Source organism: Macrobrachium nipponense, chromosome 7 (assembly GCF_015104395.2).
Source record: "Macrobrachium nipponense isolate FS-2020 chromosome 7, ASM1510439v2, whole genome shotgun sequence".
Taxonomy (NCBI): domain Eukaryota; kingdom Metazoa; phylum Arthropoda; class Malacostraca; order Decapoda; family Palaemonidae; genus Macrobrachium; species Macrobrachium nipponense.
The window spans coordinates 43,436,181-43,508,269 of record NC_061109.1 but is presented as its reverse complement, the minus strand read 5'-3'; positions in this window follow the sequence as shown (position 1 = coordinate 43,508,269).

Here is a 72,089-nt window from a genome sequence, read left to right as displayed (position 1 = left end):
CAAAAAAAACAGGGAAAACAACTTTTGTTGTGTAGGTACTATAAATAAACTTAAATACCTTGATTCCTACCTTATTGGGCAGAAGACTTCATGAGTACTGTCTATGAGTCTGCTTGCCTCAAGAGTTTCCAGTGAGGATGAGACCTGTCACTGAGAACCCTTCTGGATCATGTCAATGGGGGCGAGCCCGCTTACTCGACAGAGCCTTATTTGGATCATACCAATGGGGCCTATCCCACTTACCATGGTAGAGCCTTCACCTTTGTCGTATCAACGGGGACTAACCCTCTTACAAGACAGAGCCTAGGTCCAAAACATTACAAGAGCATGAAAACACCAATCTCGACCACCTGACCACACTACTTTGTTATACACTACGAATTGAAAATGGGTACTTTTTCCTGACCACTTTCAATCGACCATAAAAACAACACCACAAGATTAAAATTCCTAATCTATCTAAACTAAGCTAGATTGGTTTCAGCCCCCTGTCCCAGCACCGAATCCGCGACACGTAAGGTCCGAGAGAGCACTTATCATAAGTCACACGTACATCTCTCAAATAGTTAGACGCAAACACAGAATTGCATCTCCAATATGTGGATCCAATTAAGTCCGTTTAACGACATTCTTGTGGAAAGCTAATGAGGTTGCTACGGCTCTGACCTCATGCGCTTTCACTCTCAGCTGCCCGAGGTATTCCTCTTCACAGGCAATATGTGCTTCTTTAATAGTTTCTCTGATAAAGAATGCCTGTGCATTCTTTGACATCGTTCTTCTCGGATCTCTTACCGAGCACCAAAGGCTCTCTGAGTTTCCTCCCATTTGTTTTTTTCCTCTCTAGATAGAACTTGAGGATCCTTACCGGACACAAGGTTCTCTCTATTTCTCTCCCTACCAGGGAAGTCAAGTCCTTTAACTTCAAACGTCCTTGGCCAAGGCTTAGAAGGATTCTCATTTTTTGCTAAAAATAGGGGTTAAATGAACACTGCAGAATCCTTCCTGAAGCCCACTGTGCCTTCTAAAGCCTGGAGTTCACTAATCCTTTTAGCTGATGTTTCTAATGCAAAGAGAAAATCGATTTTCTAGTCAAGTCTCTGAACGATGAGTTATTGGGAGGTTCAATTTCTCTGACATGATACCTCAGTACCACATCCAGGTTCCAGCTGGGTGGTCTGGCTGTCTTGGACTTCGAAGTCTCAAATGATTTTAATCAAATCGTGTAAATCTTTGTCATCCGTGATGTTTAGCCCTGTATGTCCTAAACACCAAGGAAAGCATACTTTTATAACCTTTTATAGTCGAGACTGCAAGGTTACATTTTAGTCTCAAATATAAGAGGAAATCTGCTATTTCCGTCACAGAGGTACTGGAAGAGGATACATTCTGATTCCTGGCCCACCTTCGGAACACTTCCCCCACTTCGACTGGTACACGCGTATAGTTGACGGTCTCCTGGCCCTTGCAATTGCCTTTGCAGCAGCGCGTGAAAAACCCTTCGCTCTGACGAGTCCTTCGACAGTCTGAAGGCAGTCAGACCTAGCGCGGGGAGGTTTTTGTGGTATCTGTCGAAGTGGGGCTGTGAGAAGATCGTTCCGTAAAGGAAGGTACCTTTGGAAATCTATCATCCATTCCAGTACCTCTGTGAACCACTCTTGAGCTGGCCACGGGGCGATTAGGGTCAATTTTACTCCTTTCGTCAGAACAAACTTCCTTATTACGTTTCCTATGATCTTGAAAGGAGGAAAAGCGTAGCCGTCTATTCCTTCCCAATTTAGGAGGAGGCCGTCTATCGCTACTGCTCTTGGATCTGAAATCGGAGAGCAGTAGTTCTCCAGCCTGGCATTCCAATGAGTTGCAAACAGGTCTATGTTTGACCTTCCCCATAGGTTCCAAATTTGATTGCAGACCTCTGAGTGTAGAGTCCACTCCGTGGAAATGACTTGATCTCTCCCTGCTCAACAAGTCTGCTCTGACGTTTTTTCTCGCCTTGTATAAACCTCGTCAAGAGTGTGATGTTCCGCTCCTTTGACCATAGAAGAAGCTCTTTCGCCTTCTTGTACAGTGAGAGGGAGTGAGTCCCCCCTGTTTTTTCTTATGTAGGCTAGAGCTGTCGTGTTGTCGGAATTTACCTGCAACACTGAGTTTGCGACTTGGGCTTCCCACTGCCTGAGAGCCAGATGCACTGCCACTAACTCTTTCTCGTTGATGTGCCAGGACACCTGTTCCCACTCCAGGTGCCTGACACTTCTCTCGGGCCCAACGTCGCCCCCCCCCATCCCGTCTCCGATGCTCTGTAAACAACACTAGGGAGGGGTTCGGTAACTGCAGCGTAGTCCCGTCGTTCAGTCTGCCTGGTTCTAACCACCATCTGATTTTGGTTTTTTTTTCTTTATCTCTCTGGACAGAGGAAAAGATTCCCACAGATCCTGATTCTTCTGGTCCCAATTCTCCTTCAAGAAGAATTGAAGAGGTCTTATGTGAAGCCTCCCTAGAGAAACGAACTGTTCCAATGAGGAGATGGTCCCCAGAAGACTCATCCATTCCCTCTGCGGAACATTGTTCTTTCTCTAGGAAGGTCTTCACTTTTAGAATGCACCGTTCCTGTCTTTCTATGGACGGAAACACTTGAAAACCCCGAGAATCCATCAGAATCCCCAGATAGACAATGCTTTGCTGGGATCCATCTGGGATTTCCCGAGGTTTCACTAACAGTCCCAGAGACTGAGTCAAGTCCAACGTTGATCTTAGGTCCTCCAGACACTGATCCCTGGATTGCGAGCGAATCAACCAATCGTCGAGATACAGCGATATCCTTATTCCTTTTAAATGCAGCCAATGTGCTACATTTTTTCATCAATCCCGTGAAAACTTGGGGAGCTGTGGAAAGACCGAAACAAAGGGCACGAAACTGAAATACTTGGTCCCTGTAATCATAAATCTTAGATACCTTCTGGACGAGGGATGGATGGGTACATGAAGTAGGCATCTTGAAGATCCAATGACACCATCCAATCCCCTTTTCTTAGCGCTGAAAGAACTGACGACGTCGTCTCCATCGTGAACGTGTTTTGATCACAAAGTGATTCAGAGCGCTTACGTCCAGCACTGGTCTCCACTCCCCAGAGGCGTTTTGGTACCAGAAAGAGGCGATTGTAAAATCCTGGTGAATGAATGTCTAATACCTTTTCCTATAGCCTTCTTTTCTAGCATCTGTTTGCACCAGATGTAATAGTGCTTGGTTTTTTAAAGGATCTCTGTATCTTGCCGCTAACTCCCTTGGAGTGGATGTTAAGGGCGGTTTTTCCCTGAAGGGGATCAGGTATCCTCTCTCGAGGATCGAGAGGGACCAGTTGTCCGCCCCTCTCTGAGCCCAGACTTTCGCAACCTCAAAAGTCTGGCTCCTACTGGGAGTCTGGAGGACTCCTGTTCTCACTGCGGCTTCGAGAATGGCCTTCGAGAAGATCGTCCTCTCTTGAACGGCCTTCTACTCTTAGTTGCGGGTCTTGAGGTTGTTCTTCCTCGAAAGGGCTGTTGGAAAGACACCTTATTCGCTGTTCCCTCTCTCTTAGCCATCGGCACAGCCGGTTTTAAGCCTCTTGGCGGACTGAGCAAGAAGATCCTGCGTAGCTTTCTCCGACAGTGATCTGGAAATGTCCCTCACTGTCTCCTGAGGAAAAAGGTATTCCGAGAGTGGAGAAAAAAGCAAAGAGGATCTCTGTAATGGCGAAACAGAATTGGAGAGAAACGAGCTATAAAACTGATCTCTTTTTGAGCACTCCTGCTCCAAAGAGAGATGCTACTTCTGTGGATCCATCCCATGACTGCCTTGTCCAGCATGAAAGGACACTTGATAATACCTCCATAGTCACGAACTCCGGATCTTGCGCTCTTTTTGCTAGAGCTCCTAAGGCCCCATCCATGAAGTTTTGAAGACTTCAAGTGTGCGAAATAGACCCTTGAGTAAAATGGTCCATCTCGCACATTCCCAAGACGCTTTAGCCGACACGTAGAGAGCGTCTTCTAGAGATTCTACTAGAGCAGAAAAATCCGCGTTTGCGGAAGCCGGAAGGCCTAACCCATGGGTTCCTTCGTGTCGTACCAGACACCCGGCTTACCTGTCAATCTAGACGGAGGACACAAAAACACCGTCTTACCTGCCTCCTTCTTAACCAGGAGCCAGTTCTTCATATTCTTGATGGGCCTTCCTCATAGATAGAGTTGGCCGCATCTTGACAAAAGAGGGGGATTTTGCCAACTTAGTACTTGATAGCAGAGATCCCGGAGAAGGAGGATCAGCTGAACACAGCGAGTCCCCAACTCCTGAAGAAGTAATGCAGAAAGTCCTCTTATAATCAGAGACTCCTACTTCTTTCGTCTCTTCCTCCTCCGAGACTTCCTCCAAAGTTATATTCGGAGAGGGAGACTTCTTCGGTGAAGAAGTCCTGGCAGGTATGCGACTCTTATCCTTCAAGAGCTCGTCCGAAGGAGCCGCCAGTTCAATACCCGAGATATGTTTCCTCGGTAAAGAACAAAACTCCGCTTCACTTCTCTCCCTAGGTTCTTGATACCTACTAGGGGAGGATCTAGAGCCTGAGTTATTAGGCTCTTGGCGCCTATCCGGAGAAACACTCGTTTCTATCTCGAGCGCCTACTATGAGTAGGGCGCGAATCCAAAGTCAGGATCCTTTCAGGCTCTTGGCGCCTGTGAGGAGAGGCAGCTTGCGCTTACTCTTCTGTGACGCTTAGGAGTAGGGAGCGTGCCTGACAAAAGGCTCCTTTCAGGCTCCTGAATCTTACGAGGAGAGGCGTCAGAGCCTACTCCTGATCTACCAGGATTAGGGCGCAAATCCCTGGAAAGGCTCTTTTTAGGACTCTTGCTGCCTTTGAGGCGAAGCGCTTGCCGCCCTACTCTTGATCGTCCCCTTACAGAGTAGGGCGCAGATCCTCGATTAGGCTCCTTTCAGGCTCTCGACGGCCTGCTAGGAGAACGGTAAGCGTCCGCTCTAGATACTCTTCCAGGAGTAGGGCGAACCCTCCCCTGTTTAGGTTCTTCGTAGAATCTTGGAACCTGCTAGGAGAGGCGCTTGACTCCCTTGAAGAAAGCCTATCATAAGGTCTCGAGTAACTTAACGAGACTCGATCATCCAGGCGTCCTATCGAACGTTGGCGCCTTCATAGAAAAATCATCCTTAGAAGGAGAGCCTTTCTCGCTTCTATCTCTCTTAGCAGAGCGCTCTCGTTCTTTCCTACCACTTGCAGAGGAGATCCTACTCCTCGGAGATCGTTCGACAGATTACGAACCGACGTCTTTCTCGCAAGGAGACTTTTTCCTTTACTCCTACAAGGAAGATGGTATTTCCCCTAGGCGACCTACTTTTCTTTGACCCGCTTTTGGCGCTATGACTCCTAGCTTCCGAGCTTCTACGAGGAGAATACCATCTTCCCTGTCTCGACGAAGTTTCAAAGGAGTCGTCTACTCTAGGAGGCGAATAGGTTCTTACTGGAGAAGATCGCCTATAATACTCCTCCTTCCTAACCGACCTCTTGACTGGAAGAGAGGCGTCCTTCCTGCGAGAAGGCTCCTTGCGCCTACTAGTCGAAAGCGAGCCTACTAAAGAAGAGAGATTCTCTTGGAGGTCCAACAGGAATCTCTTAGTAGATGACCGAATCCCTTCTGGAGAGGATTCCGGATCCTTCATAGCCTTCTTAGGCGCAGGAGAATACTCCGGAAAAGGCTCCGGGCTGGAGTCAAGAGCGCCTTCTCCTGGAGGTTTCCAGGCTCTCTTGAGAGGGCGCGATTTGGAAGAAGAGCTCCATCCTCGTTTAGGAGAGGACGAATCAGAGTCGGAAAAACACTTCCTTAAGAGGCTTTTCCTATAGCTCTCTATAGCAGCCTGGGACGAGTCTACAGGACCTGCTGAAGGGACGCCTGACCGTTGGGGATACTCTACATCCCCCTTGCGGCTTTCGACATTCCTCCTCCCCTGGGCATGGGAGTCTGAAAGAGGTCTAGGCCTAGGAGCGATGCGGAGTCGGTCAGACGCCCCCTCCACTGCACTGGGGACACTGCACTTATCACTAGACACTTCACCCTTACCTTGGTTTATATCTCGCAATTGCTGTTGCAAATTGCGGATTGAAGCTTCCACAGCGGCTCTCTCGGCAGACACATCTGCGGGTTCGCTGCGGGGGGAAGGAGCTGAAACCAAAAAGGAAGATGGCGGAAGCTACTGCAGGGTTTAGAAATACTATCCTGTTCCGCAGAACAGGATCTACTTGAACTTCTAGCTGAAGCTTTTCTAATCCTATCCTTTTCTAACTTTCTAACATACGAAGTTAGTTCTTTCCATTGTAATTCAGTTAAGTTCTCACATACATCACACGTATCCTTAACCGAACAATCCCTCCCCCTACATTTTACACAAACAGTGTGAGGGTCCAAAGTAGCTTAGGCAACCTCAACCTTTGCATCCCTCATTTACACATACTCTAAACAGAGTTCCAGGTGTTAAATCGGACATAATTACTAACTAAATCCAACACAAAGCGTATGCCAACAACCAAAGATCATACTTCCCAAATAATCCTCGGCGAAGCAAGCAAGAAATTCTAAGCAGGAGCTACCAACAAAGTTGTTGTCAGCACCGGCGACAGAAAAATTCTGTCAGAAAACGGGAATGATTCCTATTACCGCCACCCAGCGGCGGTAGGGGGTGATCACCTGACCTACCTGTAGCGTGTGCCGCGAGTTTTGAATTCTGTCGGACGTCAGAGACATAAGCTAAGTATATATCTGCCGGGTAAGTTGCATGTGTAAAATTACATATTTTAAGTTAATTAAATTAACTTTATTAGGCCAAAATTAATTTCAGTTGTCACTGTAATTTGATAATACAACTGGTAATTCTTTTGTAACTGTAATTGACATAAGCACAATGTAATTACTGACGGCCATTAGTCTGTTAAACGTATGAAGACGTCATACAACGAATTCCTTATAGTATCTGACATCTAATTATATGCCACAAGATACCAGTATTGACTATGTTAAATGTCCAACATAGTTGAAAACACGTTTCCTTCAAGAAAATACGTCTCCTTCAAGACGACAAGCCTGGCCTAAGTAAGGAAGAGTTGTTACGTTAGTTACGCTAGCCAATCAGGACAAGAATGATTCGAAAGCATGAATGACTGCCGAGTTAGTATTTATACTACGCTAATATGATGATACATACAATACAATTAATGTTTTAGTTGGACAGAATCTGATCTTCATTCTGTTCGATTACATTCATATTGAATTATACTAAGATCGGATTCTCGTTCGTTTCAATTACACCTGTACTGAATTATCCGTAGTCAGAATGCCTGAGCCTAAAGCGTTAGCCACTATAAGAATCACTCTACCGTTATGGTATTACAGCGAATACTTTTGCTAGGTTAGGCTACTGTACATTCATACCATATATCATCGTGAACACTAGGCTAGCCGTAGTTAATTTATTCGATTTCTCTACATAACGAATTATCGTACGTCGATATGCGTTGAACAGAGAATTAGTTATTAAAAATTACGCTATCGTATAAGTAGAGGAAAGTAACCTTAAAGACGAAGGATAAGTATTCAACCCTTCAGAACCCGACAAACCCGAAACCAGATCTGAATGGCCAACCATGGCCTAAAAGATTCTGCACAAGGAACTCGAAGCAAGAAACACCCAAGAGGCTCTAAGGACACTGTCCCTCTATAAACTACTACTTATAATAGAAAACCGACCGGAAGAAGCCTGCACTTCTCTTCCTAAACACTATTTAGCTTATTATCCCTACTCGTCTGTATCTGACCTAAATTTTCATCATCCTGAGAACTTACAAATCGAGGGGAGGGGAAATCTGCTGCCAACACTGCCTGCTCCGCGCCGGGGGGGCCGGCAGAACCTACCCACTCGGAGGCTTGCGGTTCTCCATTACCCCCAGCACCCGTTAGGGCTGGTTCTAGAAACAGGCAGGGGGGCTGGAAAAAGAACTATTAGAATTCACTATTACCTACTTAGTACCACTATCTCTATTTTGGTTAAATTATTCGTCAGGCTAGAAATATGTTTAACATACTAGATGATAACCTGTCCACTAATTCTGGAATAACTAACTAATGTTTCGTTGTCTCCTGACCAAGACAAACATCTCTGACTAGTATTGCACTAAACCTTCCTACACGAAATAACGAAAAAGAACGTCGATCATGAATGCGGGTACTCATCCTATGCTTGAAGGGCGTGCAGAGCCGATGAGCACCAACATATCCAGCAGTAGAAGGCTCGATCGTCGAACTGTAGATGAAGTAGAAGCAGAGGCATTTGCAGTCGGCGACAACGTTATTTTAGAGCCGATGAGCACCAACATATCCAGCAGTAGAAGGCTAGATCGCCGAGGCGTTTGTAGAAGGCGATGACGTTTATTTCCTAACTTATCCATAGCGAGTACAAAGTAGCTATCCAAAGTGAAACGGGAAAATTCGTAGTTTGTAACCAAGATGCGAAAACTGAGTGGGGTCGGGCTAAATGACCAAAAGTTCGCCTGATGTGGGACTGATCCGCACAGCAAGGCGAACAAAAAACAATTGAGGAATGAGGAGACAGGCCACTGGTGGCAGGTATTTGCGGCAGCGTTGCCAACGGTAACACAGGTAACTCATTTGACTAGATTTTACCTGCAGCGTTGGTAACACTGACAGTTAAAATTACCCACTTAGTGGGTAAATATGTGGGGATATAGTTCGGGCTGGTCTGTGACCAGGGCTAATTCAGGTGTTCGGGGAGTGTATTGCAATATCTATCCTCTGTCAGACCTGTCCGGCCACACCGGAACAGGAAAAAAAAGGAGAAAAGCCGAACCCCGACAAGAGCTGCACCCAAGAACCCGGAACGTACTACGCCTGGCTGCTCGATACCAAACGACATAAGATCCCATCATATCTGAGCCTACCGATCCGATTGCGCAACGATATACCAACAAGATGATGATAAACTCCTGTGCAAGTCGTACTCTACTGCGCAACCCGCACTCCCCCCACACATCATGATGTAACCCCTGCTGTCCGACCGCTGTCCACCCACTCACAAGAGCGAACTGTCTGTCACCAGTTCCACAAAACCTGTAAGAGTTAGTCACTCGACTGCGGATACCCTCACTACCCAGTGACGATAACGTTACGCCCAAAGACTATATACTGAAGGAAGATAGGAAGGCTCAAAATAGGAATGTTAATATACTAGTTGCCAACCCCAAAGTGAACACAATAGTTTGACCGCTCAGTGTTCAGATGGCGTTGTAGGTATATCGCAGGTCGTCTGTTTGTTTATATTTAAAATTTGACAGTTGACACAAACGAAATCGTGGCGCCAACAGTGAATAAGTCACACAAATGTGTTGTTTGCAATAAACGAGAGAAACCGATCCTCAATAAGTGTTTCACAGGTACCCTAATGATAAAGAACGGTCATTACTTACAGCATAATACATTAAATATGTGCTACTAATCAGTAATCCCCACTGATATTGGCTATAATATTAAGGCAAGGCATCCGCAGTACATTTTTTTTGTTTCAAACTTTTTTTTTTAAGTTTACTGAGTAACTTTATGACTTCATCACACTCAAACCAGCAACCAAGCAGTGCTGTGCCAATTCAGGAGTGTTAAGAGAATGAAAAAAAGTGCTGGTTTAGAGAGTAAAAGTGTTCAAGGTATGTCAATGAAAGTATAGCCTACAAGGTTAGAAAGGTTAGAAAAAACTTCCAAATTCTTAGCCTAACCGAAACTGATTAGTATCACAGCAAACATGCCGATAGATGTCCAAAGGTTAGACAGATTTAGTATCGGGGATGATCCAAAATCAGTGGGTAAAAGATCGAAAAAGTGGAGAAGCAGCTTCCAAATTTATTTAGAAGCACTAGGGAAAATGGATAAAAAGCAGCAGAAACCATTGTTACTTCATACTGCAGGTTTAGAAGTTCAGGAATTTTACAGAAGACAATTGAAGGGCTCACAAATCCATTTGCTCCTCAAGCAAATATGTACTTTGAATGTTATTAGCTCATCGAAGCCTCGCAGGAATCAGGTGAGACAGATTCATTTGTGACTAGGTTAAGGAAATTAGCTTCAACTTGTGAATTTGGAGATCTAGACCAGAGGTTAATAGAGCAAATTATAGTAAAGACTAACTCACAAGAGCTTAGGAAGACATTGCTACAAGAAAAGTAGCTAACCTTGCAGAAAGTTCTAGAAATAGCAAGAGCGCATATTTCCCAAGTCTAAATGAGTAGCTGAGTCACAGCCAAGAAAATACGTTTGGCTGTAGCTCCGAAAATAGCCATAGGATTTTTTCAAAAATAATCTCAATGTGATTCCCACAAAAAGTTACCATTCATTGCCCAACGTAACCTTACCTAACCTAACCTAACTATAGAATAGTAGAATGATTTTTTGTATGCTGGTGAAATAGGATGGCATAACATAGTATAGTATTATATCACCTAGATGCTTGATATGGAGGAACCTCATCCAAATTCAGGAGTTGAGGCAAAAAACCTCACGACAACTAAATTGAAGGTAGTATTGTGTGTGCAGCAGGCATTTCTCCACCAAAAAATAACTTCATCCAGCTTCTGACAAACCACTGCCACAATGCCTGCCCAGATCAACATGTGGAAGGTACGTGTTATCTATTTTATTTATGTGTTTAGTCATTATATTATCAACTGATTTTTTATCAGTGAGACATTTTTCTACATAAAAAGCCTGCATCTATTGCACATTACAGGTTCTACTAGCTGCACCAGATCAGATGTTGACCTTATAAAGATAAGTGAGTTAATGAAAAATGCTGATTTAATTGTAGCCATATAAAGCTTAGATGCCTTTTTACATGTGGGTATGCTGCAAAGGAAAACCATGAAAGGTAAATCGCAAGCACTTTTGGCCGTATACGTACTTTATTCTGATAGCAGAATAAAGTACACAGAAAGCACTTGCCAGTATTCTCACCTTTCATTTTCCTTCATGGCATTCTTTGTTTCATCCTATTTATATTTTTTTCCATGTGCAACTTTGGATATATCTATTCATATATGTATGTATATATGTCTTTAATAATTTATATAACTGCAGTACATAATTTAGTAAAATGATTTTTGTGCGCTATATTTTTGTGTATATTTTTATATAAATATATTTTGTATAATGCACTTATTGTTGAAATACATATTTTCAGATACATCAATAGATTTACACCACCAACAAATTTACACATCAAACTAGTTGCTGACTTATCCACACGAGAATTTGCACAACCTTGAATATGGTGTGTGTTTGATGTGCAGTTTGTATATGTTAAAATTTTCTGAAATGATAAGTGCATCACAATTATTCTAAATATAGTTAATCTTGTAGGTATCATTCCTGCTCTGGAGAATAGATCATCTGACATAAGAGCTTCATCCTTGAAACATGGAAAATGGTCTATGCTTTTGGTAGATATTCCAGTTTTGCTTTTACTAACTAGAATTCATATAGTAGGTAAAGATTGACCTTTAAGATTTTGTTATATTATGCTACACATATATTCACTTTGTCTTCAGTGAAAAAGTGTTAGACTAATTGTTGTATTATGGCTATAAGGTTCATCTATCAACTGACCAGTGAAAATTCCAAAGAAGATTGTGAAAATATTGAATTAAGTGAAAATGTTTCAATCAGATATTGGTAAGAAAATCTTGTTTAGTAGGGTTTTTGTATGTATTTATGCCTAAAATACTTATGATTTTACCATCCAAATGATAAAGTATGATATGGCATTTGTTTCATTTCATATTATTTGCATTTCCAGAATTTACTGATGGTTATCCAAAGGATACTGGCCGTGAAGTGTACAGTAATGCCACAGTAACAAGCATTATGGATAATATTAGTTGTATTGCTACATGTGTTAGTCCTACTACAAATATTATGACTGCTTGACCTACATTTGCTATTAATACTGCTACTACTACTACCCTTCCTCCTACTGCTGCTGCTGCTTCTACTACAATTACTACTAATGATGGTGTTGATTGTAGCATTCTCAATGGAAATGATAATTTACAAAATCCTGAAATACAGTATGAGACCATAAAATTAGGGTTACACGAAGAAGGAGAACCAACATTCACAACCATAAAATCAAATGGTAAGATGTTACCAGAATCAGTTTTTTAACAGATCAAAACAAAATATTTTTCCCCAATAAATGGTCAGTTCTGAAATACAATTAAATAAATAAATAAATTTCAAAAATTTTATATATATATATATATATATATATATATATATATATATATATATAACAATTTAATAGTTATTCTTATGTTTGCACTATGTATTTAATTCTTGAAGAAAAACTTTTTTTAGTATTATGTTTTCTCATATTTACAATTATATTAGAGCCTATTTGCATGTAATTCATCATGCAATTTTGGTTTGCTTGTATGTTGTTGTTTTTTTTTTTTTTTGGTTTACAATTTTTGTATATGCACTATTATTTACCGAGTTATTTTTTCTTATGTATAATTTATTAAAGTTCATTTGCATGTGATTTATCTTGCATTTTTGGTTGGTTTGTAGCGGCCTTATTTCTATTTCCAACCCCCTTTTGATTATTTTTGCGTGTGATACAATTTAGTGAGTTATTTTGTTCCTTTTGTTTGTATATTTATACATTTATTCGTTTATGTTACTAAAGAGTATACATGAGTGCATCATGCATTTCCGTTTCAATAAAAAAAAATTACAATTGTGTTTTATATACACCTAATATCTCCATTCTACAATGGCCTACAAACTGTAATTAAATGTATGCCTACACTTATGCACTTGTGGCTAAGTTTAACAAATCAAATGTATGGTATATTTTACTTTATTCGAACATGATATTGTATAGAACATTTAAAAATGGTTGTAATATACGATACTTAAAAATACACTGAGAAACATAAGGAAATGTATTCTTAATCTATATATGTACCTATTTGTAAATTTGCAATTTAGTTACCTAAAATTTAAGAATATCATAAATATAAGAATAAAATATACTGACGTAGTAATTGCAAATTATGAACAAATTTGTCGCAAAATTTACAATCGAATTCCATCCTATATTCCCGTAGGCATTACCGCTCTGAATGTTTAACCGTTCGCTCAATAGATGGAGCTATTCGTTTCGCATGGGACTATCTGGCATCTTTTTTTCGCACACTCATTTGAGTGATATTAGGCTCAGCCTTCCTATCTTCCTTCAGTATATAGTCTTTGGTTACGCCTGAGCCAATATACCTTGGCGATGAAAGACCACACATGCGAGTCACTCCCATACTGTTGCGCCCAACATGTACCAACCAAGACGATGACCTAACCTTGAACCAGTCTCAATTGACTGCGAAACTCCGCACTCAGCATTGACTATGACACGAGACCAGGTCGACTACAATAGGCGAGTAACACCCCTAAAGAGCGAAGAAGTCGCAAAACGCGATCCAACTATCCCCCTTTACCAATACGTACTAAACCTAGAATGGAGTCTGGAGCAAGAGAGGGAAAGTACTCCTCCCAGACACGGAATCAAGGTCGAACCCACCTTGAAAACCCCATAAGGACGGAACAGAAAAGCAGCAGGAAACAGTTGAGAAAATAAGGAGAGAGAAAAGTCACTACGAGTAACCCACAGGATCACCTAGCGCCGACATTGTGCAAGTGGAGAACCAACTGTGCGGTACAGTGCTTTAATAACGGGTTACGAACTGCGGAACCAATGGGAGCCGCAGAAGGAATTACCAGCTACCCTAAGAAAGGGGGCCGAGGGCACAAAAGGTGCTAATTACGATGCAGACAACTGCGAACGGCCGTAGCCCCCCCCCCCCCCCCCCCCCCAGCAATTACAGCGGTAAGCACGTTACGTCTCACACTCCTAAGGTATATAAATGGGAACGAAGAAGGAAGATTACTAACTACCCTATGAAAGGAGTGGGTGGTGACAACCGGTATCGATACAGTCACGATGGCGCAGGTGAAACTCCAACTGCCGTAGCCTCCTCAAGAACTACGGAGTACACACTACGTCTCAAAACAAGTAAGGATGAAAATACGGAGTTGCGGAACCGCCTTGAAGCATCAACATCAGCAGCCTGAGAACTACAGGACCCGTGGAAGGTGCTACGAAGGCAGCCCCTCCAAATTATTTCCTTTAACCCGGAGAGAGAGAGAGAGAGAAATCATCTCCAAATTTCAGGATGAAAGAATGAAACTGGCTCTACTGTGATATTGGTAAATAAAAACAGGATGAGCGAGAAGACTCCGAAGCGACATCCGAAGAATGAGCAGCTGAAGAAGGTTGTGTAAAGACATTATAAGTTTTAACAGAAAAAATGGGCGAGAGAAAACTAGACCGACTCTGTTCCCCATGATAAATCTGAGAAACATTAGAAAATCAGGAAATTATTCAAGACGTGGACGTGAATATAGTCCGTATTGAAGCTACCGTAATTGACTTGCGTTAATTCGATTTTACGATGGGGTTAGTATTTAAAATCGGAACTACATTGCAAATAAGTCTTCCTATATCTCTCGCGCAGCTGGCGTAGGCAGCATCGTGCATCAGACAGCGAGATTGTAGGGTTTAAAATAGAATTTAGGCCAAAGGCCGAATATTGGGAACTATGAGGTCATTCAGCGCTGAAGGGAAATTGACGGAAAAAAAGTTTGAAAAGGTGTAACAGGAAGAAAAACCCCTCTGTTGCACAATGAGTCAATTGTTAGGAGAGGGTGGAAAAACAGCATGAGTAGAGAAAAAAATGAAATCAGGAAAGTGAGAGAGAGAGAGAGAGAGAATTACAACCGTCTAACATCTCCACCTCCATAAATTTGCACCCTCTTCCAAGTTAAAAGGTATTAATGATAATATACTCGTATAACTGCGTACAGCTATGAACAACCGAACGAGAACTTGTTGCTAATACGATCGAATCCTATAGCAACATCACTTTATTGTATTGATCGGCGTACGAAAGTAATCGAATCCGATAACAACGTCTGTTTATTGTATTCATCCGCGTGCGACGGTAATTAGGTACTGTATTCATGTTATAAATGTAGCTGAAGCTGATAAGGCAAATTACGTGTATTAGCAACCTACATAGAGGTCCCAAGCTTTTGAATGAATTCAAACGCAGCCGTGGTAAAAGAAAGTAATAGCATGAAAGAGCTCGTTTACTGTTGTTTCACACCGATAAAGATTAATCAAGTGTAAGGTTCGTAATACCTATGAAGAAGAGTGAAAAACGAACGGAATCGCTAAATTTACGCATCTAAGCCGAGGGAAAAACTAGCTTCCAATGAGACGTATTAGTCAAATTTTGGCCTTAAATTACATCGTAAGACGAACAGCATGACTTTGTTTCAGAAGTTAAGTATCCAGATACTCATTATGTTAACTAGGAACAAAACATTAGCCGAAACCAAGTGATATGGTTGAATCTGGAGCCAAGGAAATAGACTAGCCGGCATCATTGTCTGTCTAAGCCACGCCTCCTTACAACAGTGCTGTTTTGACAAGCTTGTGTAATGGTAATTTAATTGAAAAGTAATAAATTACATATTTCAATTTAATTGAAAATTAATAAATTACATATTTTAAGTTAATTAAATTAACTTTATTAGGCCAAAATTAATTTCAGTTGTCACTGTAATTTGATAATACAACTAGTAATTCTTTTGTAACTGTAATTGACATAAGCACAATGTAATTACTGACGGCCATTAGTCTGTTAAACGTATGAAGACGTCATACAACGAATTCCTTATAGTATCTGACATCTAATTATATGCCACAAGATACCAGTATTGACTATGTTAAATGTCCAACATAGTTGAAAACAAGTTTCCTTCAAGAAAATACGTCTCCTTCAAGACGACAAACCTGGCCTAAGTAAGGAAGAGTTGTTACGTTAGTTACGCTAGCCAATCAGGACAAGAATGATTCGAGAGCGTGAATGACTGCCGAGTTAGTATTTATACTACGCTAATATGATGATACATACAATACAATTAATGCTTTAGTTGGACAGAATCTGATCTTCATTCTGTTCGATTACATTCATATTGAATTATACTAAGATCGGATTCTCGTTCGTTTCAATTACACCTGTACTGAATTATCCGTAGTCAGAATGCCTGAGCCTAAAGCGTTAGCCACTATAATAATCACTCTACCGTTATGTAGTACAGCGAATACTTTTGGCTAGGTTAGGCTACTGTACATTCATACGATATATCATTGTGAACACTATGCTAGCCGTAGTTAATTTATTCGATTTCTCTACATAACGAATTATCGTACGTCGATATGCGTTGAACAGAGAATTAGTTATTAAAAATTACGCTATCGTATAAGTAGAGGAAAGTAACCTTAAAGACGAAGGATAAGTATTCAACCCTTCAGAACCCGACAGACCCGAAACCAGATCTGAACGGCCAACCATGGCCTAAAAGATTCTACACAAGGAACTCGAAGCAAGAAACACCCAAGAGGCTCTAAGGACACTGTCCCTCTATAAACTACTACTTATAATAGAAAACCGACCGGAAGAAGCCTGCACTTCTCTTCCTAAACACTATTTAGCCTATTATCCCTACTCGTCTGTATCTGACCTAAATTTTCATCATCCTGAGAACTTACAAATCGAGGGGAGGGGAAATCTGCTGCCAACACTGCCTGCTCCGCGCAGGGGGGGCCGGCAGAACCTACCCACTCGGAGGCTTGCGGTTCTTCATTACCCCCAGCACCCGTTAGGGCTGGTTCTAGAACAGGCAGGGGGGCTGATAAAGAACGATTAGAATTCACTATACTACTAGTACCACTATCTCTATTTTGGTTTAATTATTCGTCAGGCTAGAAATATGGTTAACATACTAGATGATAACCTGTCCACTAATTCTGGAATAACTAACTAATGTTTCGTTGTCTCCTGACCAAGACAAACATCTCTGACTAGTATTGCACTAAACCTTCCTACACGAAATAACGAAAAAGAACGTCGATCATGAATGCGGGTACTCATCCTATGCTTGAAGGGCGTGCAGAGCCGATGAGCACCAACATATCCAGCAGTAGAAGGCTAGATCGTCGAGGCGTTTGTAGAAGGCGATGACGTTTATTTCCTAACTTATCCATAGCGAGTACAAAGTAGCTATCCAAAGTGAAACGGGAAAATTCGTAGTTTGTAACCAAGATGCGAAAACTGAGTGGGGTCGGGCTAAATGACCAAAAGTTCGCCTGATGTGGGACTGATCCGCACAGCAAGGCGAACAAAAAACAATTTGAGGAATGAGGAGACAGGCCACTGGTGGCAGGTATTTGCGGCAGCGTTGCCAACGGTAACACAGGTAACTCATTTGACTAGATTTTACCTGCAGCGTTGGTAACACTGACAGTTAAAATTACCCACTTAGTGGGTAAATATGTGGGGATATAGTTCGGGCTGGTCGGTGACCAGGGCTAATTCAGGTGTTCAGGGAGTGTATTGCAATATTAGGAGATATGAGAAATCAAAGGCAGCCTTGTTCAGTCTAGACTGGTCTAAGGTCTTTAATAGAGTGAATATTGATTTTCTATTGAAGGTTATGCAGAAATTAGGTTTTCCAGTGGAATTCATTAAAATCATCGAGAGACTCAAACAATAGAGAGCATGGCATTATGGTACTTTATCCCGTGAATTTGAAGTCCGAAGATCTGTTAGACAAGGATGCCCTTTGGTCATGGTTCTACTCCGTATTTTTCAAGCAGCTTTCTATGAAGCCATTCAATACGACAATGAGGGTGTAAGGTCTTGATCTTCCTAATAGGGTGATAATTAAAATAATAGGTTTTGCAGATGACTCAAATATATTTAACAAAATGTCTTGAAATCGTGAATAAATTTGAAAATGCCTCGGGAGCCTTGCTTTGCTTAACAAAAAGAAACCCGATATTATGGGTTTTGGCTTGTTGTCTGACAGAACTAATTGGCCAATTTCATGGATTCGGTCAATAAGTGTGAAGAAAATTGGTTACATAATATTGAAAAAAAAAACTATATTTAAGCCTAGATTTTTAACCTTATTTCAAAAAGCCATAATTGTGAATAGTTTAGTTTTATCCAAGGATCGGTATGTAGTTCACACACTTCTACATAGCAAGTCACTTATTAGTAAAATTAATGTAATATTACACCAGTATATATGGAATGGTAAAAATCATCCGATAAGAGTAAACGAAATGGTGGTATTGGGGTAATTGACGTTTATCGAAAAGTGTATACTACAATATTTAGTAAAACTTCTCTCAATATGTATAGTGCTGATATTGGTTTAACTCAATATTTTTGCTACATAAGACAATCCTCAACTGTGGAGTTGTAAATTATATTGCATTAACCACGCCGTGCTTAACTCTTCATTCATAGATTTCTTAAGGCGTATACATAATCTGTTAAATCTTTCAGTGTTATCTAATGAAGTATTGCATAATTAATTTGCTCCTAATGTTAAGCCGACAATCGAACAAGTATTTCCATTAATTAATTGGAAAGAATCTGGAAAGTGTTACACACACTGAGTATCTTCTCGGATGAACGTGAATTTTATTTAGATATTTACATGGTGTTCTACCCTCTAACTCTAAATTGAAAGCCCTAAATATCAGACAGAGAGAGACAGATGCATGTGCACATTGTGGTTGTAGAGGAAGTTTCATATTTTCTGGTTTTGTGGTCAGATTCAACAGGTGTTAAAATGTTTAAAAACAGCCTTGATTACATTATGTAACTTAAGAAATCATAGATTTCCTCATGTTATTCTGTTTAATTTCAGTTGTAGTACTAATAAAGACCATAATTATGCGTTGTAGTTCTCATTATTGATTTTTATTAACAGTATGGAATGGGAAAAAAGACAGAATATAAGTGGTATCGTTTTATTTAGCATTCTAAAACAACAATGGAATCTTTGGAAAAAACTGTCAATAGAGAATTATAAGTTGAAAATTATAAATTGAAAATTAACTTATCCCCTACAATGTATATAAAAACATATAAAATGTTAATGACAAAGTATTGTATTTGGTTATAGGTTAAAAGAAAATTGCTATTTAATAAAGGTAAATATTAAATGATGAACATTTATAAAATAAAAACTATGTAAATGCCATGACATAATTGTAAATCTGCTTTAATGTATTTTGCTAAGATAAAAAAAAAACACTTTCTTCTGAAAATACAAACTATTCATCATTTAGTCCTCTCATCATTACTCAAAAATTTGCTGAACTTTGACTCATGATGGCAATTAGTTTTCTTCAGTTTTCTTTCATTCTTTTCTCAGCATTGTGGCCCTTTCAGTGATAGCCTATCAAGCATTATGCATTTACCCCTCATTTTCTTGGATAGCCCCGAAGGCACGCTGCAAAGAACCTTAAGTAATGCCTACAGTACACTGCATGAGATTCACTGACGGCGCTACCCCTTTACGGAGTCGAGAAGAATCTTGATAAATACTGGTTTACACTTACGCACTTTCGTGGTGCTGGCTGTCACGGCGTGGGATAGCAAGAAACCGTTACAAAGCGCGCCGCCTCGCTGGCGTGGCCAGGCGATGACCGTTAAAGCCGCTTGACGCTGCCCGGATTTTAAATCATTTCAAATTTTTGAGCGGCGCCTGGCAGGTTGATGAAGTCGCACGAGGTCGTGTAGCGCGGCCTCACTACAAATGAGGTAAGAACCTGCACGGTACCGTGCCACACCGCACCACACCCCACGTGGTGCGATATGGTGCGACGTAATACCACCCGCGAGTGAGTGCTATGGCGTGATGTTACCGCGCCATGCGGTGCCCGTGAGGTGCCCTTACGGCGCCTTCTACACGATTAATAAGTGGCGCGCACATGTTGCGGGGCGTGCGTGCGGCGGGTTATAGCATCTCCCTAGATAGATATTTTTTTTTTAGGTGAACCTCAATACTTATTTTTCTCTTCTATTATGAAATATTACTTTACAAAATTATATTTTACAATTTTGTACATACCTTATAAGATCTATGTATAATATAAAAATATCACAATTTATTATTTTTCTAAATGTTTTTAAATTAGAAACATACTGATTCGTGAAAATTTTGTTAACATTAGACTTAAATCCTATAATATTTACATTAAATGTATTTAACAGTCTATTCTTTATACATTTAATAATTTGCTGGTCAGTACTTATTCCCAAATATCTTGCCATCCATATACTTGAAATAAAATTTGCTATTATTACCATTATTGTATTTTCATCCCTTTTTGAGTTTGCTTCAAAATCTAGTTTTAAAATCCTTAACCTGCTATTAGTTTTTAATTTACAACATTTTCTAAGCAATTCGAATACCCAGGACAACAAATTCTTAACCAAAGGACAGAAATATACCATATGCATATTAGTTTCTATGCATCCACAACCGCATTCCTTAACATCTTTTATTTTCATCGTGGCTAGCCTATCATTTGTACTTAAAACTTCATGAACATAAACAAAATTTCTCTACTTTTATTTTCTATATACTTATTATTTACATGTTCCCAAATTAGTTTCCAGTTGAATAGTGGATGCAATTTTTCAATATTTGGAACATATTCCCTGTTTTTCATTAAATGTTCATATACCACTTTCGTTTTTATCTGTGGATAAGAGGTCATATTGTTAGCACTTCGTAATATATTTATCATACTTTCATAAAAACTAGGTGTAAAAACAGTGCAATCCTGATGTTGGCATTCATTTTCTATAAGGTAGGTTGTTCTGACTTTATAATAACAAATAATCATTTGGTAACCAAAACAACGATCTTTTAAACATTTTAGAAATGTACTAAACATGATTGACTTCGCTTTACACTGAATATCAATAATTCCACAACCACCTCTTAATTTTGACAAAAACTTAGGTCGATTGGATGGAAGGTTGCCGCGCATTCTGGGGCCGGACAGACCACGGGGGCATCATTGGCGCTCTGGCAGCCTGTCGACAATGTATAATTAAATAGAATTTTATTTTTTTTAATAAATTATTTTTTAGTTATTTTCTTAATATTAAATTATTTTGTACATTTAATATCATTCATAATGTTTCTTTTTGTAATAAATATGTTGAAATACTGACTTGCATTTACATTTTCCTTATTGATGCTTAATTTATGTCAGGACAATATATATGATGATATGATTGGGTGAAATGAAATTGAAAAATGAAAAAGCATGGCCATAAAGAATAATAACATGAAGAAATCTAACATGAAATATGATATATGATATATGAAATTAATAGAACTCGGAAAATAACTTTAACTATAAAATGAAATATAACATGAAATAAATATGGCCATCAAATTATATAATAACATACAAGGTAAAGAACAATAATATAATATTGAGAACATGATCAAATGAACATGAACGCATACAAATATGATAATGAAACAATAATTAACATTGACTGGACATAGTTATTAACAGGGAACAATGAAAAATCAGTAACAGACTAAAGACATATTGACCTCAGTTGATAATATATGATATTTGCAGTTGAAAATTTTATGGTATAAACCAAGTCCCAATTTCATTTTCTTACATTCTATACTTTTCATGTTCATTTTCTTACAGTCTGTGCTTTTCATGTTCATTTTCTTACATTCTATGCTTTTCATGTTCATTTTCTTACATTCTATGCTGTTCATGTTCATTTTCTTACTTTCTATGCTTTTCATGTCCATTTTCTTACTTTCTATGCTTTTCATGTCCATTTTCTTACTATCTATGCTTTTCATGTTCATTTTCTTACTTTCTATGCTTTTCATATTCATTTTCTTACTTTCTATGCTTTTCATGTTCATTTTCTTACTTTCTATGCCTCAACACACCGCTACACGGAGTAACAAAGCCGCAAGAGCGCGTGGCCTGGCATAGCTAGGGTGACCAAACATTCCCCTTTGAGGGAGACAGTCCCTCTTTTTGACTCTTTATCCCCAAAAAAATTGCTGTCTTGGGGGGACGCCCTATTGTCCCCGTTTCAGCCTTTCTTTTTTTATGTAATTACTACAATTTTCCTTAAAAGTTAGAGACTAATTTTTATTTAAAATGTCAATAAATAACGTCTGAATAAAAAGAATGTTATTGATAAACCTAATTTATCATTACCTGTTATTGAATATACTTAAAGATCAAATCAAGCCAAAAATATGCCAAAGAATGATGAAGATTTTTTCTTTTTAAATATTGCCTGTTATTTTCCTTAAAATTTATAGAATAATTTTCTGTTTAAAATGTCAGCGATAATGTCTGAATAAAAACACTGATTGATAGACCTCCTCATTTATCATCACCTGTAATTGAATTACTTATGTATTAAACTTCTGAATTTATAACGACTCAAAATACATAAGTGCAAGTGTGCATGGGCTTACTATACACTTTTGTCCCCCTTTCGCAAGTCAAATAAATGGTCACCCTGGGCATAGCAACAACGACCTAACACCGTGCCAACTCCGTAACACTCCGCTAAGCACCGCAGGAACACGCCGTGAGGTGCCCGTAACCCACCGACCGGGTCCGCCCCACGCCGCCAAATAATGGTCATTTTCTGGGCTCAGCCCGTGTCGCTTTGTGAAATATCCTTTTAGCACATATTTCTAAGGTAAATATTACTAACATTACCAGAGAAAAAACTAAAATGGGATGTCAGAGTATTCTGACACGCTCACCTAATATAAAGAGGTGTCGGTATGGTTTCTGGGCGAGTGAAACCACTACCACGGGTCTCTTACCACTTAGATCCATCCTTCGTCAAAATCCCTTTTTTCTCCCAACCGCGTCAATTTTGTAACGGTTTCTTGAGGTCCCACCCCGTAACAGGCCGCAACACGAAAGTGCGTAAGTGTAAACCTACCATAAGACGTTTAATACTGTTGTTACTAAAGTTAGATATAAATGAATCCTATGTCCTACACAAAATATGAGGAATACATTGGTTTTCATGGGTGTTATTTCCCCATAGCTGTTTGATATCTTATTGAGGAAATACAAAAGAGGAACCAGAATTTAGTTGATAGTTTGAGAGAAGAGAAAATGACAAACTGGTCTAGTTTGCGGAGAGTAGGTAGGTCAGACTGGAGAAAATAACCATGCAAGTCAAATCTCTGGAAGTGGGGAGGGTACGGAAACAGTTTTCTTAAAGGGTGGTGTGTCAAGAGGTGCTGGAAATGGAAATGTGGTATGCAAGGTAGAGAAGAAAGAGGCAATACAGTCGTATGTATCCTATCCAGTCAACCAACCTTCATTAATGCTATACTAAGGCCCTGAGTAAGGGTATGAAAAATCAAAGTTTAGGGGTAACTAATTGTATTGGGAAACATCAACTGAATTTAATGTCACAACTAATAGTGTCCTACGGTGTCATTGTCAAGTGTTATTACATCATCCGTAAGCAAACTTTGTCATGCAATAGTCAGCCTACTCTCAAATACTCAGAGTATGAAGTTAAAAATAATTATTTTCATATAAGTTTGATAAGATTGCGATTTCCCTTTATATTCCCTAATACTGTACAAATACTTTATCCGTGTAATAAGTTAGCCATAAACACATCAAAAACCCAAAGCCAGCCAATGTGACTTAAGAATTGCATTTATCATACACAAAAACATGCAAGTCAGGGGTTGAATAGTTACTAAATATCCGACAAGGAAAGCACATTGACTGAAAAAACAACGTTAATTGCATATCACGAGTTGATGGCGAGTGTTCGTAACATTAGATCTGATAATGTTAGTGGTAGATGTGATACAGATATTGCAGTTGGTGTAAAATGGAAGATGGTAGCAACGAAAATGGGATAGAATGGCAGTAACTGCTTCAAAAGTCATATATCAGTTTCTAGTTTCAGCAACGTTTGCTTTCATGTAAAACAAAATTTTTACAATATACTTATTGGTTAGATTTTTATCACTCATCAATTTGCTTTAAAATGAACCATGCAAACAAGCACTTTACTATTTAAAATCAGATGTCAAGCTCCAAACCACCCTTATGTAGAATTCAGCATACCTTGGTAATAATTTGCACTAAAAATGTATCTGAATAGTAAATATGAGGGCTAGGATTCGTACCCATGCCTTTGGTGTTTGGTACTGAGGAAACCAGAACTTAATATTCAGAGGGTACTATTAGTAGCTTAATTAATATTCTTGAGCATAAAATAGTCATGAGTTTGTAAATGACAAAATTATATAAAATCAGTTATCTTGGTGGAAATGGGTTGAATTCGATTCTCAGTACAGAACAGTGCGCCCGCGCGCGTTAAAAGATTTTACAGCTTTTTACATATATAACTGTGCTGAAATAAATCATCTCTGTTTTAGACAAGGCAAGGCTGATGTTTAATTCGGTTCATAAGCGGTGGGGCGATTAGAGAAATGTCACACTTTCTAGCTACAAAGAAATTAAAGTTTAAATCTTGATATAATTACAAATGAGGGAAAATTCAATTGCAGGTGAAAAAAATTTAATTTTTTGAACAATTTATAAAATGAAGGTAATTAATATCTTCGTTATCTTAAAAATCTGCTGCAAGTTGTATTTCATAGAATTAAATATTCAAACAAAATAGATGGTTACATTTACGTAGTGCATTGTTTGTCATAGATAAAGTCAATTTGGTTTAGAAAGGTTAGTCGAATTATTAGCTAATTTAGGCAAAGGTGATCTCTAGTTAATGAAATATGTTGTTTGTGAGGAGAAATTCACGTGTGGTGTCCGACCCCGTAATGCTACATAGAGTAACTATAATTGGAATAGGTTAATGGCATGATCAGGTCATAACACAATCTGCGATGCCACCTCATACTTACACATAGTACTGACAGTAAGAATATTAGATTAACTTTATATCTGTCACAAAAAGGTTACCTTCTCAATCGCTTCCCCTGCCCATAAATTATAACCAAAATCTACTCCTGATTAATTTTAAACATAAAAGTGCTTTAGACCAAAGAAACCTTTGCGAATATTATATCTTGTAGTGTTTATCATGTTTTTTCTTGTCGTAACGAGAAAAGGAAATATTTCGAAAGTTTGACACCATTGACCTTCACTCTAAGGCATAACATTTCTAATATGCATTGTATAATGATTTTCGTTATTATTGAAAGAAAAAACCAAGTGTTGTGCAATGCGACTTTTAAATGAAAGCCTCATATGTTAATAATATATTCTAATTCATTTGTTAAAGATATTGCAATATGCATATATAGCTTATTTCCATTCAACTTGGATTTCAATTGAAATGTTAAAGATTTTCAACATACATACGTACATAAATGCCCAGCCCAAAACATATCTGCCAAACAAGTAGTCCAAATTAGTGAAATTATGGGTTCTGAATAATGGCCTTTCAAGAAACGTTAAAGTAATTCGGAAGCTACGTGAAAAGCTGACCCCAACCAAGTTCTGCCATGGCCAATTTTTCGTTTTGTAAAATAAGAGTCACCAGCAATGCTTTCCTTCTTAAGGACTTTCAAGGACAGTCTTCCTATTTTGAGAGATTTACGAATATTCTCATCTGATTTAATTAATTTTTTTCCTCCACATCGATATTCTGTACATCAAATACTAGAACACAAAAGACAAAGAAAAATTGGCCAACGTTATCAAGCCTCTTTTATTCGAAGTTCAGCTACCCACTGCACGAGCAGAGTCAATCAAACCACGGAAAAACTAATATGCCGGTCCCATTTTAGAAAAGCCCTTAAAAGCGTCATATTATATACCATGATTGTGGGAAACATGGCACATCTGAACACTTAACATCAGTTCCAGTTTCATGCTTTGATTTGAGCACTTTTCTGGAAAAAAGAAAAATCAGCAAATTGGTCGCCTAAAGAGCACTAAACTTTACTATTTTCTTGTCAATATTATGGACGATTGGGGAAGCACTCTAAGGAAGATTGCAACCTATATATTTATTTAGAGGAGCTTCAAAACCTTACGTTTTCATATACTTGAAAGAGCAGTCATCCACGGGAACACAGAAATTGGTTCTAGGTCACCCACTTCTTGGTTAGTGAAATTTGACTGAAAGCAAGATTTATATAAAAGTCCTTTTTAGTCATGACCTACATTAAAAATGGTTTATGTGAATAAAGTAAATTTCAGATACATTGAAATGATTGGGGTGGTGTTACTAAATTATTTTGGTTTTAAAAATCCAAATGACAAAACACTACCTATCAACTATTTATAAGATACATAGCAATTGAGTATGTTTCATAACTGATAGACAATAATATTCAGTTATTAAAGGTTTGTGCTATGCACAACATTAACGTTCCATCAATCGCACTTACTTTGAATTTCAAGCAGAATGTCAAGGTTACAGGAGGGAGGGAGGGAGATAGAAAAGCCTGTTTTATGATCATTGATAAATTGAATTCATTGGTCACTATAGGAAGTGCTTGCATTCTGTTTATCCTACCGATTGTCATGACTGGAGAGCTTTTGCCTTGGCTTCTGAATCCAGTTTGCAGCAAACGCTACAGTGTGACTGGTAATACATGGTTTCCTTTGGAGTTATAACCAGCAAAGATGGTCTTTCATATGGGATTTCTGACCATACTTCAGTTTCCGTAATTGAAACCGAGTAGGCTGTGCCTGGTTTATCATAACCGTGTGTGATACATATGAAAGTAGACGAAGGTACTTTTAAAATATTTCACATTTAATTTGGCCATAGTTCGGTAAGGAAGTTGAATATATTCTTCCAGTTGGATATTTTATCATACAACGGATAAATAAACTCCTCCTCGGTTGTTTAACTATCATACTAAAGACAAAGCTTGGTTCACTAATTTTTTTCTATTATTAGAAAAATACATTAAATCAAATTTACAGATATGTTATGGCATTGACAATTTTTCTTTTATGAATGTTCATCATATACCATTTACCTTTCTTTGATAACAATTTTCTTAATCCTATAAACCAAATTCAACAGTTTGTCATTAATATTTAATTCTTTTATATACATCGTAGGAAATAAGTTGTTCATTTTAACTTATAATTCTCTATTAACAGTTTTTTCCAAAGATTCCATTTATGTTTTAGAATGGTAAATAAAACGTTACTTATATTTTGTCTTTTACCATTCCAAACTGTTAATAGATAATCAATAAGGAGAACTACAGCCCAATTATGGTCTTTATTAGTATTACAACTGAAATCAAACAGAACATGAAGAAAACTATGATTTCTTGAGTTACATAATGTAATCTAGGCTGTTTTTAAACATTGTAACCTGTTGAATCTGATCACAAAACCAGAAGATATGAAACATACTCTCTACAACTACAATGTGCACATGCATCTGATTCTTTTCCAATTATGTAATGGAAATGCTTGTTCGATTGTAGGCTTAACATTAGGAGAAAATCAATAATACAATGCTTTATTAGATAACACTGGAAGATTTAACAGCTTACGTATACGCCTTAAGAAATCTATAAATGAAGAGTAAAAGTACGGCGTGGTTAATGTAGCATTGTTAACAACTCCACAGTTAATTAAGAAAGATACTCTTATGCAGCTAAAATATCGAGTTAAACCAATATCATTGCTATACATTTTGGGGGCAGCTTTACAAAATATTATTTACGCTTTTCGATAAACATCGATTACCCATATTCCACCATTTAGTTTACTCAGGCAAAGTGCATCCTTTCTTATGGGATGATATTCACCATTCCACATATACTGGTATAGCATTGCATTTATTTGACTAATGTGACTTGCTAGGTAGAAGAGTGTGAACTACATACCACACCTTGGATAAAACTAAACAATACACAATTATGGCTTCTTGATATAAGGCTAAAATCTAGGCTTAAACATATTACCTGTTTTTTATATGTAATCAATTTTTTTCACACACTTTTGCATAGTTATTCTGATGGAACATACCCAGTATCCTTATTTGTTTTACTAACCGAAACCATGAAAATGGCCAATTAGTTCTGTCAGACCACAAGCCAAGACCCGTGATAAATTTTCTTTTTGTTAAGCATGGCTCCAGTTGCATTTTCGAATTTATTCACAATTTCAATACATTTTGTTAAAACTTTATCTGATGTGATAAATATATTTGAGTCATCTGCAAAACTTGTTATTTTAATTATCACCTTATTAGGATTATCAAGAGCTTGCACCTCACTGTCGTACTGAATGGCTTCATAGAAAGCTGCTTGAAAAATACAGAATATATTCATGGCCAAAGGGCATCCTTGTCTAACATATTTGGACTTCAAATTCAAGGGATAAAGTACCATTAATACTAAAAACTGCTCTATGTTGTTTAAAGTGATGATGTTAATGAATTCCACTGGAAAACCTAATTTCTGCATAACCTTGAACAGAAAATCAATATTCACTCTATCAAAGGCCTTACACCAGTCTAGACTGTGCAAGGCTGCCTTTGATTTCTCATTATAGACATAATGAATCACATCTCATAAATATTGTTACAATAAACAATTGACTTATTAGAGCCAACACAGAACTGAAGTTTGGAGACCACCTCATCAATCTCTAAGTGAACCGTGTTCTTTCACATCTTCGTAAATATTTTGTAATAGGTCGCCATTCCTCTAATTTTGACAGGTCTCCTGATTTTGGGATTAATTCAATCTTACCTAAGTTTTGGGATACTGACATATAATGATTTCATTATTTCAATACCTCTATAAAGTCACTCTTTATAATATTCCAGAAGGTAAGATAAAATTCAATGGAAAGACCGTCTCTACCAGGAGTTTTATTTTTATTAAAGGACGAAAGAACTTTCCTTACTTCATCACAATTCATTTCTTCATTGAGGATTTTCCTATCATGTTCTTCTAATACATTGTCAATCTTGCTAAGAAAATCATTCTTGTCCTCCTTTCTACATTCCTGCTTCTTAAAGAAATTGCTATAATAATTAGCAATATGAGAAAATAAATCACTTTGGGACCCAAGTCTTTCCATTCTCTAAGATTAATTTATTTAAAGAAGCGATTTGTGCATTTACTTTTTCCCTTCCTAATAAAAGAGACGATACTTTCTCCCCTTTATTCAATTGATCCTTCTTACCTCGAATTTTCACTCCTTCCATAATTTCATTCCTTATACTTTCAATTTTGTCTCCTATGGATTGAACATTAGGTGTTCTCTCGTAGTACAATCGTGTTTTAAATAGATCTATAAGACCATATTTTTCATTGTTAATCCTTTTGGATAAAGCTGTTAACCACTTTTGACATCCCTTCTTCACCCAGCCCCAACAAATTAACAAATTTTTTACATTGACTTTTGCTGCTTTTCAAATAATGCCAAAAAGTACTAAAAAGATGGACTCCATCATATTTCAATACGTTGTTATTTAGTTTCCAGTAATCGGAGCCCTTGTGGTATATTCCACAGTCAATTTCCATAACGACCTACAATGGTCTGAAAAAGAGACTGGTACTGTGGTTAATGTTAAAAAAAAAATGCGTATTAAATAGAACCTGTCAAGGCACGAGATCCATATTTTTTTCTTACAAAAGTGTAGTATTCAGGTAATCCTTTTCGAAAGTAGTAAGAATCCATTAAACCTAAATGTCTGATCAAAGATAACGTTTTTGACTTTATATGGTGACTCGGATGACTACTGTTTCTGTGTAACAACACAGTTGAATTCTCCACCTAAAATGTTGTTGTCTATCCTGTGCCTCATATAAAAGGGTAAGGTCTGAGCAAAGAAGTCTTCCCTAACCTCTAACATTATTCGCCCCAGAGGGAGCGTAAACACTGACAATGATGAATTCAGTTATTATAAGCTATGTGTATACCAATAATACGTCCTCCCACATCTGTTACTTGGTTTATAATCTCAATTTTTTCCTTTTAGTTACCATTATTAACTTACCTCCTGTGGATACTACTGTGGGATTGAAAATTATTATACATATTGAAAGTATCCAACAAAGACACACATTTTCAAATTGTGCTCTCGCAAAAGTCGTTCGTCAATATTTTGGTAGCTTAACATCGCTAGTAATTTCATTTGTCTGTCTTTGCCACATAAGTCATTAATATTTAATGTCGCTTCAGTTGAAGACATTGTGATATATAGGATTATATGAGTTTTTTTTTCAATTGTTGCTGACTTCCTTAACCAGCTTCAATTTGCCATCTTCAAGTTTTAAATTCCATTTCCCTTCCGACTTGTCATCATTTTCATAGGTATTTTCTTGCAACTTAAAATATCCACTGATATTTTCAGTATCCCAGTCATCAGTGTTTGGTTTATAGGCCGATGCACAAGTTGTTAAAATTAAGTTTCCTTCGTCAAGTGGAAGACGAGAACCGGACGATTTAACTACTGATGAATACAAGGAACTTTAAATAGGTGATAAATTCAATAAGGGTTCCTCATCACGAGGCACTTCATTATGGTTACTGTGTAGATGGGGAATCAGTCGGCATAGAAACGTAGCCTCACGCTCCATCATGATATCACTTAACTCAATGTTATCCATCAATATATTATCATAAACATTCACTTTATCAGATTTTGCATGATTTCTATCATGTACTGATGAAGAATTAGGCAAGGCGATACCAGATTGATTCATAACTTCATTTTCCTTACCTCCAGTGCTGTTGATATTTTTCTCACTTTCAGCAACCACATCCCCTTATGCACATGTTCCAAAGCAGGAATATCTTGTAAGTCATACGACTGGATATTGCTCTGCCACATTTATGACACCTTTTTTCTGCCCACTGTATATGAAGTTAATCCTAAAAGACATATCCATGGATGAAGGAATGTTGTGTCTGATACCCATTTTTGCATTTATTATCCGTGAGGGCTGCTGATTACTTGGCTCCCAGCTAGGAACTATTCTTTTTGTACAAGTTGCATGACAAGACTATTATTCCATTCACGGAACAGAGGGAGTGGCAATTCATGCTGTTAATTTTAATTTTTTTATAACTACATTACCTGAGTGTTGACCTTAAGCTGGCAAATTTCTGAAAAACCTTTGATGAAATTAATTATCTGTTTCTTGGGCAAAGTTTGACTTTCGCAAGGCAAGATGGTTGTAGCACTATTCTTTCAAATATCCAAAGGTTTTAATCATGAGATTTGTATGATTGATCTTGGGTTTAATGCTGCATTTGGTCATGTTAATCATAAAGAACTAGTTTCATACTAACAGACAGGAGCTTGGAGGCCATTTTAATATTTTTGTTGAAGGTTTAACTAATAGCCTGGAACGATTTAGTTTATGGGCACGTAAGTAATTACAAGAAAATAATCTCTGGTGTTCTTCGGTATAGTGTTCTTGGTCTACTTCAGTTTATATATCATACATACATAATTTGTGGCTTAACCTAAAAAACAAGCTTGTTTGCTCATGCACACAATGCAACTTGAGTTGCAGCGGACCATTCTCCTGATAGTGAACTTCAGGTAGCGTATAATGAAGATTTGCCTAAACTTGGGCATGGTGCTAAACAAAGAATGACTATTAGGAGGCCCAGGTCAATGGTCCCCCTTATCTATAACTATTTTACAACTAACTTACAGTCATTGAATTTAAAAGTCACTTTTGAGAAATTTGTCCAGTTAGTATGTTCAATAACAAATATTGATAGCTATATTGGTTGTCTCTTTTCTGTAGATACGTTTATCATGAGGAAATGTTTATTTTCTATTATTCTGCCATGTTTTGAATATTGTTCTCAGGCTTAGTTTTCAGGAGCTGATTTTCATCTTATAAAAAAGCGAGCTCCGTTAATTTCTTACTCAACATCTTAACATTAATCTTTGGCATACTGTATTAAAAAAGGTCAAAAGTGTCCCCCCTTTGCTTCAGATTTTACAGTCTATACAACCCCTATGAATATGCAATTAACTCTAACAGTCTTGCCTTTTCTCTGTGTTTCATGGGCTACTATTTTATTGTTTTACAGTCTTTTCTATTACATATTTCATATTTGACTTTTTCCCGCACTAGACTCCTCTTTCTAGCGGAGCCCTTGGGCCTGGAACGTCCAACTTTTCCAACAATTATTGCAGTCAGGCAAGTAATACTAGTAAAAACAGTACTTTTCTAAAGAGCTAATCTGTGACAGAGAGGGCAATTTCGTAATGTAATGATTCTTTCTCAGTCACTGGAAGTATTCCCACATACGATAACGAAATAGCCCTAACTTAATTCTTGTTTTACTTAAATACTGAAACGTCATTTAATAATTGTTCGGAATGCTGCTTTAGTAGCGAAATTCATAATTCTTTTAGGTTAAAATAGTTTATACACTTTCCATAACTTCGATATTTCGACAGAACGATATACTATTTAAATGCGGAGTTTGGAATGCCCGTTAACTACATTACAACGTGCATAACCTAGGGGCAAGGACTCCGTAATATACTTCAGATAGCCTCGTTAATAGTTCACCCTTCTCACTAAAAAGATCATTACGATTTCCCAAACATTAAACTCGCCTTTGCTGCTGCCGACTCGAGTACTTCAGACTAAATCATTCTTGCTGGTTGGTGCTAGGGTGGTGCTTATTTTTATTTATCTATTTTTAAGAAATTATCAGAACTGTATAAAAATGAGCTGAAAGCTTCAATCATTAATTCATCTTTATACCTGGAACTTAAGAGATATTATTTGATGTTAAAAAATCAAACTGCTTAGTTTTTAAAAGCTTACAGGATCTTTCAATTTCTTAACAGCTTAAATTTATTGCTGTCTAAACAAATATTTTCAAAAAATAAAATTTCAACTTACCTATCTTCTTTCTTTAGTAAAGTTCCTACCGTCTACTAGATGTACTCAGAATTTTTAACAACGTCTGGCGAGCCTTAGGACATTGTTGAAATTTAGGCTTTAATTTGGTCTGGCTGGTTTTGTTAAATTCCAGGGGCACCTAAGGAATCTCCCATTGATTTCAGTCTGATGCTGGAATGGAGATCGCTATCATTGGAATTCTACTACGTTGCCAGTTCCTTCGATAGGTTGAATATGCTATTACGTAAGGGGAGACAGTATTTAATACAGGTCATTTTAATCGTTTTTCTTTCTGTCCCTCTCCTTTGAAGGCCTGCAACCTTCCAACTGGGCGAGTTCATTACTTTGACATTTAACTTTACAAAAGTTGAAATCTTTAGGAAATTTAAAATTTTCTTATTTACAATTAATTCATCTTTCATTATGCTATCTGGTCTCATATTGAATTCATAAAATCTAGAAATTATTTCCATTATATTTCAAGTCCATCACTGTATCCTCGAAACCATGTAACAATACTGAGGTCAGGGGGAAGGAATAGTACTTCAAATATTTCCAAACAAACATATTCTTTGTGTACAAAAAAATACTACCCGTCAAAGGAAACTGATGTATAATGTGTACCGTCCTCTTAAAACCTGCCATGACGCGAAGAGTAAGACTGTGGTTTTAACAAAATCCACATGTTCACAATTAAAAACAAATGAGCAATTATCGAATGACTTGGGGTTTCCAATGAAGGTGGGACCTTTTCCCGCCTTGGAACAAAGGAAGTAGCCAGCACGGGAACATACAAATATCATTCCATCGTAGGCAACTGAACGCATAACCAAACCCAGTTCTTAAAATTCAAGTTGCCTGTCCTACCGATGGTCATTAGGTTATTCAACTTAAAACCATTGTTCCCTCTTCAAAAGACATTCATACAGTTAAACTTCCACTCCAGAAAGAACATTCAACAAGTCAGTTTGTACCGTGAACTGGATCTATTTATGTAAGTTCAACATAATCCATGTAGATCATTTTCTTTTTAGCAAATATATTGCATATCTCATGATTTTGGTCAGTGAATGGAATGGAATATATAAAATTTAGGCCAAAGGCCAAGCACTTGTACCTATGAGGTCATTCAGCGCTGAAAGGAAAAATAAGCGTAGAAAGATTTGAAAAGTGTAACAGGAGGAAAATCCTGTAGTTGCACTATGAAACTATTGTTAGAAGAGGGTGGAATGTAAGAAGGAAGATGAGAACATGAACGGAGGTACAATAAAAGAAATGAAAGGAGGTGCAGCTAAGGTGGAAGGGACGCTGCAAAGATCCATAAGTAATACCTTCACAGCACTGCATGAGGTCCACTAACAGTACTAAACCCCCTACGGGGATTTTAGTCAGTGATAAATTCCATATCTTATCTCAGAAATTGATATTTGCTATTAAAGAAAGTTCATCATTCACCTCCATGATCAGTAACTATTCAGAAGCCATTGCAAATTAAATTTAGCATTACACAACAAAAGCAACAGATGCCAATCAGAATTATTTTTCGTGAGGCAAAAACCGTTTAAGGAAGGGAGGGGAAGGGAAGAGAGAGAGAGAGGAGAGGAGAGAGAGGAGAGAGAGAGAGAGGGAGATAGAGGAGAAGGAGGAGAGAGAGAGAGAGAGAGAGCGCTCCCTAAGTCAAATTTTACGAAGTTCTGCTATAATCCCTCACGAAAATTTGTGTATATGTAAGCAATCAAATACCATAACAATATTTATCTACATAATCTAATAAGCTATTCATTTGGACCATCTCGTTATGAACTTCCATTTTCTTCATCTACTATGCATTTCAGGGACCGCGAGTCATTGTTTTTCTTAATTATCTTTCAAACTAATTATTTGATCGAAATGGTACTTAAACACAGTGTACAAGACACCTCGCCCTAATTTTGAGTAATATAGTTAATTGTCAAATGGTGTTAGTTAAGACGTTTACTCTTGACCTTTACAGGCAAAGTCGTATGAGTCAGCAGGAGTCATTTACAGATTCGAACGTATGCTATCCCCGATCACTTCCCTCTCCCTCCTTTTCGCTCTTTCTTTAGCGTTGATTTTTTCCTTTCTCCTCCACCACCCCCACCCCCGCCCCCAGCCCGATACCTCTACGTAATTTACAACTTAACATAAAATGCCGTTTTTCATGATATTTTTCATTACCAGCAGATAATTTGAGAGTTCATAATGAAGAGGAAATGAAGGTTTGACATAATGATCATAATAATGGTCAATGTGCTCTGTTTATACTAGGATCCTTGGCGTGTCAGGTAATACCGTAATGCCTGTATGTTGGCTGCCTCACACTACTCGCACTAAGTATTCACTGCGTAGTTGATGAGGACCGATTCTTCGCTGTCATGGCCGCCATGTTACTTTTTCCGCGTCGTTTCACTTGCAATACTACTCCTAACCATATTAAAAATGGAGAAAGCTAACAATAGATTAAGGATCAATCTCAACATGTAAGCGAGACGGTCCAGAGCCTTAGAGAATGAATACTGGTTCACGGATAACACCCACAAACCTGTAGATTCCGTAATTATCAACATCGACAGCGATAACGAGGATGATTCGTTCTTTGATAGTGACGAAGACTGTGAATATAATGTTCCTGTGATATTCTCAACTGTTTTCGTCTCTTTTCAACCTAGAATAATACTCAATACACGCGCGGAGAGAGAGAGAGAGAGAGAGAGAGAGAGAGAGAGAGAGAGAGAGAGAGAGAGAGAGATAATGAAAATTACAAGAGACAGGCCCAAAACCTCTCAGACTTAGATATGAGGCAGTTACTTTACATGTTCACTTTTCTAGTCATCGTCATCACAAAATAGAGAGAAAGAAGAGAAAAGAACGAATGACAGCGAATCTTCAACTCCTCTACCACCTAGCATTGAACGCCACCTTGAGATTTCTTAAACGAAATTTTTACTAAACCAGAACGACAAAAGCATTGCCGTAAGTTAGGATTAAACAAAATATGGGTATCTAAGGACAAATGAATCGACGTTATTATGAAAAATTATAAACAGACACATCCTACGCTACGAGAAGGAAGAGGAAGAACCGCCAACCCAGCCCTCCCTTCCGCAATATCCCAACCCAAGGGCCCAAATCGGCTGTGAACTGGGAAAATGCGGGGCTAATCCGAAAAAAACTAACGGAGGGAGTTAGAGGGAAAAGAACCCCACATAATAGGGACCTCCAACTAAAGCCCCCCGCCCCCCCCACCCCCAAAAGGGGGGCGTGGCTTCAAACCCCCCCCCCTCCCCCCACCCCTCCTCTTGATAAGCTCATGTACGTACGTTGAGGCCTAAAAAGGGGCGGGGCAACCCCCAAAACCCCCAAAAGGAGCGTGGCCACCCCGACCATATAGACTCCACTGGGTCTGGGGGTTGTGGCCACCCTGACCCCATATAGACGCCACTATTCTGGGGGGCGTGGCCACCCGACACCCCAAATTGACTCCATTTGTATTATAAGCTCATGTACGTACATGAGCTCATAATTGACTCCATATGTATGATAAGTTCATGTACGTACATGCTCATAATTGACTCCATTTGTCTAACAAGCTCATGTACGTACATGAGGGCTCAAAAAAAATTAGGGGGGCGTGGCCTCCCCTAACCCCAAATCGACTCCACTTTTCTACCCCTGTGACGTCACATAACTATAAGGGAATAAAACCATCCTTTCAACCCCTCCACTATTCTGGGGGGCGTGGGCCACCCCTGGACCCCAAATTGACTCCATTTGTATTATAAGCTCATTGTACGTACATGAGCTCATAATTGACTCCATTTGTATGATAAGTTCATGTACGTACATGAGCTCATAATTGACTCCATTTGTCTAACAAGCTCATGTACGTACATGAGCCAAATACAAAGGGTTTAGGGGGGGCGTGGCCTCCCCTAACCCCAAATCGACTACCTTTCCTACCCCCGCCTACCCCTACCTTGTTCTTCAACCCCCTGTGACGTCACGTAACTCTCTAAGAATTACATCAAAATAAAACAATTCTTTCAGCCCTCACCCCAAATTGACTCCACCTTTATACCTGTGACGTCACGTTAACTCTCTGGGGATAAAAACTTCTTTCGTCACGTACTCTCGGGAATAAAAACCACAACCCCTGACCCCAAATTGACTCCACCACCTTTCCTACCCCCCTGTGACGTCAACGTAACTTTCTCCGGGAATTAAAAAAAAACCAACATTTCGAAACCCTTCACCCCCAAATTGGACCCGGTTCCAACTATTCTACCCCTGTGACGTCACGTAACTCTCTGGGAATAAAACCATTCATTTACAACCCCTTGGGCCCCTCCAAAATTTTGACTCCACCTTCCCTACCCCGTGACGTCACGTAAACTCTCCGGGTAATCAAAAAAGCCCAAACATTTGTCAACCCTTTTCCCCCAAACCCCAAATGGGGGACTCCACTATTCTACCCCTGTGACGACACGTAACTCTCTGGGTATAAAACCATTCTTTCAACCCCTGACCCCCAAATTGACTCCACCTTTCCTAACCCTCTGTGACGTACGTAAACTCTACGGGAATAAAAACCAACAAAATTTCAACCCCTCACCCCAAATTGACTCCACTATTCTTACCCCTGTGTGACGTCACATAACTCTCTGGGAAATAAACCATTCTTTCAACCCCTGACCCCAAATTGACTCCACCTTTCCATACCCCTGTGACGTCACGTAACTCTCGGGAATAAAAAAACCAACCAAACATTTCAACCCCCACCCCAAATTGACTCCACTTTTCTACCCTGTGATGTCACGTAAACTCTACGGGAATAAAACTTGACCCCACCCACCCCGACCCAAAAATAGACTCAGTTCACTGTGTTTTTGCGACTCATGGTCCCCTTTTAATTGTTTTCAAAGTAACCGGGACGTTTACCTCATCCTCCTCCTATAAAATCTCTAAATTTATATATGCACATTGCAAACAGTCTCTCTCTCTCTCTCCCCTCCCTCCCTCCCTCCCACCCTCTCCCTCTCTCTCAGCTGTTACATTTTGTTTTATATATATATACACAGTTGCTTAGATATTTAGAGTATCATGATAAAAGGATATTTGGCGACTGACTTCAATCCTCATGTGATACATATATTTATTAATTTGATATCTCCCCCAATAACCAACTGGGGACAATGTTATCTGATTGATGAATCACGCACACACACACACACACACAATGAAGAAACGAGACCTTATCGCCATATTTGCCCAGCTGACTTCACCCCAACGTGAAATTTTATTTATCATAGAATTGAGTCCATAATCTAGGTGGCGAACACAAGGACAAAGGTACACATTTCGATTTTGTTTATTATTATACCGAGTTTGAAAGAGGTTGAAAAATCAAATTACAGATGGAATTGTTATTTATATTTATAACCAATCCTAAATACAGGGGAATGAATTAATATTCCATACAAATACATACATTAGAAAAAAACTGTACAAAACGTCAACGCGATAATATACTCATTCGCTTTTTTCACAACTACTTCAACGAAACATACGGCTACTATATATTTTCTAACCTGTTCTTTCACTCACAGCCCTTAGTATATACCCACAAACATCTTCTCCAGCACTTTCCCGACCGTGTATCAAAGACGACGACGCTTCATCTAACACCTCAAAGCTTTTAAATTTGTAGCTAAACAAGTTTTTCAATATATAAATCTTCCACACACCTTTCCTCCAACAGAGATAAATTCTTTTTCATTATAGCCACACGCATATTTTACCAATTTTTGCTCATTTCATCACTGAATGTAGCTAGCACAGGTAAATATTGATTCAAACCAAGTCATATTAACCAGTCCGCTCTGACCGATGCCAGCAGGAAAGATAACATATTTGACATAGTCATACGATGATTAAAATAATTCTTCCTTCAATTTCTTGACCGAAGAAAAAAAGTGATTGAACCTCATCTGTTTGGTATCTGCCCAAACGATCGGCGTGATCTTCATGTTTGGAATAAGCCACGCTCTTTTGCGCGTATTCATTATCTTCAATGGGGGCACCAATACCGTATTGTGTTATAAGGTAGCTATGGTGGGTAGAATCAACTTCCTTCGTCGCCTTCCCAAAGATGTGATATTTTCAGGTCTTTTCACAATGGCGGACCCTTCAATACCCCTATCACGAAGACAGGCATATGATGCACCAGTGCGAGAATATCGAAAACCTGCCAATTCGGCAATATGGATAAGCTCGAATGACGTCCGCCACACAAAAACCACCGTAATTCCTGCATGTCACACAATTAGTGGCCACTACTAAACACTTATTTCTCTTCCGGAACTTATTTTCGGACAAGTTCCCGAAAACTAACTTGCACGAGGAGGTTGATGAAGCCATGGCGAGAGTTCACGTCTTGATGTGACAATCCTTCAAGAGATAATGAACTACGAAAGCCCCACTACCCAAGACCCCTTTATCACAGTCACTGATTACAAACCTGTTGTGACGAAGCATCAAGCCTCTCCCAGCAATGATTCAGACTAACATGAATAAACAAGTCTTATCATTCCCTCACGCCAAAGGTCATCCACACAAGACTCATTTTATCAAAATCAGAATCACTCCAGCCATGATTCGCAGACACGAATAAACAAGTCTTATCATTTCCTCACGACAAAGGCCGTCCACACACACACACACACACACACTACTCATATATGAAACTTCCACACATCTTTCCTCCAATGGGGATAAATTCTATCGCTACAAGGCGTGAACTTCATCTTTGAAATACAATACTTCATCGAAACACCATATGTCACACCTGATTATTACTTCCCAATTGAACACCATAAATACAACCGCCAAAGTGTATAGAGTAAGTGCAACACACCGACCCTCCGTCCCTACAAGTTTTTCTCCTCTTGACCGGAACGTCATTTCCCTCCGTCACTATTCAGTAAGTAACATATAAAACACTTTCCATTTACTTGAACATATAGTATAGTAAATATTAAAAACAGCAATAAGATTCATCTGTATTAGGATGTGCATGTGGTAAAGGTCCGCATAATGCCATTTATAAAAATAAACCTTTAATACCATTGACGTATTGATTACATTACTATCGATGTCTCGGATCAGAACGTGTTAAGAAATAATGTTTACTGAAAATGGGGTTCTATCATGCAGTCTGCATATAAGACCTAGATAAACGCGTATAGAACTTTTCTTATAAATACCATACGTGACATTATACCCGTCAATTATTTAACCGACATGGCTGGTGAACACACCATATATTTGAGCAGTCTCGGCTGTTTAGACACGTATACCAAAAATACACCTTCGAAATTTGCCAATAGATTACCTACATATATTTATTTTACCTAATGGGGTTGAATATGAAGTAGGTTTAGCTTCGATCATGTTCCCGGGGAGTTATTACGCTATATTATCCAAAGATGATTTATTCACTCTCGAATTTATTACAGAGCGTCATAAACGTGATAGGCATACATATTTGTATAGACCGAGAATAGCAATGTTAGCGGGGGATATGAAGAGACTCGTGAGAGCTCTTAATAAGGACGTGTATGATTATTTGAAAGTTTATTACGGTGATAATTTCATAAATTATTTTAATAGTAACGGTATATTTCATTGGGATGAAGGATTTAAGAGAATTACTAATACCCACGTATCAAGAGAGAAATTGAGAACGGGGGACGTTAAAGTATATACGTCCAAATTTAGCGGAAAAGCCGCGAAATTATTAGGTTTTCATATTAATACCGGTTATGAAACAAAAAATATATGGGGGGCGTGCTTGAACTGAATGAACACATTTCCCTTGATTCTCTACCTGATAATTGTGGGGTAGATTATATGTGTGTATAGGATATAGTTCAACCAGACAATTTTTGGCGGGAGACTAGTAAATATATTGGACTGTTTTACTTTATTTCAACAAGTGGTAGAGGAAAAGGAATAAATAATACAGTCTACAAATTGTTGAACACGAACATCTTGGATCAGATTTCTGTTCTTATCACGGATCAAAATGGTTACCTTATCCATTTCACTAAAGACTCGAGTGTTACTTGCCTGCTCCGTATAAAACCTAAGAAGGAAAATTAGATGAATAGGTGCGTATATAATTCGATGTTCACCCTTGGCATTCCTTATTCGTGATTGTAACACCCTCGAGTGAACTAAAACTTGCGAATCAAGCTCCACTTAAATTGTTTGGGAATAGTATAAACAGTAAAATGAGAGTGTTATTCGCGCCTCCCTTCAGGGAGGGCGGGAATTTAAAAAAAATTATTTTTATCAGACCCTTTATTAAGGAGAGGAGCGGGATTTGAGGATATTTCCGTTTTCTATCCCAGCCGCACCGAAGGGGAAGCGGTTTTTTTTTTGGTTTTTTTTTTGGCCATAAGTGGCGTTGCACGTAAAGTGCTTTCCTTTTCTATTTAATGCCGCGAAACCTTCAGTTAATGAATTCGGTAGATCTGTGTTATCTGATATGGTAAACAGCGGTTTACGTTTAAAAGAATCCATAAAACGAAATGGTATAAGGGCCCTCAAAACTACTGGACAAACGAATTTTAAGCGGTACTGGAAGGAGAAGGAGAACGAGACGGAAGAAGAAAACAGTGAAACGATTAGTTAGACGTCGAGTGTGGGAGAAAGAAAAAACGGAGGAAGAGGAAGGGCACACACGAGTTAAATCTAGGAGTAAATATAATAAGGGACGTGTACGATCTTTTGTAACTCATTCATCAATTGACATTCGGCGGGGTAGGCACTTCGTTCTACCCTTCATCTAAAATTATATACACACAAAAACATGGCTAGCGTAGTTCCTAAAACATACCCGGAAAAAACTGGTAATCCAAGTTCCTGTTTTTTTCCTATCGTATATTTTTTGCGTGTATATCAGAATTGTTCCCGAATGTTAATAGGACGGAGAATTATTGAAAAAAACTTCAATTAATTCAAAGGAAAGACTGGATTTTACACCTTGTAATATTTCCATAAATCAAGTTCTATCTGTAAATATATAGAATTTCGCGTTAAGGGGGGGTTGGGGGGCAGGGTTCTTTCTTAGATTTGTCAAGTATAGCTTTAGAATTATATATCACAATAGATAGGGACAACACGCAATTAGCGGATGATGTCCATGTGTGTGTCGTTAATGGTATTAGTAATACATTATTTAAATCCGCTTTCCGTTTTTCTTGAATGAAAAGTTGGTGGAATCCTGTCCGGTATTTAACTATCAATCATATATAAAAAATGTTGAAAATGATAAAACCCTCGGCATTACCTACCACCGGCCGGGTGGGATTTTTTTATACGATGACTATCATGTAACACACGGGGTAACTCGGCAATTTACTGCCAATACCTTCGGTCAAACCAGCAGGTGGGAGACGCAAAGTTATGGTGACATTAAAACGAGGGGCGTGCATACATATTTTCCACTTCTTTTGGATATAGCGACTATAGACATGTATTTACTGGATTCGGTTGATTTGAGACTTAGACTCTAATTAGCGAATAATAACTGGGTTATGGGCGCCCACACAGACGGACATTTAAATGTGCTGAATGTAGAAAAGGCTAAATTATGGATCGATAGAGTTACCCCACATTATAACGCAATGTCAGCTTTAAATGAAGCGATAGCAGTTAATCCTATACAATATATATTTGATAAGACTTTATACAAGACATACGTTACTGGGCAAAATGAAAATTCGATTTTAAATTGATCAGCCTTTTACAGTTGTATACCTGAAAAATCACATTGGCCATGATTGATATGGAAACATTTTCAGGTGATTACACGACCAATAGTCTATATTTTCAATCTTTCGATTTAAATAATGTACATATTACCATTATTGGGAATACTGTATATAATATTCAATGTAGTTTCCCTAATACCATCATGCAATTATATCACGAGACGCAAAAAGAAAAAGTATATGGGGTGGCGGTGATAATCTGATCACTTATGATAGTTTTAAAAATGGTAGAGCTATTTACTGCTTTTAATTTTGTGGTGGTGGAAGTGGATGTTGAAGATTCCATGCCAGTGGAAATTTCGGCAAACTGTGCGAATATCGATCAGGCTGGGTACGCTACGCCTAACCCTTGCATTATTTTACTTTTCAGGGATACCAAGGGTATTTTAAACGATGGATGCGGATAGGGTTATTCAGTGTGATGTTAGGGGTTAAATGGAATGGATACAAAAGAAATTGAAATAAGTTTAAAAGGTTCACTCGGTGACAGGGTTAAATATTTAGGTGTGTTCGCTTCGGATGAAGTAGGATTATTGACATTGCCAGAAAATAGAATTAAACCTTTAGTTTTTATTTCTAATACATTATCTTCGTCTACTGATATTAATGCTGTTGGTCATTGGGTATGTTTTTACGTGGAAAAATCCCCTAGAAATATAATCTTCTTTTTTTGATAGTTACGGTATAAATCCAAAAGTTTATTCGAATGACTTCTAAATTTATATATGCATCATCCCGAATATAACCTCTATCGACTAATAAAACAAATACAACCTGATAAATCATAAAGTGCGGTCTGGTCGTTAGTTTTTTTGTTCATTGCGTGAGTCACCGAGGTGTGAAAGCAGTATTATCCTTAATACAAAATGTATTTTCATTCACTCGTTTGGGAGGTAATGATAAATGGATAACGGGATATTATTTTAAATATTTGAAAAAGTTTAAATGTTCACATTGGAGGTCGGGGGTCAACGTGCTATTACGTACAAGGAATGTCTCCCGCATCTTGAACTACTAAGGTAAATGCATATTTTTCTTTGTTGATTTTTATATTAACCTCCATTTTTACAAATTTCTTATTAAGGATATATTCTATAGATGTATCATACACCTTCAATCACATAACTTTTTTACTTATTTCAGGATGAGCTGTGAGAATCATTCACCCATGAATGTCAGTGATAAAACTGCTAAGACGTCTTAGTGTCGTTTCCTCTTAACGTTTTTCAGCATATTCAGGTTTAAAATAAGGATACACGTGGAAGTTATATTTGGGATGTGCTGAGACGTCTGACAGCGATTAGTGTATTGAATTTGTAAACTGTCTTTATGTGTCAATAAATCCCTTATGTAATTAATTATTAGAAATGTTTTTTACTATGCCCACAATGCATTTGAATGGTAAAACAGGGAAACGGAGAAAAAGAGTGCGTGTCTATGGAATCAGGAACTATTAATAAATATATATAAAACATCGGTTTTTACATACCTTCACCGGGTTTGCTCGTTTCATTCAGTATGGATGGTGGCGAAGTTGGTCGGGGGGGTTGCACTGTTGTGGGCTGCCAGTGGTAGTTTGTTGCATCTCCTGCTACTACTTCTTCTCTCCTGCTTCATGGTCATGACCTGTTTTCACCTTCCTAATAAATGAGTTTGGGGCTCCAACACCATAATAGTAATGGTGTCTGACTTGAGTGGCTACTTTCGTCAGGGCTGACAGTTTTCACTACTAGAGTTATTTCCCCATAATCTGAAAGGGAGGAATAATGACTGTTTATATATTCCGCTTCTTTCAACGGGTACATTATTTTATAAGAATATCTATTCCATATACAGATGAATCTATTGCTGTTTTTAATATTTACTATACTATATGTTTCAAGTAAATGGAAAGTGTTTTATATGCTACTTACTGAATAGTGACGGAGAGAAATGACGTTCCGGTCAAGAGGAGAAATACTTGTAGGGACGGAGGGTTGGTGTGTTGCACTTACTCTATACACATTTGGCGTTGTATTGGCGTGAGGGAATGATAAGACTTGGTTTATTCCATGTTAGTCTGAAATCATTGCTGGGAGAGGCTTGACGCTTCGTCACAACAGGTTTGTAATCAGTGACTGTGATAAAGGGGTCTTGGGTAGTGGGGCTTTCGTAGTTTCATTATCTCTTGAAGGGATTGTCACATCAAGACGTGAACTCTCCGCCATGGCTTCATCAACCTCCTTGGCGTGCAAGTTAGTTTTCGGGAACTTGTCCGATAAATAAGTTCCAGAATAGAAATTACGTGTTTAGTAGTGGCCACTAATTGTGTGGACATGCAGGAATTTTACGGTGTTGTGGCGGACGTCATTCGGAGCTTATTCATATGCCGAATTGGCAGGTTTTCGTATTCTCGCACTTGTGCATCATCATGCCTGTCTTCGTGATAGGGGGGTAGGGTATTGAAGGGTCCGCCATTGTGAAAAAGACCTGAAAATATCACATCTTGGGAAGGCGACGAAGAAGTTGATCTACCCACCATAGCTACCTTATTAACACAATACGGTATTGGTGCCCCCACCCCCATTGAAGATAATGAATACGCGCAAAAAGAGCGTGGCTTATTACCAAACATGAAGATCACGCCGATCGTTTGGGCAGAGATACCAAACGATGAGGTTCAATCACTTTTTTTCTTCGGGTCAAGAAATTGAAGGAAGAATTATTTAAATCATCGTATGACTATGTCAAATATGTTATCTTTCCTGCTGGCATCGGTCAGAGCGGACTGGTTAATATGACTTGGTTGAATCAATATTTACCTGTGTAGGCTACATTCAGTGATGAAATGAGCAAAATTGGTAAAAAATGCTGTGTGGCTATAATGAAAAAGAATATCTCTGTTGGAGGAAAGGTGTGTGGAAGGCTTATATATGAAAAACTTGTTAGCTAAATTTAAAAGCTTTGAGGTGTTAGATGAAACGTCGTCGTCTTTGATACACATCGGGAAAGTGCTGGAGAAGATGTTTGTGTATATACTAAGGGCTGTGATGTGATGGAACAGGTTAGAAAATATATAGTAGCCGTATGTTTCGTTGAAGTATTGTTATTGAAAAAGCGAATGCGTATATTATCGCGTTCGTGTTTGTACAGTTTTTTTTCTAATGTATGTATTTGTATGGAATATTAATTCATTCCCCTGTATTTAGGATTGGTTATAAATATAAAATAACAATTCCGTCTGTAATTTGATTTTTCAACCTCTTTCAAACTCGGTATAATAAATAAACAAAATTGAAATGTGTACCTTTGTCCTTGTGTTCGCCACCTAGATTATGACTCAAATTCTATGAAAAATAAAATTTCACGTTGGGGTGAAGTCAGCTGGGCAAATATGGCGATAAGGTCTCGTTTCTTCATGTGTCTGTGTGTGTGTGTGTGTGCGCGTGATTCATCATCAGATAACATTGTCCCAGTTGGTTATTGGGGGAGATATCAAATTAATAAATATATGTATCACATGAGGATGAAGTCAGTCGCCAAATATCCTTTTATCATGATACTCTGAATATCTAAGCAACTGTGTATATATATATAAAACAAAATGTAAACAGCTGAGAGAGAGAGAGAGGGGAGAGGAGAGGGGAGGGAGGGGAGGGAGGGAGGGAGGGAGGGAGGGAGGGGAGGGAGAGAGAGAGAGAGAGAGAGAGAAACTATGTTCGCAATGTGCATATATAAAATTTAGAGATTTTATAGGAGGAGGGATGAGGTAAAACGTTCCGGTTACTTTGAAAACAATTAAAGGGGACATGAGTCTCAAAAAACAGTGAACTGAGTTCTATTTTGGTCGGGTGGGTCAAGTTTTATTCCCGTAGAGTTATGTGACATCACAGGGGTAGAAAAAGTGGAGTCAATTTGGGGGGGGTGGGGGAAAAATTGAAATGTTGGTTTTTTATTCCCGGAGAGTTACGTTGACGTCACGGGGGTAGGAAAGGTGGAGTCAATTTGGGGTCAGGGGTTGAAAAGAATGGTTTTATTCCCAGAGAGTTATGTGACGTCACAGGGGTAGAATAGTGGAGTCAATTTGGGGTGAGGGGTTGAAATGTTGGTTTTTATTCACGTAGAGTTACTGAGTACAGAAAAAAAAAGGACATTAAACACGACGGGGGACTAGGAAACCGGTTGGAGGGGGTAGGAAAGGTTGGAGTCAATTTGGGGTCCAGGGGTGAAAGAATGGTTTTATTCCCAGAGAGTTACGTGAGTCACAGGGGTAGAATAGTGGATCAATTTGGGGTGAAGGGTTGAAATGTTGGTTTTTATTCCCGGAGAGTTACGTGACGTCACAGGGGGTAGGAAAGTGGAGTCAAATTGGGGCAGGGGTTGAGAATGGTTTTTATTCAGAGAGTTACGTGACGTCACAGGGGTAGAATAGTGGAGTCAATTTGGGGGTGAAGGGTTGAAACCATGTTATCCGGAGCGTTACGTGACGTCACAGGGGGTAGGAAAGGTGGAGTCAATTTGGGGTCAGGGGTTGAAAGAATGGTTTTATTCCCAGAGAGTTAGTGAGTCACAGAGGGAAAAGGTGAGTCAAATTTGGGCGAGGGGTTTTCTTGACTGTTGTTTTTATTCCCAGAGTGTTACGTGCGTCACAGGGGGTAGGAAGGTGGAGTCAATTTGGGGTGAGGGCTTGAAAGAATGGTTTTATTCCCAGAGAGTTTCGTGACATCACAGGGGGTAGGAAAAGGTGGAGTCGATTTGGGGGGGGTAGGGGTTAGGGCCGCCACGCCCCCATAATATGAGCTCATGTACGTACATGAGCTTGTTAGCACAAAATGGAGTCAATTATGAGTCATGTACGTACATGAAAACTTATCATACAAAAATGGAGTCAATTATGAGCTCATGTAGTACATGAGCTTATAATACAAAATGGAGTCAATTGGGGTCAGGGGTGGCCACGCCCCCCAGAATAGTGGAGGGTTGAAAGGATGGTTTTATTCCCTTATAGTTATGTGACGTCATAGGGGTAGAAAAGTGGAGTCGATTTGGGGTTAGGGGAGGCCACGCCCCCTAATATGAGCTCATGTACGTACATGAGCTTGTTAGACAAATGGAGTCAAATTATGATCTCATGTATGTACATGAAATTATCATACATATGGAGTCAATTATGAGCTCATGTACGTACATGAGCTTATAATAGAAATGGAGTCAATTTGGGGTCAGGGGTGGCACGCAGAATAGTGGAGGTCTATATGGGGTCAGGGTGGCCACACCCCCCCAGACCAGTTGGTAGTCTATTATGGGGTCGGGGTCGGGGGTTGGGCCACCACCCCCCAGGGGGGGGTGGGGGGGGAAACCCAGTGGGATGCTCATTATGGGGGTCGGGGGGGTGGGCCAACCCCACCCCCTTTTGGGGGGTTTCGCTTTTTTTTTCTGGGGGTTTTTTTTATTTTTTGTTTGGGGGTCTTGTTTTTTTTTTTTTTTTTTGTTTTTTTTTGTGTCCCGCCCCTTTTAGGGCCCTGCAACGTACGTTACATTTTGAGCTTAATCAGGGGGGGGAGGGGGGAGGGGGGGTAGCCACGCCCCTTGGGAGGTGCAGGGTGCGGGGCTTAGTGGAGTCTATATGGGGTCTTTTCCTCTACTAAGAGGAATTATGTAGCCTTAAAGATTATCTGAGCCAGAAAGTTTTACAAGTCAAAGAATTAAATGATCTCTTGAAGCCTGCTAACGACAATCTAAACAGATTGAATGATCCTCTAACCAACATCGAAGAGTATATACAAACAGACAGGGGAGTAACTCAAGATAATCCTTCAACAGGATGATACAAGCTTATGCGGCATACACTCAACCGATCTTGGCGAAAAAAAACTTTTATAAGAACAATAAGAGGTGCCAATATAGACCTTATACGGAGTTGGGTATCCGAGGAGTTAAACCGGGCACCTGCAAGATGCATTTTAGTGTGTGGTATCTATGATGTCTTGAATGCTACAGCACCATCGAACAAACTGGATAACTTAAGTAGTCTCGTTATGGAACTTAAGAACGTTAATGAAAATATAGAAATCAACATATGTCAGCTGTTTCTGAACCTTCGTGTAGACGAATATCAGGACATGATTAACTACCATAATAACCAACTAAGTGAATGGTGTTTAGGCAATGGTATCATCATACTATATAATGGGCATAATGTCTGTCTGTCTGTCTGTCATTCAATCACGGCCAAACGACTGGTCAGATGGGCATGAAACTTGGCAGGGTTATGGTGGGTACCCCTAAGATGGTTTGTAATGGGGTTTCATCCAACCTACCCCCCTCCTTTGTAGGGGGTGGGGGTGAGAAGGGGTTCCCTGAAACGGAGCTGTTTCTGGCCCTGAAACGAGGCTGGTTATTCCCGTAGACTTAGTTACTTTACGATTTTTCATACATAATTTCTGTACAACTTCCCCGGAGAAAAGTCGCGAATATTTCAGCTCGGACACAATGGAAGATGAAAATTATCATCAATATCCGCAAGATTTTTTGAATAACTTAAATCCATCGGGACTGCTAGTGCACAAAATAACGTTGAAGAAGTACTGGCCAGTAATGTTGCTTTGGAATTTTGATCCTGCCAATGGACATAACAACAGAACGAGGTACGCTGTTATGGAGCTAACTCCCACGTCATCGAAGCAGTGATAGCAATTGGCCCTCACACCGGCAAACGTCTGTTCATCCCCCGGATTCCTCTGATGCCTTTGGACAACCAGTTTCCGTTCCAGTTACGGCCAGGCAGTTTCCCATCAACCTGGCCTTCTCATTCACTGCAAACAAGTCGCAGGGCCAGACTTTGGATCGTGTTGGTGTGTTTCTGCCATCACCCATATTCACGCATGGCCAACTGTATGTGGCGATGAGCAGAGCAACTGACTGCCAACTTGAAATTAAGTTGTGGACAAACAGATAATATTGTGTACAAAGAGGTTCTGTAGTAGGTATGTATAAAAATCGCCCTTATTTTAATATTGCTGAACAAATAGTACATATCAATTTTTCACTTCTGCACCTGTATTTTATCACCCATCATAGATGGGTCAGTTTGCTAGTATTAGAAAAACTGAGTCGTCTTTCAAGCTAGCTACTGGAGAAACAGACGAAATGTGTTTTCACCAGACCAATGAAAACCTTGGAATTCTCTTAAATAGGTGTGTTGCAATTAGACTACTCGAGTCTCTTAGCAAGAAATGCCAGCATTTCAAGCTGTGATAATTTGGGGGGGGGGGGGGCATTAAAAGATCACATACGTGGATATAAACAAAATCAGAACGTAGTGCTATTCATCAGCAAGCACGCCCTCATGTCATGAATACACACAAGGAATCAATTACTGGACACCGATGGAATTCAAGGCAGACCACAATTCGGGATTGTACTAACTACAGGGAGGATCAGCGTGGAGAGAATGGACCATTCAAGAAGTATCGTCAAGGTGATGGCAAAAATTACGGGCAAAATCAACGTTATCAGTCCCGCCCCGGATGTTATAATTGTGGTGAATATAACCACAAACAAAGATCATGTTATTACGACCACGGAATTATGTAAATGCAGTAGCTGCCATGGTTTAGGCCATAAAAGTCGATTATACCCTCGCTATGATCCATAGGATAGCGACCAGGAAGAAGATGGAACTGCAGAAGGTACAGTGAAGATCGCTAGGATGTAGGAAACCTGCTAACTATAGAACACACAAATGCTCAGTCTTTATTATCGTATTTTGATGAAGTGGAATTGTTAATAAAAGAAGAAAAAATAGACATTTTATGTATAAGTGAAACATAGCTAGATATGGGTATCGGAGACAATTTTGTAAACATTGCAAAGGAGGAAGACCTTGTATCTAGTATGTTCGAGATTATTAAAAGTTAATAGAATTACCATAAATGTTGATAGAGTAGTAGGAGTGGAGGATGTCTGGATAACTGTACAACATAAAAAGCTCCCATAATTCATTTTAGGGGTGTGTTTACCGCCATCCCAAAGCTTTAGTCTCCTCTTTCGACTACATTACGGCTCTTTTTTAAGCCTGTTTCCTTACGTGTTAAGCCAATTTTTATGCTAGGTGATGTTAATGATGATTTATTATCTGCTAATAGTAAATTAGTTAAAATTGTACGGCAATTAAACCTACACCAGGCAATTAATAAACCTACAAGAATTACAAGCATAAGCTCATCACTGCTAGATGTTATCAACACAAACAGATCAGAAATTGATTTCCCAAGCTGAAGTAGTTCCTTATCCTATCGCTGATCATGAGTCGCTAACACTACAAATAGATATTTCAAAACTAAAAAGGCAGCCTGTAACCAGAACATTTCGTAGTTTAAGACACTAATCAAAATGAGTTATGTGATAGCCTGTTAGATAGAGCCCCTAACTTTAATAACAAAATTTTAAATACTGACAATGTAAAAATTCAAGTTTTTATATTTACTAGTGTTTTTGTTGGGAATCTAAAAGTGCGCCAATGTGTAACGAAAGTAATTACCTGGCCCCCGCCTCCTTGGATAAGTCATGACCTTGAAATATAAATGAAAGCAAGAGACGAATTGCATGAGTGTGTCAAAGGGATACATAAAACTAGAATTATGAAATACTTATAAAAAAACAAAAACGAGTTAATCAACTTATTAAAACAAAGGAAGTTTTAAAAAACTGTCATGGCAATTTGTCTACTAAATGGGAAATTGTTCATGAAATGATCCCTGCCACAAACAGTAACGTAAGCATTCGCGATTATAAAGATAAAGCAAAAAAATTTAACGAATATTTTGCAAATGTAGGTCGACTGGCCTTCGAAAATTCTCAACAGATCTTGAGTGCAAATAATAATCTGCCCACTATATATATATATACTATATATGTATACTATTATACCTTTTCAGACCGCAACCGTTGACGCAGATACAGTTGTCTTGATAGTGAGGAATTTGAATGACTCAAAGACGTTTGGATCTGATGGTATCTCTCCGTTTCATACGAGATGCCTTACCCGTGATAAGTTTTTACCTAACCGTTATAGTAAACACCTCCACTGTTACTGGTCTCTACCCCGGCGACAATAATAAAAATTTTTCAAGAGCGGTGACCCAGATGCAGTCGAAAATTATCGGCCTACATCAACTTCTAACAGTCTTATCCAAGATATTAGAAAAATTAGTTGCAGTTCAGCTCATGCAATATCTTGAAGAAAATAACTTATAATGAACCCAACATGGCTTTAGACCACATCTATCCACTGAAACCGCACTCATGACACTCAGAGAAAATTTAAAATAACAGACAAAAAAAAAAGAATAACAGACAAAAAAAAAAAAGATCTCTTTTCTTATATTGCTGGATGTCTCTAAAGCTTTTGCATTTAATAGCGTTAGCCATGATATCCTACTTAGTAAATGTATGAAACTAAAAATCGACCCGTTTTGGTTCAAAAATTATTTGGAAAATCTGTATCAATTAGTAATTATAGACGATTTAATATCTCCCTCTAAGCCAGTATACAATTTGGGGTCCCACAAGGATCAACATTAGGACCAATTCTTTTTCTTAATCTATATCAATAATATGTATTTCATTACAGGATTGTCTCTTAATACAGTATGCAGATGACAGTGAAATCCTAATCACCGGAACCATAGAAGAATTACGAATGTTAATTTCAAGAGTGGAAAGTATCTTAGAAAATGATAAATATCATTTCCAAACTAATGGATGAAATTATAAATTTCAATGGCCATATCATGTAAAAAAAACTCTGAGTGTACTTCTATCAGTACATGTGGTTTGATGCTCATATAAATGAAGTCAGTTGGAAAGTGAATGGAACACTAATTTACAAAAACAGAATAAAAGACAGATTTGAACATGAAATGGGCAAAATGGTTGTTCATTCTCTTGCGTTAAGCATAGTAAACTACAGTTTGAAGGAAGGACACCACGTCTGAACAACATCGAATACAAAAGCTCCAAAACTTTGCGGCAAAAGCGACTGATGGGAAGGCAAAGAAGAACGATCATTTAACCCCAGTTTTAAAGAAATTGGAATGGCTAAATATAGAACAAAGAATACAGTACAACCTATTTCTATTAGTTTATAAAATATTAAATAATTTATTACCAACATGGATTTTTCCTCTGACATTAGTTGGGCTTAGAAGTGATAGGACAACAAGAAATAGCAACGACCTTTACATACTAAGGACAAATACCGAGCTGGGTAAAAGATCGTTCACTGCACAGGGTCCTTTACCTTGGAATAAGCTACCAACAGCCATAAAAACAATAGTTAATAACAATTCTTTCAAATCAGCGATAGGTTGATAACGCTTTATACGGTAACATCACTGCATTTCCAGAATTGTAACAGTAGAAAGGCAACTTTCCAAATCATAATGATGCCTATTTACACATGTAAAATTATACATACTATTATACTATGTATGGCAGGGCTACGTTTTATTTTGTATTTTTAAGATGTTCAATCAGGTTTGTTGTGTATAGTAAACTGTGAGTAGTATGAAATGTAACTTATGCATTGAAATAAATTTTACCCTTTATAAGATACAGAATAGCCAATGTAAATATTGGAAATAAAGCTTGTTAATATTATTATTATTATTATTATGTAATTATTTTATTATTATTTATTTGTTATTATTTATTATTATTATTATTATTATTATTATTATTTATTATTATTATTATTATTATTATTATTGACGTCCAACTCAATAGTTTCTCAGAACGCCTAGAAAAAATTTAACAGAATCTAAATTCGAATAACTTTATCTTCCGTGGTTCCTCTGTGAATGATCTGATAACAGTGGCAACTGCTGGAACATTAACAAATTTCAGGTCTGAAAGGTGAAGTCTAAGACAAATCTGTGGCGATAATGTGACCAATGTTGATACTGCAAGTGTGCATGTTGGTCTCTTCGGACGAGAAAATAAATCCTTAAGGACTGTATTTGCTGAGGCAGGCTAAGCATCGGCGGCCTGCTGGTTTATCCGCGTCGGAGTACTTGATGCCAGCTAACCATTCGTTGTTCTATAACCTTCGCCAGCTTAGGAAACAACATCCAAATAAGATTAAGTCCGCTTTTACCAGAGGAGGGAATATCTTTTACAGACTCAGTGACTCAGATCGTTTGTGTAGGGTAAAGACTCCTGCTGATTTGGAAAATATTATCTGTCAGGAATCAGCCTTGGCTGGCCCTGATTCGTCCTAGTTATGTTGCTGAAGCTGATTTAGCTAGTGGTGTAAGTATACCCTACATTTTTACCTAACATCGACAATTATTTACCAGTAGATTGTAAATATTATGATTTGTGTACTGTGCCAATTTCTGTGTCAGAACCATATTTTAATTTGCTTATGCTTAACATTCGTAGTTGTAAGAAGAATTTTAGTGTGTTTTTATCATGTGTATTTTACTTACATATTTCTCTTGCATTGTCTTAGTTGAAACCTGGCTTTCAAAGATAAAGATGTTGTTTATACAATTCCTGGTTTTTACAGTTATAACTCGTACCGTGATCACCTTGGTGGTGGTATCAAGATTTTTGTCAGGAATGGTATCCAAACCAGAAATATTAACGAGTATTCCTTTTTAAACCACTTGTTTGAAATGCTGACTATTGAGTTTATTATTAATTGTAAAAAACTTATATGTTCTGCCACTTATCATCCACCCACATCATCTGTCAAAAATAATGATTTTGTTCTTTCTTTTGCATCCTTCTTAAGGAATGTCTTAGCCTTCATATACCGGCTATTATTTATGGTGATTTTAGTATGAACCTTTTTTATATGAATAAGTACAGTTATGTTGACTATTTTGTGAGTAGCATGTTTGAACTGGGTTTCTGCCCTCGTAATATTATTCCAGCTAAAATTAATCCGCAAAACCAAATCACTAGGTCTAGCCCGTTGGATCAGCTTTGGATCTCACAGGGGGAGGGCGTGAGACATTCTTTTGTTATTCCCATTGATATAACTGACCATTTCCCTGTTGTGATATCTGTTGACTCACTTCCCCCATTAGCGTAGTTCATGATAAGAGACCTATGAGTGAGAGAGGGAAGGTCACCTTTGCGATGTTGCTCTTATTTTGTTTTCACTTTTGCTAATGCTAATATGAATGAAACATTTGATCTTTATTTCTCAAAAATATTTGAGCTTTATATAAGAGCATTTCCTCTGATAAAATACACAAAGATAAAAGAATCTGCTTCTTGGACGACCCCTAAGCTCAAGCAGTTTATCACGAAGCAAGCAAAACTGTACAAGCTATACCTAGCAGGAAAAATCGTTAAGTTGCAGTATATTACAGGAACAGATTAACGAATGTTTTATGTTGATCAAAACGTCTGTACTATATGAAGAAGTTTTATGAAGCAGGCAAAAATTTCTCGTATGATCTGGTCTTGTCTGAATTCTGTTTTGGGTAAAAGGAAGACTGTTGCATTAGAGCGTAGAGGTGTCTGACCGGGTATTAACTGGACGTGAATCGGCCAATTATGCAAATGATATTTTGTTACTGCTGCTGCTTCCCTGGTCGGTAGTTTGTCACAACCTCTGCCATATACATTTTTATCAGCACCGATAATGGCCACCTGTTTTCTTTATCCTACAGATTCTTTTAAAGTTTTGGGTGTATAAAGAGTAATAAGGTTATGGATACATCACTTCTAATTTTAAAGGAAAATGGACTTTTATTTTCACAACATTTTGCTGAGTTATATAACCTATCAATTGCTGAGCCACAATATCCCAATGCTTTAAAAAAAGGCTAGGGTTACTCCAGTTCTCAAGTCTGGATCCAGCACAAATTTGGACAATTATCGACCTATATCTGTCCTACCTACAGTATCTAAGATATTTGAAAAACTTACTCTCATTAGAATGGAAAGTTTCATCGATGTGCATTCATTGCTTAGCCCACGTCAGTTAGGCTTCCCCCGTTGGAAAAGTACAACTCATGCTATCAAAGTTGTTTTCTGCTCGACTCACGGCTTACCATCAGAAAATTTTTAGTGCGTTTCTTTTTAGATTTAAAAAAACTTTTGACACTATCACATAGTATCCTACTACAGAAACTGGCTCATTACGGATTTAGAGGAGTGTCATGAATATTTGAAATCTAATTATCAGAACAGGGAACAGTGTGTATTTTTAAATGGCCTATGCTCCGATTCTAAACCTGTTACTTGCGGAGTTCCGCAGGGCTCTATTGTGTTTTAATGTATTTATCAGTGATTTACCATTAGCAGTTGGAGTTGAGACTGTTATTTGCAGATGACGCAGCTTTTGTTGTCACGTCATGCTCTTCAGACGGATTATTTAATAACATCAAAAAGCTCTTCTCAGACTTGGAGAAATATCGAAAAGCAATATGCTCTTGCCAAACTCCAAAAAGAGTGAGTTCATGTTTTTTTTCCTCGTGCCTGGCACAAAATTTACCTGACATTCTTCGCAGGAGAAGCCTTAGAGTGGGCGAATGAATTTAGATACTTAAGACTAACAATAACAAGAACTTTGTCCTTTTCTAAATATATTAACAATGTAACCCTAAACATCAGCCGAGTAACAGGAACTCTAGTTGGCATACGTGATATTGTTCCTACCCGTGTGCTTGTAAATCTGTACAATGCTCTAGCCCTTCCCTACTTGAACAACCATTTGTTAGTTTGGGGTTCAGCGCCGGCCAGTCACCTCACCAGACTCAATTACCATGTCAATAATTTGTTGAGAACTATCTTAGGAGTTAAATGGGTTGATAATATCCCCCTGTTGGGGACTAAGGAAATGTACGATAATTTGAAGCTCTTGTGGCTGAGAAGTCTTTATAAATACAATCTCTAAGTTTTGAAGACTCTTATTGAGTGAGAAGTACACTGAGAAGTACGATATTTTACTTCGTCTATATCTCCAAATACACTCGTATGAAATAAGAGGAGGTATGTTCCGCCATCCTCATTTGGTTCGCGAGATGGAGAGAAGATTTTTACCACATCAAATTATATTGTTGTACGATAGTCTACCACCAACCTTATTTGAGGGCTCTCTGCAGTATTCCTTACGTTCATACAAATCATCATTGATGAGCGAACAACAGTTTTCATTTTTAGAATAGTAGAGTAATAACTTTGGTTTTTAATGTCTTTAGTCTAGTGTTTTAATTAGGCCCGGCCATAGTTGATTAAATTCCCACTAAATTGTTTTATATGCTATAATTTTGTCGAATTATGTGCTATTACATGGATTCCATTGCTTTAAGTAATTGTCTAACTTTATATATTAGTGCGCGCGCTTTTGTTTTGATTTCGTTGATTTAAATATCTTAGTTTATATATATTAATGTCAGCGCGTCATGTTGATTTTATCTGTATTGACGTTTTTATGTAGCCTGCCATATAAGCTACTACAGCTTCGGCGGCTTTACTGGAATTGTGTATAGAATTGTATTAATATGACATAAATAAAAACAAAACTAGATGTTAGTGTTAATTATATACTGGGTTGTCGGTTAACTGTGTGATTTAATTTTGGTTACCTGATTTTCACGGGGTAATAAAGTAAACATCTCCGTTTTCTTTAAAATGCATTTGTGAATTAAGTAGACTTGAGAATTCCTCAACAGTCAATAAGTTTTGAAATATAATATATATATATATATATATATATATTATAGTAATATATATATTATATAATATATTATATAATGTATATAATATATATATATATTAATTTAATATATTTATTATATATATGTATATAATATATATATATTATATATATAATATAATATAATTATCTATATTATATATATATGCTATATATATATATATATTATAATTAATATATATATATATATATTATTATATTAATATATTATTATACGTTATATAAATTATATATATTTATATATAAAGAAGGTATCAAGTTTCAGCCTCATTTACAATCAGTTAAGAAATCCTCTTTTTGATGTCGTTGACAGGTTTGTCTCTCACTATTTTGCGGCATCGCAAACTGTCATGAATTGAAACGAGTCCGCCTCAATTTTATTCCTTGACGGCAACAGACCAAAAATGCTGGTGTATATATATATCAATAGATTTGTATCACTTATATCTGAATACACTTGTTGCTTATGAAATTGAATGACTTTGAATGAATATATAAAAAAAATCGAAAAGTGCAAACAATGAACTTGTTTGGATCTAAACACAAAAAACTTTCCCAAATGATGTTTTGTTTCACTTAAAGACTGTCTATACCAACATTTTTAGCCATCAACGCAGCACACATGGCATATATATATATATAGAATATATATTTATTATCTATATATATATATATATATATATATATATATATATATATTATACTATATATATATATATATGTATATATATATATATTACGATATATATCATATATATATATGTGTGTATATATATATATATAATATAATTAGATATATATATATATATATATATCTTATATATATATATAATATATATATAATATAATTAATATATATATCTATATATATAATATATGCCATGTGTGCTGCGTTGATGGCTAAAAATGTTGATATCTATCTATATATATATATATATATATATTCTATATATATATATATATATATATATATATACATATATAATATATACACCAACATTTTTAAGCCATCAACGCAGCACACCATGGTAATTATATATCTATATATATATATATATATATATATATATATAATATATATGTATATCTATATATATGCCAATGTGTGCTGCGTTGATGGCTAAAATGTTGGTATGACAGTCTTTCAATTTCATAAGCAACAAGTGTATTCAGATATAAGTGATGAAATCTATTGATAAATATATATCACCAGCATTTTTGGTCTGTTGCCGTCAAGGAATAAAAATTGAGCGACTCTTCAATTATGACAGTTTGCGATGCCGCAAAATAGTGAGAGACAAACCTGTCAACGACATCAAAAATTTAGAGATTTCTAACTGCATTGTAAAATGGGAGGGCTGAAACTGGATACCTTCTTTATTACTTGATAAATGCCTGAAAATAGGGTAATGGGTAACATTTATATTAATGATAGGTAATATAATTCAAAAGGCATAAACTCTATTATTCACTAAACTCAGTACGGTACAAGAATTACATCCTTATCACTGGCGTTAGATTAGTAGAAACAAAATTGTAGTGTGATATGAATAGAGAAACACATTTACAATGGTAGAATGGTAGTAGTTTCCCCCAAATTATACCCATTTTCTATTTTTTCCCCTTTACGGCAATTTACCTGCCGAGCAGTAAGGATGTTTGACAAAGTCCCTCCTACTTGGGGGATTTAGGGGAAGTGAACAGACCTCGGTCATTAGGGTCATAACGCTCTTTAGACTATACTCCCATTTATATAATTTAAGAAAATACAATAACAATGATTAAATGAGAGATTCTACAATAACCAACATTTATTACATTCAAGTTTACTTAATTATAATATAATAATAGGCAGGAAATGGGCGGGGGAGGAGACGGGAAGGCCAGGAAAGTGGGTTGAGGGAGATATGAGGAGGGAAAGGGTGAGGGAGGAAGGAACGGAATGGGAGTAAAACACTTTCGAAAACATAGGTCGGCAATGCTTAGCAACACCTTGTAAATCAAGAGTAAACACCGTAATTAACACCATTTGACAATGCACATCACCAAAAATTCGGGCGATGTGTCTTGTATACTGTGTAAAAGTACCATTTCGATCAAATAATTAATTTGAAAGATATTTGAGAAAAACAATGACTCGCGGTCCCTGAAATGCATAGCATAAAAGTATGACAATGTGAGAACTCTCTATACTCCGACAAAACCTAAAGAATATCTGTGTAAGCAAACCACAGGAAAATTTCCACAAAGAATTAGGAGTGAAAAACCAGCAAACCGAACATTATAGTCATGAACTGTAAGGACAACGATTTAATTGTGTACTTCTCCAGGACCCAAACATAAGAAAACGAGGCAATGAGGATCAATGTCCCTAAAAAGTATAAGGCATATCGCTCAGTTTGTAGATCAGTCACTATATGTATGGAAACATTTCGTTAGAAACAGAAAACTAAGCAAATAACAGCCGGTGACTAAAAAAATCCACCGCTAATGTTAAGTACATGATCGAGCAAAGTAACTGCTAGTTACAGCTAAACAAAAAAGAAAATAAAAATATATATAAATGTTTAGGAGTAGAAGAAGGTCCTTTCCTGCCGGCTCCTTCCAATCAAAACTATATTTTTCCTAATGTGTGAATATTATCAGAGGGTAATCAGTGTTGAAGTTGCTGTTCTTGTAAGAGCTGTTAGAGTATGATAAATTCCGAGCTAAAATGCCTTACAAAACGTACTGAAGCCAATCAATCATTCATATAAATTTATCAGTTTTGAACTGAGCTCACTATTACTGTGAGATATTTAAGCATAAATATCTCAAGAAATCTGTTCTGGAAACAAAGAAAGAAGAGCTCCAAGATCCACACATCTCCCCCGCCCCCCTCCCCACACAAACTTCCAGAAGTTTTCAAGTTTTAGTTAACTTCTACTCCGGTAAATAAAGCTATGAATTTAATGCTGGGTGACTGTATAAGCATTCAGTTAATATAACTATTTCATGTGGAAAATCAGGTAAACGTTAGGAGCGTTTTTTTCGTAAAACCAAACATACAAAACCCTTCGATATGAAAGCATGCTATTTGATGCATTGTAGTACAGCCATTATAGATGCGTACACAAGATTATTACCCAAGACTCCGCATGGGGAGCGGGCCTATGTTCCCCGGGGCCTATGTGACCTGTTTTATGGTTGTACAGGTGTATATCCCTGACCAATGTGTCCTATTTCAAGTTCTACCAGTGATTATTCCTTAATTGCAAAACAACTTTGGAGTGATGTAAAAATTGACATTGACTAATCTGTTAAAGAAAAATGCTTCATTGCAGTGAAATATGAACCTTCAAAATTGAGGGTATTTCAAAAGAAGTGAGCAAAATAAGATCAGTTTTATTCAATAACAACAGTATTCACGAAAATTTAGAACAAACTTGGGTGTCTTTCAAAGGTTGTAAAAAAATTGACTTTTGTCAGAATGTGATCTCATGATCTCTTACAAGGTCACACTAATGGAAATCTTCAGAAAACTAAGTCCTACAACACCATCTTTCAAAAGCTTACACTAATAGGAATCTTCAGGAAAGTAAGTCTCACAACAGTGTCTTTCAAACGCTTACACCAACAGGAATATGAGGCTATTCATTCAAAAAGTTATGGCGTTAGATATATGTAATGATCTAGTTTCAGTTCATGTACCCTTTACAATTAGAATCTAAAACAGGCCACGTAGGACTCGTGAAACATAGGACCCTTCCCACACGACCTTACCAGGGAGGTGGGAGAGGGTTCCTATACCTGGATCCCCTCAACGTATATAACTTTTTTTATAATTAGATACTCAGGTATGGTCATTTGGTATTAGCAGTTATTCTGGAAATTTACTCTTTTCTCGAGCAGAAACAACGTTAGGCGTCTACAGTGTTCAGCGGATTCGAGTATTTTCGAAAACAGTGATCACCGGTACCTAGTATATGACTGAATACGTAATTAGAACAAGCATTAGAACTGAATCTCCATTATGAGATTTTAAGATAAAGTATTATTTTAGACCAAGATGCTGCGGATTTTTCAGTTAGGTAGTATATTGCAAATGACAGGTAGAGCATTTGAGCGAAATGGTTAACTTGGATCTGACACAATTATTCAGCAAGAACATATGTAACTAATCGTGAATTACTCAAAATTGACCGAACTAATGATTATTTCAACTCAAATATTGCTAGGTTTTCTATGATTTTTTTTCTGAAACAGAAAAATTAAGAGTAAAAGGTTTGAAAGGTGTGACACAACTAATTCAGATAACAGTCAGTCGCACAGACATGCTGTTAACGGTATGTGTTTATCCTATTGTAAAATAGATTTTAGCACTAATTAAAATATTTTCAGGATAACGTTAAAAACATTTTCAAAAGCACTTTTTCAACCCCACGATTCATTTACACAAGAAATGAATTCATTCTTCTTTGGTTTATCAAAAAGGAGCCGTAGCACCATCAGCCAAATGAAATCACAATCTGTCATTTTTTATTGCTTCGGTTAATCAATTAGTTTGCATAGGTATACAAAACATAAGAACAAATATGAAGCATAGTCAAAGATAGAGGATAAAGGCTAGTGTCACTTAATAAACATGAGTTCAATTTTGTTCTGACAGCGAATATTAAACCGGGAATACGTCCAGAAGTTCCAAGTTACCTAAAATATGTAATCATGCCATTTTGAACAAATTACCATTACAGCTGGTATTCATACAAATTTAAACACACGCACTACCAAGAAGTATCGTTCGATATACGTAGTTTTGTCTTTCGAACCTAAATTTCTTATGCACAATATACCCGAGTATGTTTGTGTGTTTGCACACTCACTAGTTTGACAACCGTTAGCAGTAAAAATATAATCAGTGCGAGATTCGATGTAGAACATTTTACACTATGCTATATATGATTTCCCCTATGCATGAGGCATTTTCACAACTATAATTCCGTAGTCCGAAAGCTGGCCCGTGAATATATTGAAGTTTGAATAAGATCCAGAAATCCCTTTTCAATTAGCCTCTGGCTAACGAAAGTCATATCTTAACAATAAACCATTTTCTGCAAATGAGCAGACTGGCTATGCGAGAAAACGTCATTTATGGCTGGGGTAAGGCAGCGAGTTTAAGAATTCTTTACTTGTAGTTTTCATATGCCTTCAATATGTATATATTCCGTCATTTTCAATTCTAAAACATTTATATTTTCATTAAAAACGTCTGAACCGAGTTTAAGTTACCAGCACGCAAAATTGAGGGAACGTTCAGGTAAGCGGAAACGAAGACATGGCTAAAGACCCTGAAAACTTTTCTTGGGGTCATTAGTCCTCCAAGGGGTAAAAGCGTATACGAGTATTAGAAAACGGCTGAGCGTATATGCGCGGACACTATTGTAAATTGTACCGTACCCAACGGACTGTCACACCTTGCTACTTAAAAATCGAGAGTTTAACACCCTAGAATGTTCAATATACGGAAAAACTAAACATTCAGAAACTTTGATCTGGTCAAGAATTATTCTTCACTACAAAGGACACTTCAGTCTCTTGTTCTATTGTTATACAGCAGTCTTGAATAGTACATCATGAAATGCAGTGTCCTAAAGTTTACATTTCTTATTCTTATCAAATTCCCTTCATCACAGAGCTTTCTAGTTGTCATTTTCACAATTAAATGAGCGAATATGATGAGTGAAGACCTCCAAGAAATATTGTGAATTATTCCTTGAGACTTTTTTACCGACCACCATGAATTAATGTGACTTTCCTGCGACTCAATTTTTCCAGCCAAAATTGTGGATATTTCCTGACTATTACCGGCCACGCCCTTGATGTGGTAAACGAGACTTCACGCCATGGTCAAAATGCTGGGCATCATTATAACTGGAATCTGAAGATCTTTAGACTATATATTTATAACAAACATTGCGTATATGACACGTTTAATTCTTATAGTGGAAGAGGGGCATTCATTTTATTACTCGTGAGAGGAGGTGGCCCCTGACATCACAAATAATTCCAAAGTGCTACATGTAACATGGTCAAAAATCATAATTGCATCACTGTGTATTCTGACATGAGGCGATCGCAACATGAAGGTATCCTCTGGCACGTGACCTATGTGACCGATTCGTACTAAAAGTTCCGTCTAACTTCAAGTAATTTACAAAACTTCCTCACGCATGCAACCACGAACTACAATAAATACTCCTAAACTAGTAGTCAATAATTATATTTTAAAAACCTTGCGTCAGGTGGCTGGATCACTTTTGGCTCCACGCCCCAACCTCACCACACAATCCCCGCCCAGGTGTCCTATTTTTTGTGTATAGCCCTTCCTGTGGCACTAGATATCGCAGCGTTTCTACCTAGACTTAATCGATACTAGAGTTTTAGCCATCACTAGCTAAATTTGCCAAGGCTTGAAGGCGATGTTAGACAAATAAATCTCCTCACCCGCCGAGTTCAACTAACGCAGTCTAGCAAGTTTAAAATATTTTCCTGCCAAACCAGGATCCAGCCAAACTATAATATAGTCTCAATGTTGGGACTCATCTCGGCGGACTGACTGACTCAGTACGACAGACTGCCCTATAGGAATTAGAGGCATTGTGTACATCTAAAATCTTAGGCAGCCCCTAAAGAGACGGTACATCGCGTTAAGGAGGAGAAAACATCTGGGCGAATTATGATAATGTATGTACCATGACGAATGAACGGATTATTTTCTAAACTCCCATACACTTAACATGGAAAGTAAACCGGTCACGTAAATTAACTCGTGTCTTACTCAAATACAAGACCAAACAGGTCCAGAAAACACAATACACCTACACCCAACTTGCATTTATTCTCATTCAATGAAAATCTAGTTCTAAACACTTACAGCAGTTAACAGTCACCGTTGTGACAAGATGGTTATTGGTTATGCATCATTGAACAATCAAAAGAACGTGACTGGAGGACAGAAACCTCTTCAGTTCAGCTTTCAGAAAACTACTTACCAATCACGAAAGTCTATAAAGTGTATCAGTTACACAACATAACAATGAATGATATCCAACTGACGGGAGCTTTACACCCAATTATGGAAGAGCTAATCAATAAAAAAAAAAGCAGCACTAGATTTCATTAGGAATGCTAACACCAACCGAGAAGCGGCAACATCTTGGGGGAAAAAACAACTATTCTTAAATATGGCAGAGAATATAGAGTTTGTTGCAATAAAAGAGAAACTTCATATAACGAACTCGTGAGTTGGTTTTATACGTTACCATTCGCCAAATTAGCAGTTACCATGAAGCCCAGTAATTCCAAGTACTTCTGAAGCTATCACAAATTTACGTAAACATTCTTTGCAAAAATAAACATTAAACTAGATTTAGTTGTGGTCTCTGAGCCTTCTCCCCTAACATAAGTTGATGGCGGTCTTTATGTCTATATCAAATCGAATAAAATAAATGTAGATCGTCCATAAAAAATTTGCCACAAAATCCTTATGGTACAAGCTGAAATAAAATCTTAACATAAACCGAACCTAAAAATAAAATAAAATAGATAAATGGATACTATGACGACCATAGGCCCAATTCTTCATAGTTCTCATATATTATGAAAACTGACCGAGCAAATCTCTCTCGCTCAAATACAGGCCTGAACTTGTGGCTAGTAATAGAATTTGTAATATGGAATTACGTAGAGCTAAGGCCTAAACTTTTATTTCAAGACAAGATTGACCAAACTGCTAATGACAGAATTGATCGAGGATTTCTGGATTTGGATTAATCCCACTACTTGAAGCAAATGGTATACACTTAAAAAAATGGTACCTCAGTTTAAGAGGTGTTCGTGAAGCGAACAACAATTAAAACAGTTGTTAATTGAAAGTACATCTAACGACTCAACTTCTGCCAGTTTCCTGGACTATTACCTACTCTCCGAATCTACAGGTAAATTCCTACAATTGAGACCACTTCATAACTTGTTGCGAATGGAAACTATTTAAAACAAAAAAGTTCCTAAATTAAAAAAACGGACCTGGTGTTTTTAGGCTTCCAAACCATTTTTTCCCTAGCAGATTCCAGGATAAATGTTTTTCATTTAAGTTTCAAATGGAACAAACTTTTCTTTGCAGCATCCCTTCGGCCCATAGCTGCAACCCTTTTCATTTCTTTTACTGTACCTCCAATTCATATTCTTTCTTCGAACTTATTTTCTACCCTTTTCTAACAATTGTTTCATATTGCAACTGTGAGGTGTTCCTCCTGTTACACCTTTTCCTCCGAGATGAATGACCTCATAGGAACCAGCACTTGCCCTTCTCTCTACAAGAATTACATTACACTGAACGACAACAAGTCACCTAAATATTTAGACCAAAGATTTTTTTTCAATGATAGGGCGAGAAATAGATCCAAATCTAGCAGCTGTTCTCAGCTTAAAATTAAGAACTCATTTAGTTTGAATGTTACTGAGATCCCTTACTGTGTTTAAAAGACCTTATTTATTTATTTATTTATTTATTTTATTTTGTACACAGATGAATAGACACAGCAACAAAAACTGGTTAATAACGATTGTATAAAAACTTCGACTGGGCATAAATGTTTTAAGACCTAGTATATATACTAACAGTATAGCATTAGTTTTTAGAAGTGCGTCGTTTCTCCAGCGCAAAAGCTTGTAACACAGGATACCAGTATTAAAAAAAATCACATTTTCATTAATGACGTAACTTGGAAGATAAAAGATTAATCCTTGTGACAATGGTAGCTTGTATCTCTTAAAAAAGGACTTTGTCAATTGCCTTAAGTTGACAATAGGGCGAATAAAACAATGGTTTTAATAGTACTATATGCCCGCTGATGGAAGAACTCATTAAGGATTAGGGCACATCACCCTAGTTCTGTGGTGATATTCTGAAACATGAAAAAAACAAGTGGACGACAAAATGGTCAAAACCTATTGCATAAAAATAAGATTTAACTGGTAATGCTGAGGAGAAAACTTCTCAGATGCCTATTGTGATCAATGGCCGATGTTTCATTTTTACGAGAAAAATTTGAAAAGTCATTTTTGTTGAAACCCCGAATCAGATTGAACCTACCAGATTAAGACTATTGAGATTGGGTATAATAAGAGATATTTTGAAGGCAATTTTAGACAATAGCTCCGCACAGACTGCAAGGAACGTTCCCGTGAACGCGACAGCCACTAGGGAGTGGGGCGTCCAGTGTATTTCCCAGTGTTTAGTACTAGCCCCTGGGACTTAATTACAGCCGACCCCCCAAAAATTACGGTAAATTCTTAATAAGCAACCCAAATACTATAGGAAACTGTAATTTCAAAAGAAATACCCGACGCGGAGTTATTACCTAGATCTACCTGGAAAATTTACATGACCTACTGAAAAATTACAAAAGCTACAGTATTTCTAAAGCAATTTCCTTATATCTCTAAACCACTTCTGAAAAGGCACTTATGGGTTGCAAAACTTCACACAGTTCATACAGACATCTTCCGACCCTATCTGGTCCAAAATGCTAGAATTTGCGAGTCGAACAGTTAAGTATTCAACTGCAAAGGATAAATGCTTAACCCAAGGGTGAGATAGCTTATATAGTTGCATCTATTAATGGCCAATGGGAAACGATGGATACTGGGAAATATGGTATCACTGTCTTACTCGAGCTTAGTTGTGCAAGAATTACTGCTCAACGATTTGCGATCCACTGAAACTGTAGGCGAATCCTTCTGATTATTTGGAAGCCTGCTTGCAAGGCAAAGTAATATCTGATGATGGGAGTCTCGTATTCATTTTTTTTGAAACTCATAAGAGTACCTTAAGGAAGTGCTGTATCCAATCCTATTCTGCATATACGCGAATGGTAAAACGTTCTTACACAGATGTGGGGTGAAACTAGCTATATGCAGCGATGACTCCAAATTTAATTTATCTATTAATTACTCACTATATAAATAGGAAACTAGATAATGTTCTTGTCAGTGCTGACGAATGGTTGGTATTTAAGTATAAACTAAATTTTTCGCTTGCAATGAAGGAAAATACCTTAAGCCTTAAATATAAGCTATAATCTAGTCCTGTGATTTAGACGTGCTGCTATACTGATACCTGTCTCTCAGGGCTCAAATCAATCATGTAGGGGTTACTACTGAACATCCAAGAAAAGTTACTTTTGCTAAAAAAATATGTCCACACAAAAAATGGGTTACCGCAACTTTTATAACCAACTAGAAAACAACTTAAGGCTGCAACACTGAATAGAACAGCAAGATTACTAGATGGTGTTATACATCGGGATAAAAATCAACACACGACATGCTACACTTCAACTGATAATTTAGAACTTTCAAATTTGCAGCCCTAAAATTTTACTGAAAATATAAGTAAAAATTGAATTTTCTGAGTAATAATTATTTAACTATATTGGGTTCGCTCAAATGTGTATTGATGAAATGAAATTGCAGGTCCTTAGATGCCTTTGCCGGTGTGGGACCGAATAATAAGCCAAGTACGTAAATTGTTTGGGTAAATGGTTATGTAATGCACCAAAGTACTGATAAACTGAAGATTTATTCAATAACAAAAAAAAAAATCCAATCAAGGAAATGAATAAGGTATAAAATTGTATTTTTGTTGAGCAACGAAACGAGACGTCTAGCTTTTAGGCCACTGCCCAAAAGTTAGGTTTGTTTCATTCTCTCCCGAAGATATGTCGAATTTATTCACACTTATCAACCGACAGCCTAAGATGGCAATAAAAACATTCCTCGGGGGAATACTGTGAAACCAACACTCCAGATGCCGGAATCTCCGACTTCAGCCGTTACTTACCTGTTACTTCTCCCCACACGATTTCCAGCCCAAAATTCATTTATAAAACAACAAAAATACAAAAAAAAGACACTAACTGCACTAAACCTTCAACACACAAACTCTCATTCATTACATACATTTTGACTTGATGAACCGACTCAGCCTCTCCGCTCCTCTCGTAGGTCTTTCCACAACGACGACTGGACACAAGACTGGATTGCTGGAAAATTCCCAGGTATTCCAGTAATTTTCAGGCCTCGTTTACCGTATCTTTACTCTTGATTTTCCCTCTGTTTTTTCCCGCGTACGGACCAGTAGGATCACTTCATTGAGTTAAGCAAGCATAACAACAAAATTTCATTACAAGAGATAAATATTTTTATTTTGATATGGACTTCGAGTCTTTTTAGCAGACCTTGAATATCCTCTTCGTGATTTTCTTGGACAAAAGATGGGTTTGGGGAAGGGAACTTGTTACGGTTGGGGGTTGTGGGGGGGGGGGGGAGGTGTTAAAAGTTAAATCTTTAACCTCGATTGTTTTCGCATTTTTTTTACCGAATAATTCAAGGGCAAATCCTCCGAAAGTAATAATAATAGTAAAAAAATATGGAGCTGCTGTCAACGAATATATACTTATAGAATCAGAAACTAAATAAAAGCAGAACAACTTTTAGCTACATTCACAGAAGTATGGAGACTGAATTTCATCTCTATGCATACCCAAAATACCCGTAGGATGTATGTTAAATAACTGAGATCAATACAGATTTGCGACCATAAAACCTGGCATACTATGATTCTGTCAACTGGGAGCAAGACTCTGAGACGATATTTATGTATTAAATGTAAAAAAAGTAGATAAAAAAAATACTGTTGGTCGGACCTGATCAATGTTGTGACGCCGTTGGGCTATTAATATGGATAGAAAGAAAATATATATTATGAAGGAACTTTTTCATCCGCAACACGTACCCTTTTATATCACAAGACAAAAAAGACACGTTGAGCCAGGGGAAAACTTTGGTAAGGGCAGCGAACATGGAACGCCGTCAAAACTGACTTAGAAAGACGGCATATTAAAAAAATTAAAGAAAAAAATAGTGCTAATTAAAGGACTGTCGTATCTACAAGAATAAAATTTTGTCTAGTGTCGATTTCCATTTTCATATGGAAAAAGACCCTGCCTACAACTAATGTGAATACGAATTAAACGCAACCAAATAGTAAGCATTCAACTCTCGTTGACCTAACAAGCCTCTCCCACAACCATTGTTTAGAGAGAGAGAGAGAGAGAGAGAGAGAGAGAGAGAGAGAGAGAGAGTGAGTTTGATGAGCTATATTACAAGTACACACCCAAGCGATAATAATTCCATGTCGCCGCTGATCCAATTGAGGTCAGTCGATTTTTTACTGGTAAGGTAACACAAACATATACGATTGTATAAGGGTTGACCAACAGTAATGACAATATGTTTACTTTCCGGTATTTTTGCGATAATGCCATTTTCCGTGCTGTGTTGATGATTGCATAACATGTAGGTCAAAGAGTTGAATAATATCCACCGTAGTTCCAAAGAAGGCGCTAAAAAATGGAAAAATATAACAGGGTCATACATACTTAAATAACAACACTTGATGCAGACACAGGGGTTCGAGTACATAAACGCTTTTTGAGCAGAAAAGCGAGGATTTCTTACTTAAAGATACGTTATTTTATATTTACATTTAACTTGCTGATATGATAATGCTTCCCCCTCCTTGACAATGCTTGTTTAAAAACAAAACAAATAATGCACTGTCATAAAAACTTCAATTTTAAACAGTAACCTACTTTGTACTCTGTGTGCTTAATTCTGGGGCAATAAAATTGTGATAGAGGAAATTTGTCTAACAAATGAAATGCATTTGCACATGATCATGATACTTTCAAATCAACATTTCCACCTGTGCGATACTACAGTTTTCTCCCTTTTTCAATACAGTTAGACGAGCTCCAAAACATAGGTCATAATGGGTCACGCAAACTTTAATTGGTTATGTCCTGTTATGCTAGTTCATATTACATATATTAATATCTTCTCGCTCATATGGGCGACTAGTTCCATTCTATCTCGGCTGAGCTGAATACCTTGTTATGTCATACCTCCGATATTGGAATAGTTTCTCGCAAACCTGCAGGATTTCATTACGTACTTGCAATAACAAACTTGATGTGGTAGTGACCTGTCTATTCATACTCTTTACGAACGACGACAATAATTATTACGTTCATGTAATATTACTTTTTTTAACCTCACACTTATACAGCACTTCTGCCTCATCTTAAATTGTTAAGAGGGAACTATTGTACAGGAACGATCGCCTTGAAAATGTATGTTGGCTCAAATTTAAATGTATTTAAAATTATGTAACAAAATATTTCATTCTTGATCACACTTGTGTTTGGAAAACCCTGGAAACATTTTCATCCTAACATTAACATCTGATGATAAGAACTATTCGATAACCTTCCAGAAGTAATACTATTTTAAATGTAAGTATATTTCAAGTAATATATTAAAACGATATTGGGGAGAAAACTTTGTGTGATATAAATTTCTCTCTCTCTCTCTCTCTCTCTCTCTCTCTCTCTCTCTCTCTCTCCTGCGACGAGGTGGGTTCATGAAGTATCAGCACAAAGAAAAAGATGGACATTCCCATTAGCAATGCCAGATAGGATCAGTAACCTATAGGTACCTCCAATTCCAAAGGCATCATGGCAAAAGCTTTCAACTGCCATGAAATGGAATTACCATGAAAATGATTTCACATAAGAAAAACGCATTCGCACTCATAGTGGGCCAGTGTGGTTCTAACTCTGCAGCACACAACGAGACACCGGAGTTCAGGGACGTGGTGAAGGGGGGATCAGAGTGGTTCGTGGTGGCAGGTTCCTGTTTTCTAACATTAGGAGTTTTGACTTGGACCATCGACGGACGGTCTCTTGTTTGTTCATTTACCATAATTGACCCCTGATCCCCCTTTCCCTCAGAGAGCGACCAGATTTGCAGACCAACAGCACCAATATGCAGAAAATGTGCCTCTCTGTTCCAGAGGTCCTTCATACCTCAAACCGTTGGAGTGTGGCGAACCATCTCCCTGAGTAAGTTGCGTAATAAGTTAAAAAAAAAAAACTTGTTTTTGATATCTTCACAAATGTATAAAATAGGTGGAAAGGCATGTTCTTTGCTGTGCTTTTGGCAATCCTGGAGAATATAATATTATTAAAATATCCTTTTTCATGAAATAATTCCATTAATGGAATTGGCTCAAATCTTTTTTTGCAATTGCATCAAACGAGATAGACGATTTCCATACCTATCAATTCAGTATACTTTGTGACTGTTATGACTACGGTTTCTTTCACTGATGCAGTCTGCGTCATTGACCTGAGTAGTTCTCTAGTTCTCCATTTCGTTTCCTTTACGTTCTCTCATTCGATTTCAACTTATTTCTGTCTGACCAGACACACCCATTCAATTCATGCTCAGCCTGTCTGAATATATCTCTGTCCATCCACGCCGTTTCAAAACTGACCCCCCCCCCCCTCCCCATCGTTGTAAAGGGTATATCAATGTAAGCATTGATATACCCTCTGGGCAGTGGCAGATCCAGGATTTAGGAAACGGGAGCGGG